Source organism: Gymnodraco acuticeps, unplaced genomic scaffold (genome assembly GCF_902827175.1).
Source record: "Gymnodraco acuticeps unplaced genomic scaffold, fGymAcu1.1, whole genome shotgun sequence".
Classification (NCBI taxonomy): domain Eukaryota; kingdom Metazoa; phylum Chordata; class Actinopteri; order Perciformes; family Bathydraconidae; genus Gymnodraco; species Gymnodraco acuticeps.
In genome coordinates, this window is record NW_022989815.1 from 625,061 (window position 1) to 697,149 (window position 72,089).

Consider the following 72,089-nt stretch of genomic DNA (forward strand, 5'->3'; position numbering starts at 1 on the left):
CTGTTCCTGTTTTGTTTTCTTCAGCCTATGTATCTGTATGATTATTATTACTTTTTGTTGTGTTACTTCCCATTGTAAAGCGTCCTTGGGTTTCGTGAAAGGCGCTATATAAATTGAAATTATTATTATTATTATTATTATTAAAAGACGTTTTCGTTTTTCCCAAAATTAGAAGTTGACAGTATTAAACTGTGTACAGCCCTGGAGGTTTAGGTGATAGGAAACACATTGGTGTGTACACATTTAAAACATGTAATTACTAAATGGCTGAAAATCGCTTGTATCCATAATGGGCAGCATTAATATATACCCACATGACAGCTCATTGTTACTTTGTAATTCTACTCCACTACAATTCAGAGGTTAACCTGGTATTGTTACTCCACTACATTTATTTTAGTTACTTCGCAGATTCTGATTAATGATGTGAAATATAAACAACCCTTAAATCAGACTTTAGTTACACCTGAGTAAAATGCAGGGAAAGGTGGTTGTCAAGTGCCAACAATCAGGAGAGATATTTCTTATACTACATAGTATACATACGAGTATAATTAATGTGTATAATATCAGTTAAAATAAGTGCTTCAACATAGTTAACATTGCAGGAAAGCAATATATTAGACGTTAAGTACTTTGTCAGGCTTAATATTTATCTGTAGATAGATACCCTCCAAAGCTTTTTTCTTATTTGAAAGAAGACCTTAACCTAAAGTACTCTTTAATGTGTTAATAAAGGTTAATTAGTTTGTCTGTTTTGCACATCCTCATATTAATATCTTTGTACATCCTGCACTAAACTGTTTTATTGTAGAGATCACTTACAGTATCTTCTTGATTTCTTATATTCTATATCTCTATCATTGACCTTCTACTGTCCCCCTATGAAAGTATGTACTCTTAATATTTTTTTCATCAAATAACATTATTCAACAAAAATAACATTATTCAACAAAAATAAGTCAATGACGTGCTTTAACCACTAGGCAGTGCACACAAGGTACACACAGCATACTAATAATAACTTTGTATTATTAGTGTAGGACACTTATGTATGTATAACATCTGAAGATGTGTAGTTTTATTCATGTTTTTACATAATTTTACAGGATATTGCTATACTATTTCTCATGTTTTACTTCTACACATTAATATCTGATTTGTAAAACATCACAGACAGAAAGGCATATCCGTCATTTAATGGTAAGCTATTGCAATTGTGATTCCATAGATGTGTCTCCCATCACCCAAATCCCCTGACTATTCTCTCAACTCAGTATTTACATTCTTTAATTCAAAGAAAATCAGTAATATCTTTAAAAAATGTCCTTTTCTATCAGCTGTGCACCGTTATGGTGTAAATATAACCTATCTACCAATTGGATCAAATATAAAAGTCAGCCGAATTACTATTGATACTGCAAGGAGACGTATTTTGTGAAAAGAAATGCAAGATGTAGTTCTTCAAGTTTGTCCAGAAGTCTTCTCATCAGGGCTCTATAAATAAAGAACTACGGCAGATGTGTAATATTTAATGCAGCCGAACCGTGTATTACAATGCCAAAAGCAAGAACACTCGGAATAAAGTATTATTATATATTTTTTAAATGTTTTCGGATATCATATCGCATTAACATCATATCCCAACATGCATTGCGGCTAAAACATCCAATCAACGAGCTTCAAGCTGAGGATCTTGGGTAATCTGTTCAGTGGGTTTGTGGTGTCGGAATGTCCCTTATAGGCCTACGTCTGTTTCCGGTGACTTTATTTACGGCTAAAAAGCCCAAGATTATAGAATTAAACGAATAAATAAAAACAAGGATAATTGTGTGTTATTGTTGAGTAAATAACAGTGTGTTATTTAGAAAAGAATAACAAATTAGAAGGAAAAAAAGATTTAAAAAATACAGATTTCAGTATTTTGAGGCTCTGAGCCCATTTATTTTCCTCACAGACGGAAAAAAAAGTCCTACATTATACGATTTTAAATAAAAACAAATAAATAAAAAGATAAAACACTGGCATGTAATTTACGTTAGAATAAATAGAATGGTTTTGAATAATAGATGAGAGTAAAATCTACGTCACTTTACAGCCCCGCCCACTTTTGGGGAAACCAACGCTGTCATTTGATCGGCGATCAAGCCTGAAGCCACAGAGATCTTCTGTTACTGTCCTTTCTTCTTAGAGGAAGTACAGAAACACGTAACTCTGGATTTGTTTTAATGTTTGAGGTGCAATAAACGACACAGCAGCTTTTTGGCATGTTAAAACTATTATGTTCTGCCTCGCTCATGAGAGTAACAGCTGGCGAAATTACAGCCTCGCCTACTGATTTCAAATGTGTGCTCTAAAATGATATTTATAAATGACTATTATCATTATTATAAGCAAGACAATAAATGGCAATGATATGTAGAAAATAAACGTATTTAAGATACGTTCATAATAAACGTAACGTGAGAGAAAATATGTTTCTGGCTAAACGTAATTGAGAATGCAGTTTAGTTCTGTGGGAACGTAATTTTTTAGGAGACAGGGTTGCGCCAACAGAGGGAGATGTTGGTCATAGATAAGTGGATAAACCCTGTATTGTAAATTGATGTTGCTTGATGAGCCCATACAGGATCAAACATTGCCAGATAAAGTACTTAATGAGAAAGACAATACATTAGCATATTCCTTCTAAATACTTGGAATTGTCAGCAAATTCACTGAGTTTAGTGTCACAGTAACCTTTGAAAAAGATAGAAAGCAACCTTTAGATGTTTTAATCTTAACTCCTACAGCATTTAATTGACAATATTTACAGAAATAAACTGGATACATGACCATGTACCATCCACCCAACACATAGGAAAGAGAACCTCAAATTCAGTATGCACAAGTGTGAATTGTTAGTTCTCTACCTTATTTGAGTACGATATCATACAAAAACAGGCAGGTTAGTTAAATTGACTATAATAGGCATATACTCTTTACACGCATCTACACTTGTTGTGTCTTTACTGCTACTGTAAACAACATTTATAATTACAACCTTACCTCTTACCTTTGAACACAGCTAGACTATAGTTTAAAATGTGGCGTATTGCTCCATCTAGTGGTTAACCGACTTCTTTAGATTCTTTAATTATATAAGCAGATGAGACCATTTTTCGAAGTTTTGAAAACAACCACACACAATCTGACACATTAAACTAAACCAGGAGGAGAATGTGTGTTTTGGGCTTAAAGGTGAAAAGAGCATTTATGGACAACATGTTAAAGAACCCATATCTGCATTATTCTGATTCTGGTATTAGCCTACACCCCGCAGTCATTTAATGTATCCCTCCACCTGCTACCAGACCTCTAGGGTGAAATCAGTGGTGTTCCCTGAAGGGGGAGACATTTTGTCAATGTTGGACTATCACTTGATCCAAAAAACAGAGACACAATGCAACAGTTTGCAGGCATATGACATTTTTTTTTCCTATGGGAATTTTAAAATGAAATTAATTTTACTAAATGAAAACTATAAGAACATAAGTCTTCAGAGACAGCACTCTGCCTCACAGTTTACATTACAGTTAAAGCCCACTTCACAATGTGATCAGTTATTTCAAATCAGAATCGCCTGCAGAGTTTGATCTTTGATATTTATTATGGTGTTTAAAACTTTTTTGCTGACATAAGAAGCTGAGAGTTCAGGCAGCGGTCCCATCGGGAGAGGGGAGGGGGAGGGGGGTCTGGAGTGTCCCAGCCCTCTGCATCCAGCTGCTGCGCCGCTCCGCAGCTCAGCGCCACACTCACTATGGCTTTAGCCGCAAGCAGGACCCTCTTGGCGCTATTCCTTACGTTTTGCGCACCTGGATGCGGATGGTCAGGTAAAAGATTTGTTTACTTAATATTTTTGAACAGGTGCACGTTTTGCACTCGTGTGTAATTCAGTTTGATAATTGCTCGGACACTGTTGCTTTCTCCTCTTGTGGTTTATGGATCAAATTTGATTGAAAGTTGTTGCAGGTTATTGATGGAAGCTGTACGTTTTGCAGCGTTAACAGGAAGTTTCTACTCATTAATTTGGATATTATTATTTTTTAATGGAAAGAAAAATATATAATGTCTAAGTGCGCGCGTACATGTGTGCGCGAAGCCTTTAAGATTTCCACAGCTGTTGCAGATGACATTTTTGTGAAAGTTGACATAAAAATGAGATCAATTGTAGCCATTTATCATGCATTAGAATATTTCATTTAGAGTGTAAAGTTCGATTTACAATGTGCACAAAGTGTTAACAGTTACAGCAAATACAGAAGACAGGCTATATTGAATGTAGTTACTTTATGGGGGAACATATGATAGTAGCAGTCATGGAAATATTCCTTAACTCAAACGGCAGATGCAGGAGAAGCTGATCAACTATCAGAATATAAATATTTCTGCACCATTGTGCTTTGTGCTGAGGGGTATCATGCCAAATGGGTGACTAATCTGGCTGAGGGTGGTGATAAATAACTAGCCTGTGAAACTCAGTTTCATGGGAGAAAATAAGTGGGTGCTTACATTTTTTCCCCCTCACACTTTGATGCATGCTTTAAATGTCATATCAATCATGAGTTATTAGACAGGAATGGGTCAAATACCCCTGATAGGATAAAGATGAAAAAGAAAATTGTAATTTCATATATTTGATTTTTTTAATTGCATGTCAGCACTGTCACATCTTTGACAGGCACAGACTACAGCACACATGTTTTAAAAGTTGTTAAGGTTATGTTTGTAAAATCAATTTGGAGGGAAGGAAGCCCAACCTCCAGACAGTGAAAATGTCTAAAATATCAAAAGTGCCATAAAGCCTGGCGACAGTAAGCTGGCCCTTTGGCTTCAGTTTGAAGGCCACGTTACAGTCAGTCTTTTTTTCTCCCTTTTTCTCAAACATACTCAGTCTACTATATTGTCAGTTGATCCATATGCCTCCTTCCTTCTCAACTGTGAGCACTTAGTGCATGATGTCATTGCTTTCTCTGAATATACGCTGTTTGTTATGTTTTTTTTAGTCGTTTTCTTTTCCATCTTGTAGGAAGTATTTTCTGACCATTTTCCCTGCAACACCCTGCTTCGCACATTCACTTATACATACATTCACACCTGGGAGCTACTTAACACAACCACAGTTGACTGCTGCGGGCCACTGAGCAGCTCCACTGGAGCGGCTTGGAGTTAAACGTCCTCCTCTCGGGCATTTTGACAGCAGTGTTTATGGGAGAGGAGAGTGTTACTCATTAACTTTCTCCACTCACATGTCATCAGCTTGTCAGTCTAGAATGTTTCAGAAAAGTGGAAGAAATTGGGCTCTCAGGAATATCTGGACACCTTGACAAGAGCAGCGCAAAAAGAGAACAGAAACATAGAGTATTTAGATAATAGATAATGTCATCTTCTTCCATACAGCAACAGTCCATCAACTCCTGGAAAGAGTGTAGAGTGTTAATGGGACAGAGAGTGAGGGGAAAGAGGGAATCATGTCTTTGCAGGCCAGTGGAATTTAATTTCTCTGCTCCACTTAACATGCTGGAATTCAGCAGAAGCACCCGAGACAGATCTCGAAGAAAATGTTCTGAATTAGGAATGTCATAACTCTGCATCTGGAAAATATGACACTCATTGAGCCATTGCAGATCGAATATTTCAAATATTTTCCACAACACTGTCTTTGGTCACCTGTGACCTGGTATAGCTTGACCCAGTCTCCCCACCCACCTGCCAGTTGGCTGCCTGTCAAACCTGCCCGCGAGGGCTTGTCTCGTGTCATGATGTGAACTCTAGGCGTCATGCCAGATGTTTAAACAAGTACCACCTGGGCCATGAGCACACCTGTCACAGCACACTTCATGTCAGCATACTAAGTGGGTTAATGGAAGAAATAGCATAAACTAACATTGTAAAGATGTCAGTCTTCATCAGTAAAGAGACATTGAATACCTATTTGGAATTGCAAAATATGTATTTTCATTCGGATTGTACTAGCCGGCTTTTATTGGTAAATGTCAAATGTCATACAATATTAAAATGAATGCATATAGCCCTCCCAAGTTAAACAATTACTCACTCCAGGTTGTTGCTTTAAATTAAAGTTGTTCTCAGTCATATTTCCCTTTTAAATTAGGCTTAAGTCATCATTTAAACAATGACAGCATTTAGCATCACAGTTTAGTGATTTATGTGCAAGCGTGCCTATAGGCATGATCTCAGTCTGATGTGTTGGATTTATGACAAAGTTGATTGCTGGGAAGAGTTTACTGAAGGTCAAAGGTCAGAGGACTTAAAGGCTAACAGACGTGCGAACAGTGTTTGTAGCCCCTGGCCAGATCTGACTCATCTAAAGGACATTGGTGATGTTGATCTTCTCTAACTATTTGCAAAAAAAGAAAGTACAAAAGTGTAGAAAATGTCAGACTATAACTTTAGAAGGTTGGTTTATTAAAATAAACAGGAAAACACATTTTATCACTTAGGTGAACTAACACGCAGCATCTCTCAACGGCAACATATCTGTTTTCATATCTGACCAGTCAGTCATGATAATCCACAAAACATGCTGTTAACATTGGACATATTTTTTACAAAGTATTTCCACTGTAAGGTCTCTGAATTGTCCAGTCCCTTTTTACTGCAATGCAATAAACATAATACAAAGTAATAACCTTTTCATTACTGTACATGCCTCCAGGTCCTACAGTTATTTGAGAGAAAACACCAGTTTTTGATGCCATCAGAGCAAATTATGAAGATCTAGTACTTTTGTTTATCACTTCAGTCTTATTCTTAAAAATGTCAAAGACAGGACAGTCTTAGCTCGAAACTGAACTACTACCTTGATAACCTCCACACATACTATCTTACCCACACACACACACACACACACACACACACACACACACACAAACACACACACACACACACACACACACACACACACACACACACACACACACACACACACACACACACACACACACACACACACACACACACACACACACACACACACACACACACATACACACACACACACACACACACACACACACACACACACATACACACACACACACATACACACACACACACACACACACACACACACTCCTTCACCTGTGATCCTGTGTTGATGGGAGTTTGTGGAAGAGGACAGTTATTAGGGGTTAATGGCAAACTCATTGGGGGTGAGCGGGGGGTGAGCATGAGCGCAAGTATTTTCTGGAACAGTTTTACAGGAGTCCTTTGACCTCAGGGCTTACCTGCATATGCTTCTTGTACCAAACTACACATGCATATACACGCGTGTCTGTCTGATTCTCCCTCTTTCATACACACACACACACACACACACACACACACACACACACACACACACACACACCACACACACACACACACACACACACACACACACACACACACACACACACACACACACACACACACTCACACACACACACACACACACACATATATTTTTTATAAAGAAACTGTGACATTATCACCCTCAGGCCTTGCCCTCATTCTTCACATACTTATTCCTTTCCACTGTCTAATCCAATCACACACTTACTGTCTGTCTGTCTGTTAAATGTTATATTATTGACCTGGTTTCCCATGGAGATGCCCTGAAACAAAGCCTACCTCTGATGTTACAACCACTCAGTTGCTTAACTGCTTCCCAAACTGTTTATTCTTGGATGGAAATCAGGCATCTGCTCAGCTTGAAGGTCTGAGTATTGATGTAATCAGAAATATCTGGTTTACCCTTGGATCACACGTTTCCAAAGAGAGCCAAATCCCAGAATGATGTCTGGACAGAGGAGCAGATCGCTTCCTACGTAATACATGGCCTCATTGGAAACAGGGAAGGAGGGATAGAAGTGTGTCCAGACTTGTGTCAGCCACGAACAGACGATAAAATTGACCCCACTGTAACCCTGCATAAATGAGGATAAAATGAGTAAGGATTGCATGTTGTTTTGGAAGAACACTCTCAAACTCATTCATAAACTCTGGTTTGAATCAGTGGTGACACTGAGGAGACAACCATTTAGCAGATACTAAACAACATTGTGGGCCACAGAAGAGTTGCGACCATCTGTAAACGACCGCACGAGGCCTTAGCGGCAAGTTTTTATGAATGTGAGAAATAAAATTGCAGATCCAGCTGGGTGCACACCTGCAGACAACAAGAACTCAGAGCAATGAGGTGATTTTGAGAAGATGCTAAACCAAAACGTCTGCTGTTAACCTTTGGGGAGTGCTGACAGTCCTAAGGAGCAGCTGTTTATGATGTTTTGACAACACTCACAATTATATGTGACAGGGGTGAATAATGAGCATGCAAACAAACCCTACTCTTGTCTTTTTCAAGAAGATCTTCTACATTTGGCTTTATCCCCTCAAATCTTTGAAGCATTTCAACAACTTTTAGTTCTTTCTTTGCCAAGTGCTAAATGTAAGACACCCTTCAGGAGTCAGTGGAGACCAACAATGGGGTCAAATTAGACTTGCAAAGACAGCACTCCAAATTATTATGGACTGTAACTTGTAATGTATATAATTGAAGCACACTATTAATTCAAGTTGGTAACAGCTGTTTCATATTTGTCTTTGTGTCATTTGGTCATTTGCAGCATTTGGTGTTGCAAGTAACATCCAATTTAACTTGTGCTGGTAAAACACATTCAAATCTGTTAGTGGTGTTAATATGGTGTTAATATCACCACTGATTTAGTTAAGATTAATGATTCATGTATGTGAATGTTTTAATTAGTGTTGGTAGCATCCTGATATCAGAGTCTCTAACTGTATAACCATCTTCTAAAAATGGTCCACTGTTTGAGGAACAGAATGACTTGCACATGGATTGATTTGAGGTTTTCTGTATAGTTCATAGGGTCAGGGTTGTAAACTATTAAGTGCTTTTTTTTTTACTATGCATCACATTTTTCCATATGTCCCCAACAGATGTAGAGTCAGCTGAGGTTTCAACATCCATTCAAGCTCTCAGGCACAATGCCATTATTTTGCGTACGAATCAGCTATTTGTAATTTCTCAAATGGTTGTTTGTTGTAATATTTCCTTGTATGGATTTCCTTTTGTGGCATTTTTTCTTCTTGCATAGAAGCTGATTTCATAATTTATCCTGTTTACATTTTCATTGGGGATAAAATCTATATAATTCTCAGTGGTTTCTTCATGGTTACTTTACTTCATGATCTGGGTGTACTGATGGTCTGTTGAATATTTTTGCTGTTGCTTTAGCATGCAAACCAAAGGAAGAGAAAAGAGTTTTGGTCCAAAACACAGCAGTGGTAACTATTTTCTTTGTTTTGTGTACAGTACATCGAGCCAAGAGGGAGACTGAACATTGCTTATTGTCCTGAGCCTTGAGCCATCCAAACAAATCCTCACTCATTTATTTAACCATCAAATGAGTTTGTATTTTTCAGAGCTGCCTTACACGTATGCTTCATCTGAATCAGAGTTACTTTGAATGCCAAGTATAATAAATCCAGGGGGAATTGTTGAGGTGGCCCTGCAGAAAAGATTTATTAACAGCTCAGTGGCGGTTCTAGACCAATTTGACTGGGGGGGCCACTGGGGGGGCAGTTATTTTCTGAGAGGGGCACAATAAATGCAGGACGAAAAAGAGAACTAGACAGTATGAAGTAATTGCGCATAAGAAAACAATGCAATACAGTTACTGGTATTTGTTTCAGTACACTTATTTATTTCAGATATATCTTATAGTTATTACTGTTAGCTTCAGCTTAAGTTATAGTACAATTTTTGCACTAACACCATATCATATTTATGTAAAAAGAAAGGCAATGAACAGTTACATCTCTACTTTAGATCTACAATTACACGGATACAATAGTTTAACTCACCTTCAATTATCGTGGTAGTCTCTCGAAACGTAGGTTGCAATCAGTCTTTCTTGGATGCAACAGCCTCTGATGATCCGAGATGAAAAGTGTTTGTTTTTCGCGCGCTTCAGCCGGACAGTGAAAGTGAGTGCACCGCTCTAATGGGTCCTGAGTGCACCGCTCTAATGGGTCCGACTAGAATGACGAATAACGTTAGTTCTGTCTATTCCGTCATTCAATAAATCGTGTAATAAATCATACATTTTTTTCACTTTTCATTTTTAGGGGGGCCACAGGGGGGTCAGAGGTCAGTGTTAGGGGGGCACTGGCCCCCCCTACCCCTCCCCTAGAACCACCCCTGTAACAGCTTAAACAGTAGACTAACATTTATGTCATAATGTGTAGGGGCAAGAAGCCTTTATGACAGGAGAAATAAACTTTAAATAAACTTTCAAAATAAATGTTTTACAGACACAATTTATCCTGACGTCATTTGTTTTGCAGCAGAGAAGCCCCTACGGTCACATAATGGGAAACAGACATCTGTGGATAAGAGCCTGAGGGAGCGCTGGGAGCCGTCTATTCATCTCGATGGAAGACCTGTGGACCGCTTCGTCATCAGCTCCAACAAACCCACGAGGTCTCATCGCTTCGCTAAAATGGGAAAGGACAGTAGCCCTCATCTAATGGAGGATGTAGGTAAGGCAGAAACACAGAGACAGTCAAAAAAGGAGAGTGTGCGAGCAAGATGTTTGGAAAGAGGGACTTCAAATAATCACAAGTGGACGTTCCTGAGGGACCTGGGGAGTGGTGGCAGTACTGCTCGACAAAAAGTCATTAAGAGGAAAATAAATGGACAGAAAGCAGGAACAAGACATTTGGCTTAAACTATGGAGAGAGCTTTCAGATCCCAGAGTTCTGCACTTTGTCAAAACAAGTGCCAAGAACGAAGAGGGGGAATATAAATCTGGGATGTGTTGTCATCCAAGATTGCCAAAAAGAGCACTGTGGACGTAATTTCCCTGCCTTGCTTTTACACAGAGATTATTTTAGGCTTTAGAAAGACATTATTTTTAATATCGCTTCTTAATTCCTAATCCCTCCTTGTTAAACGGCAGGTTTTTATATTTCTATATTCTGCAGTGTTGACACAGTCTGGCCTGTTTTTTGTCATTATTCCATTTTTGTTTCTCTGTCCCTGGCTTCTAAGAGCCATACTCCATCAGCGGCTCAGAGTCTGCAGCCAACCCTTCCTTTCCACATCCAACCAAACCCAGCTCCACTCCTATAACCCGATGCCTTGTGTTGTGGTCACTTGCTGTGTGTGTGTGTGTGTGTGTGTGTGTGTGTGTGTGTGTGTGTGTGTGTGTGTGTGTGTGTGTGTGTGTGTGTGTGTGTGTGTGTGTGTGTGTGTGTGTGTGTGTGTGTGTGTGTGTGTGCATGTGTGTGTGCAACATAAGTGTGTTTGGTGGCGAGTGTGGTTGGGGAAAGGGTGGTGCCAAGTGTTGAGTCATGCATTGTCTTGTATAGTGTGTCAAATATGCATCTACATCATCCTTTGTGTTTATATGGGTGTGTGTGCCGCCTCGTGCGCGCTGTTGCGGTCTCTCCATGAGTCTCTGGCAACCGAGGAGCACGTCTCAGTGTTGCTTTTCCAGAAATTCCTTGCAGATCGTGTGTTCTTCTCTCAGCAGCATGAGAGCAGCATCAGTCATCATAAATAACACCCTGCTGTTTGCCTCCACATCATTAATGTGTCTGGCCAACCGCTGTTAGAACAACACAAACAGAGAGATGACTTATCAGTAAGGACAGGGTGGGAGGTGGAGACATAAAGAAAAAAACTGAACTTTTTTCCTCACTGACAAGAGGAGAAAGTAGATTACACAAATGTAAAAGCTGACCATAAAAAGCAGAACAACATTTCGAATTGAACTTGTGTTCACTGTACAAATGATTCAGTAAATCAGATGTTCTTCTTTAACTTTGTTATGTTACTTCACGTTTCTTTTCTTGACATCATTCAATAATTTTTGTTTTATTTTTTTAGATCCCGAATGGGTTAATCTGGATGGCTTTGCTGTGTTGAGCGTTGCACCTGTCAGAAACTCATCAGCAGGTAAACCTTATTTAATGTCATCTTAACCAACAATACATGACTCTCAGTAAAAGTCGCACATTTAAAACTGTGTGGTTAAATCCATTAAAAGGGGTTTGCTTGAACCTGCTGCTGTCATCGTGGATATAAAAGGAACCGCCAAATCTAATGTGACGATGAGTCACAGTGCTGTGTTCGTAAGGCTCACTTATTCTGTCCCGTAAAAGTTACTTCCTGGTCTCTGACTCATAGATTCCCATCTATTCGGCTAGGTGTGTTTTTCTGTCGAGTGATTCAAATGTAACATTTATTTTTAAAGTTGTGCCACCTTAACTAATGAATGTCGCTTAAATTATCACATAATTACATGAAGAGTAACTGTGGTGACATTGTTATCAATGCAGTCAAGCGATTCAACATTTTCTTAAATTTGTTTTGACAAAAAACTGTAATTTCTCATTAAGAACTGCTACACACTCTCTCAATTCCCAAAGGTGTGCTCTTTGATTAGCCCTACAGTACCAACCCAGTCTCATGGCATTTCGTGTTCACCAACACGATTTTTAATCTATTGATTCATGTTCACCAACACAATTTTCCCCCTTTTTTTCGTGTTGCACAGCACGATTTTAAAAGCAATGTATTTCTACTGGTAATGTGTTTTGTGCCTGCAGCACGTATTTTTCTCCGGTCGGGTCATGGAGGACCGGAAGCTGTGTGGTTCATAAAAACATGTTCTTACTCAATATCAAGCCACAATTATTGCTTTTATTTTAAATCGTATAATTTCTGACTTTTGTTGCCGTCTGTGAGGAAAATAAATGGGGCTCAGAGCCTCAGGATACTGAAATCTGTATTTTTAAAATCTTTTTTCCTTCTAATTTGTTATTATTTTCAAAATAACACACTGTTATTTACTCACCAATAACACACAATTATCCTTGCTTTTATTTATTGGTTTAATTCCATAATCTCGGGGGGGGGGTTTCCGTCAGGAACTGAATTTCAAAATAAAAATAACCGGAAACAGAGGTAGGAATTTCGAGCAATTACCCAAGATCCTCAGCTATGGTTTAAGCTCGATGATTGGATGTTTTAGCCGCAATGCATGCTGGGATTTGGTGTTTATATTATATGAAATCCGGAAAACATTTTAAAAGAATAAAATAATACTTAATTCCGAGTGCTCTTGCTTTTCTCTTTGAAAGTCATCACATAACGGCATTGTAATACACGGTTCGGCTGCATTGTATATTACAGATCTGCCGTAGTTCTTTATTTATAGAGCCCTGATGAGAAGACCTTTGGAAAAACTGAAGAACTGCCGCCGAAACTGAATACTTGACGTGGATCATAAATATATCAACAATTAAACAACATCTTCAATTTCTCTTCACACAATACATCTCCTTGCAGTATCAACACTAATTCGGCTGACTTTTACATTTGATCTAATTCATAGATAGGTTATATTTACACCATAACGGTGCACAGCTGATATAAAAGGACTTGTAGTTTTTAAAGATATTACTGATTTTCTTTGAATATAAGAATGTAAATACTGAGTCTGAAATAGTATAGCAATATGCTGTAAAATTATGTGAAAGCATGAATAAAACTACACATCTTCAGATGTTGTACATAAATAAGTGTCCTACACTAATAATACAAAGTTATTATGGATGTGTGTACCTTGTGTGCACCGCCTAGTGGTTAAAGCACGTTATTGAATTATTGTTTTTATGTGTTATATTTGATTAAAAAAATATTAAGAGTACATACTTTCATAGGGGGGAAGTAGAAGGTCTGTGATAGAAATATAGAATATAAAAAATCAAGAAGATACTATAAGTGATCTCTACAATAAAACAGTTTAGTGCAGGATGTACAAATATATTAATAGGAGGAGGTGCAAAACAGAAAAACAAATTAACCTTTATTTAAACATTAAATAACAGATTAAGGTCTTCTTTTAAATAAGAAAAAAACTTTGGGGGTATCTATCTGCAGATAAATATTAAGCCTGACAAAGTACTTAACGTCTAATATATTGCTTTCCTGCAATGTTAACTATGTTGAAGCACTTATTTTAACTGATATTATACATATGAATTATACTCTTATGTATGTAGATAGAATAAGAAATGTGCAGAATATGGCAGTTTAATGGTGGAGGTATACACACATATTGATAGATGTCTTGTAATGCGCTGTTGAGGAACCTGTGACCCAAGTTTTTCATTCATTGCATAACTACGCCGTAGTTGTGTATAATATGATATGTAAATAAACCTTTGAAAATATTGAAATCTTGAAAGGGATGTGCAAAATAGCCATAATATACAGTCAGAGAATAACGAGTAATGAATATACTTTATTACTCGTTTCCATTCATGTCAATTGCAGATACATGTGTAGTCTTCTCAAGCACCAACCATCAAATATCTCTCCTGATTGTTGGCACTTGACAATCACCTTACCTGAATTTTACTCAGGTGTAACTAAAGTCTGATTTAAGGGTTGTTTATATTTCACATAATTAATCAGAATCTGCAAAGTGACTCCATGTGTTATGTTTCATGGGGAACTTATGTTTCATGTGGAACTACTTGAGCAGGTCTCCCTTGGATGATGATGATCTCAATGGGATTTATCTGTATAAATAAAGGTTTGAAATGAAATGAAAGTAACTCAAATAAGTGTAGTGGAGTAAAAATACCAGGTTAACCTCTGAATTGTAGTGGAGTAGAATTACAAAGTAACAATGAGCTGTCATGTGGGTATTAATGCTGCGCATTATGGACACAAGCGATTTTCACCCATTTATTCATTATATGTTTTACATTTGATAACACCAATGTGTTTAATACTTGCAACTTCTAATTGTGGGAAAAACGAAAACGGTCAGTAGAGAAGTGCCATAGAGAACATTTTGTGAAACACAATAGCCAGCATGTGTAGTTCTGGGGGGGGCGTTCGATTCCAGTTTTGGATAGTCTGGCGTGGTTTCGTTCCATTTCAAACAGCTGTTTGACGCTCGGCGTAACCTTGGCGCACTGCCACTCCAACTCCAATCCCAGAGTTTGAAGATTAATCACGGGGACTGTAGTCCTAAACGATAGCTGGGGATTATGGGTAGTGTAGTGTCTTCGGCCATCCTAAACTCCTAGAGGCCTACGTCTGTTTCCGGTTATTTTTGTTTTGAAATTCAGTTCCTGACGGACGCCAAAAAAAACCGAGATTATGGAATTAAACCAATAAATAAAAGCAAGAATAATTGTGTGTTATTGTTGAGTAAATAACAGTGTGTTATTTTGAAAAGAATAACAAATTAGAAGGAAAAAAAGATTTAAAAAATACAGATTTCAGTATCCTGAGGCTCTGAGCCCCATTTATTTTCCTCACAGATGGCAACAAAAGTCAGAAATTATACGATTTAAAATAAAAGCAATAATTGTGGCTTGATATTGAGTAAGAACATGTTTTTATGAACCACACAGCTTCCGGTCTTCCACGACTCGACCGGAGAAAAAGACGTGCTGCAGGCACGAAACACATTACCAGTAGAAATACATTGCTTTTAAAATCGTGCTGTGCAACACGAAAAAAAGGGGGAAATCGTGTTGGTGAACATGAATCAATAGATTAAAAATCGTGTTGGTGAACACGAAATGCCATGAGAATGGGTTGACAGTACATACTGTAGGGCTCTATGAACTTATGATGTTATTTTTAAAGATGTTTTGACATAATTCATTAAATAATAGAAGAAAGATATCCATTAGAAGTTTCTGCAGCTCCAATATTGATTTAACGTTGTTCAAGCTCTTTAGAAATAAAAGGTTATTCTTGTTTAAGTGAGGCAGACTTAAGGAATCTTACTATTACACTACATTTTCTGTAATATTTTCTTATGTATTTATTTCTGTGCATTCCTGGGGCATCTGGACATTAAAGCAGGCGTCATGTAAACACTCATGAGCCAACCATAGGGCAAACACAAATAGGTACTCGCGTTCAAACTGTTCCACATGCACAATTTGGTCTTTCCAAACCACTTGACTTGGCATATATTAATGCCGCGGTGAGGAACAGGGAGAAAACCCATTGAGATTCCAGACTGAAAAGATCAGGACCAGCAATTGAACCGAGGACCTTCTTGCTGTGAGGCGACACAGCTAACCACCGAACCACTGTGCTGCTCTGGAGTTTCAGTTCTATTTGTTTAAAGCAGAGCTGCTCTGGAGACACAGCTAATCATATTTGTTGAGGTTAACCTCAGTGAATGGAGCTAAAGACCCACTGTGTTTCTGGCAAAGTAATCCTAGCGAAGCGGAAGGGGAGAATCAAGATGGTAAAAAGCCTGCAAGCACACTTCACACGTTTTGTAATAGCTAAAGTTATCGAGCTAGCTACCGGCTCATTTTCATGATCCTAGGTAATATTACAAGTCTTATACTAACTGAAAGACTAGTAAAATAATGAATAACTGCAAATTAATACACGGGCAGTGTTTTTCTTTTGTTACTGTCATAATGCTATAAACGTAGCTTTATCGGTTTATTCTTTTGGATACTAGTGGTATTATATGTATATGTATTCAACCCTGACTTTGAATTGATCTTCAAGACCAGCGCTTTTGCATATCCTTTTTTACTTCTAAAAGTCAGACTGGACAATATGGCAAACACTTTTTTCCAGGCATTTTGTATTAAGCCATTATATGCAGTAAACATGTAATACATGTCTGTCTCCATTATTTGTTTAAATGAACAACACACTTCAACATATGACAATATTTTAACAATCCGTTTATGAGCCAACAATGCTGAACATTGACAGCTGTTATAAAGCTACCAAACCAAATGCCAACTCAGAAATGTTATCAAACGTTAGCAGACGTTATCTTTAAGGTTAGCTTATAAACCCAGTTTACAAATCAAGTTGTTTAAACAGTACTGTTCATTCATGAAAGAAGGTAAATGATAAATGAAGCCACTGAGCATACTGTAAGTGATGTATATTGATATAGAGTTATTGCCACTGTCTTTGTTAGTTGGGACTAATTGAGTATTTCTGCCTCCAGGAAAGTTCTGCCACATTGTTTGTATACATTAAGCTGTGGCTAAACTGAGAAATGTAAGCAATCCTAACCATTTATGTTTGCAAAGTTTAGACTTGCCTGTGAAGTTGGGTAAATGTCACAGACAGTGGAAAAAACGTTGCTTTATACAGTTTCTGTCGAGGGATTGAGTCAGCACTCAACAGTATCATTCTTCAGTATCAGTCTGAACACACTGAGGAGGGTCTCCGCTCTATCAGTGGTATGTCTGTCTGCCTCACAGCACCTCGGACCATCCAGCTTCCAGGAAAAAACAGAAAGGATTTGGCAAATGAGAGTACTGAGTCAATGGTTTAGTGGTCCGCGGCGTGATGACCCGGGCCAAAATATGCACTGCGACAGCTTTCCAGAGAGAGAAAAGAGGAAGGGAAAGGAGATTTAGGCTGATTGAAACCAAATGTTTTATTTATTTTTTGCCAACGAGAGAAACTTGTGTAGGTACATATAAGACAGAGAATTGTCCTATGTTATTGTTATGGTTATTGTTAACAGTGATGCCTCAAAAGCATCTAAGTGGTAGGACAGTGATAGCTTTGATGATTGATGAAAAAAATGTAAGTTTTTGATTTGTAGTGAATGAGATAAAACAGGCAACCACACTGGTGTAATCATGATAAGTTTAACTGGCTCCTGTCTAAATTCATTTTCTTGAAATGACACAGAGCAGATTATCCACTTGTGCAGGTGCGGGATGAGGTTGGAGAGGAGGATTTGAAGACGGAAAAGCAACATCAAAGAGAAAGAGAGATGTGTTGCGGTATTAAACAGCAAATTGTCCAGATCTACGAAGGAGGAGAGATCTTCTCAGCTGTGCTGGCAGCAGGGCACAGTGAGGATTTAGCGAGACACTTTGAGACACTAATGGAGCACTCCAACAAACAGCCTTTCTTGTGTGCTTTTGTACTCCCCTTCACATCCTCTCTGTCTCATTTGTGTTTCCTCACATATACAAAGTGTCACAGAAGAAGCCCACCAGCAGTAAAACTCTGCTTGTCTCTCTTTTCAAACCCTTTAGCTAAAGAAAACTTTTTGGGCGTGGTGGCCTCGCTTGGAAAATTATTCACAGTTGGCAAACGTACTGTTAGTTGAAAGGGGATATCATTCATCATATCATTATATTGTCCTTATAACCACTTTGAATTTCATCAAATGCACTTTCCAACATCAGATGACTTGTCAGTACGCACACAGCTGTGCATGCAGCTATGCTGATGGGAATCAGGGCTGATACTTCTTCATCTGACAGTAATTATGAGTAACGGATGAAGGAGGTATAGAGGGAGGAGGGGAGAGAAAGAAGAGTATTTTAGTTTTGTAGCCAATGCTATCTCTCAGCACCGCAGCCAAATGAGGCGGAATGTCTGGCAGTCTGAGTCCATGTCTGAGTCGTTTTCCAAGATGGAGTTACAACTAGGGTGGGATTGAAAGCAGGACTTCAGGAGTTGGAGCAGACGACATGTTGAGGACGTGGTGCGGTTCCATGGCATGTCCTGTTTGTGACAAGTGGCCATGTTAAGTGACAGTGTTGGATACAAGTGACATGTAATTATGTGTTTATCACTTAGTGGTCGTGTCTTGAGTGTAGCAATTAAGTACAATGATTTTTCGTGGCGGTTAGTTTCAACAAGGCCTAAAAGCCAAATCAAGAGCAGATTATGAATGAAGTATTGGGTCATAAATGTTCTTCGGTGCACTCTAACTTTTCCCTACCTTTTCGTCCCACTAACAGGTCCGGTCAGGTCTCTGCAAACTGAGACATCCTTGGTACAGCGGCCCACCAGGGTGAACAGAACAGCCCACCCATCAGGCGTTTCCAATGCCAGGACACACAGGAGGGCCCCTCAGTCCTCCTCAGGGTCCAGGCAGCCTGAGAGGGCTTTGGCAAGAGCCCCCCCGCTGGAAAGGAGACGCCAACACCACACCAAGCCTCAATCTGACCAGAGAAACCGAAACAAAGCCAAACTAAGTAAGAGGACTCACATTTTACAATTGTAACCACCAGATTAAAGGGGCAAAGCTTTCAGTTCAAGTACAATATGATGTTTAAAGTAATGTTAGCCATTTTTATAATGAAAATAGGCAAATGTGTATATTTAGTTTGTATTATTTTAGTTTCCATAGTGTAAACCCTGGCCGTGCCTGGTATCCCTTTCTATTCATAGCCTCTGAGTCCGTTCATGTGGTGTCACTGCAGGCACAGAAACCCATGGGACGGAGCGCACCTGCCAACAGAGCAATCGCAACCAAAACAACCAAACCAGGTATTATTCTTGAGAATGATCTGGCTTCTTTGCACTTTATATGTATCAAAATAGCTCATCAGCACATCTTTGGTAGACATGTTAGCCTATGAGAAACAAACGGTTTTTCTCTACCTCTTTGTGTGTTTTCCAGAGCCGCCAGAGTATGAGGCACGGGACATCGGTGTCAGGGTAATGTCCCCTCAGTCGGTCCTCATCTCATGGGTGGATCCTGCTGTTGAGATGGGGAAGGTCGGCCCAGAGGATATCAGGTAAGATCTGTGTCACATCTCTCTGCCCTTGGCCTGGTCCTGAACACCACTAAAACCAAGATCATGTGGCTTGGCCGCAGTGGTGCCTCCCAAACTGGCACTATTGTGACCGCCGATGGCCGGGACCTCGAAATAGTTAAATCTTATAAATACCTTGGATTTTGGATTGACAGTAATCTGTCATTCTCAGAACATCTCTCCAAAATTCAGACCAAGGTTAAAGCTAGACTCAGTTTTCTATATAGGAATCGCTCCTCATTCACTTCATCTGCTAAACTCTCTCTGGTCCAGATGACTGTCCTTCCTCTGTTCGACTACGGCGATACCATCTACCGCTCGGCGTGTAAAGGAGCTCTCGATCATTTAGACGTTCTGTATCACTCCGCCATCCGCTTCGCCACCAATGCCCCCTAGGACACACCACTGTGATCTGTACTCTCTGGCTAACTGGCCCTCTCTTGAGACCAGGCGCAACATCCACTGGCTGATGTTTGTTTACAAAACACTCCTGGGGCCTCACCCCCTTCTACCTCACACAATTACTGAAAATCCGCCCACCCCCGACGCACAACACCCGGTCAGCTACAAACATCCTGCTAAAGATCCCCCAAAGCTGTCTTTTTGTTTTCTTCCTCCCAACCCCCATCTCCTCAGGAAGCCTTTTGCCTCCTGCCAGGTCATCATTGAAAATAAGAATTTGTTCTTAATTGATTTTCCTGGCTAAATAAAGGTTCTACTACTACCTACTACTACTACTACTACTACTACTACTACTACTACTACTACTACTACTACTACTACTACTACTACTACTACTACTACTACTACTACTACTACTACTACTCTACTACTACTACTACTACTACTACTACTACTACTACTACTACTACTACTACTACTACTACTACTACTACTACTACTACTACTACTACTACTACTACTACTACTACTACTACTACTACTACTACTACTACTACTACTTCTACTACTACTACTACTACTACTACTACTACTACTACTACTACTATTACTACTACTTCTACAACTACTACTACTACTACTACTACTACTTCTACTACTACTACTACTACTACTGTGAAATAATGTGAAATAAAGACAAAGACTGCAATGAAACATCCATATTTTCTCTCTTAATCCAGATCCTACACAATAAAGTACAGAGAGAAGGGTGAGTCGGCACGCTGGGAGTACAAGGACAGCACCCAGAGGAGGATGCTGATAGACACCCTGTCTGCTGACGGCATGTACGAGTTCTCTGTCAGAATCTCTCAGGGAGACAATCATGGAAAGTGGAGTGTCTCCGTCTTTCAGAGAACCCCTGAGTCAGGTACGCACATGTTGCCGATGCCTGCTGAGAATTGCTTATTGAATATCATTGTGGCGGTAGCAATGTAGGAAAAGTGATGTGAAGTGAGTCCAGAGGAATAGCTAGAGAGAGCCAAAACCCTGCATTTTTCAAAGCATATAAAAATATAGAATTTATTCTTGCAGAGAAGAATTCAGTCCTGCATACCTCAATGTCAGTTAGCTCTTTTTCTTCTTATATCATCATACCACACTTCATCACATTCACTGCCTATAACCCCCAATGATATTTGATTCCTGCTTTGGCTGCAGCTCTGTCATGATTGCAGCTTTTATCCCGTGTCATAGCAGCTCCTGAGCTGCAGTTCATTGGAATGTTAACATTTACTGCCTGGCCCGGAGCGCAGATATCCATCTGCAGTTACCATACATGATCTCAAGGGGAGGCTCCTCACAATGTATGGCAGCAGTGCTTCCTTCAGTTGAAACCTCTTGGCACAAACTCGCTGTTTTTACATTCTTTAAGCAGCAATTTCCTCACCCTGCTCCCTCTGTGCTGCTTCTGATTTCTTTCCTGCTGCTGCCCCCCCTCCCCCCCTCACTGCTGTCTCTCCCATTCACTTGTTTTATTTTCTTCTCACTTACTAGCTCCATCTGGGCCACCGGAGAACTTCGAGGTCAAGCCACTTAGAGGGAAAGGAACTGCTGTCATAGCAACATGGGATCCACCTGAAGAACCCAATGGGAGGATAAGAGGTGAGGCAATGAGGAATTATTGAATCCCTGATGGCTAACAAATCAGTTTAGAAAATCCTTGGTTTTTTTTTTATTTTGAGTGCCCGCTTTATGAGTGCTCTCCACTGGTTGGGATATTTGGTACTGACTGTCAATGTTAGTGCTGTAATCAGATAAGAACACACACTATTCAGAAAGCAGGTCACAGGACACCTTGATGCATAATATGTATTGTACAATAATAAATAATTACTACAATGTTATAGTGGTAATATAGTAATGTTCAAACTACCTCCCTTCAGTCTTTTTCTTAACAGTTATTCATGCTCTACCTCCACACAGAGTACATCATGTCTTATGCTCCTGCTATGAAGCCATTTGGAATGAAAAGTGTGACGTATGGTAGCAGCACCTCCACAGCCACTGTAGATGGCCTCACACCGGGAGAACGGTACATCTTCAAGATCAGAGCCACCAACAGGAGGGGCCAGGGCCCCCAGAGCAAAATGCTCAGTGTTGTCATGCCAGGATGTAAGCACAGTCGACTTTACACAATATGAGTGTGCATGTATGCTTCAAAATGTGTATTATTCCTAAACTTACAACAACCTTTGTCTACTGCCAGCCAGCAGCGGGGCCTCGTCATCCTCAAAAACCAAAGACAGCCGCAGGACTAGCCACACTCCTTCCAAACAGGATACAGACCATGAGGAATCGGATCTCCAAACAACAGAGGCGCCAGAAGAACCAACAACAAAAACCCCTCAGCCACGGCCTGCTGCACCTGTCAGGCGTGGACGTCCCCTCTCCCAGTCACGCTCCTATCAAAGCATCTTGTCCTCTGTAAGGGGGTCTGACAAGAACAGAGGGTCATCCAGAGGAAGAGTTCAAGATAAAGTAGAGAAAGAAGAGGAGAAAGTACCCACAACGCCTACTCCAGTAAAAGAGACGACAACCATAGAGGTTGTACCAGAGACCAACGTCCCAGACAATGATGCTTCCCCTGAATTTGAAGAAGAATTAGTATATGATGAAGAGGTTCTAACTACAGTGACCCCCAGCCTCAAAGTTTCGACGCCCTCTCCAACTAAACCTCGTCCACGTCCACAGCCCAGAAGGCCCATCAAGATCCGGGTCCATCAGAAACCAGGATCCAAGGCCGCTTCATCCTCTTCTTCTTCTTCATCTCCCTCATCTTCTGGTACTTCTTCCTCCTCTTCAGCATCATCCTCACCTTCTTCAACCTCATTATCCTCATCTTCACGTATTCAAGAGTCGGCTGCCAGTAGAAAGGACTACGTGGCTTCAGCATACCCAGAGAGCAAAGACACCTTTGATAAACCGATCCTAACACATACAAAACCATCATCTACGGTTTTAAAAGAGACAAATCCACAGCAGACCGGGGCCACATCTGTCGGTAGAGGTTCAGCTTCAGCGGGGCGCCCCAATGGGTCTGGTTTTGGCTCTAGATATGGTTTCAGTCGGAGAAATCCTGGGATTTTGTTTAGAGGAAATTCATCTCGAATGCTGAATGGTAACAAACCTGCCATCACCTCACAGATGAATTTACCAAACAGGACTTCAAACACACGCAGTTCAGCATCACAGTCGACTTTACCAGACAGGACTCAAAACCACGGAACAAGACATACTTTAAATTCAGCCACATCCAGGTCCCCTTCAGGAAGTGGAACCCACAGCCAGGCTACATCAGACACATATAATGTTGACAAATCACAGTCATCATCAGGGTCCAAGCCTGAAGGCTCTACAATTTCCCAGAGCTCAGGCAGCAATCCATCCACTTCACATAGCAGTCCAGACATCCCATCCAACACAGACAGCGCCGGCTCGTCTCAGTCAACTTCACACCGAGGATCTCATAGAGGATCTCACAGCCCTGCAACTCTACCAAAAACACAGAGCTCACACACATCACCTGAGCGAGATACAACATACAACAATGGAAATGATGACGGTGATGACAAAAACACAGACGCGGAATTAACCAAAGTTGAAGAACCGACTTCAAGCTCTAAACCACAACCCACAGTGGAGGTGAGACGGGAGGAGGAAAGAAAGGAGGATAGCAGTAATGGGAAACCTGTGGTTCCTCATACCAGAATGAACCCCTCATTTGCTGAAAGGTTTCCCAGGATAAAGAACCGTTACCCAGGCAGGTTTGGTCAAGGGACGAGAGCTTCATCTTCCAGGCAGGAAGGTAGACCCATCTCCACCAGGACGTCATCTTCAGTCGGGGCCGGCAGACCCCTCTCGAGGGGGGTACCCACTAGGGTCTCAGGGGCTACAGGTGCTGCCGGTGTATCAACAATACAGGAGACAAGTGCAGATCTAGGGAAGCAGGACTCCCTAAAGAACGGAGTAGGGGAAAGTTCTGTAAAGCCTCCTTTGACCAATCACAATACAGTATCTAGTGATTCTAGAAACCCAACTACCTCATCCTCTTCATCATCTTCCTCTGGGGCAGCCACTTCTTCTAACTCTGAATCCCTTCATTCCTCAGGTGGACATAGAGACTCAAGTGTGCCCGTCCATAGGGAAACTTCAGATAGTAATGATCAGAATGAGGATTATCTTGATGAAAGGAGTAGAGAATTAAGTAGAAACAATGATAAAGTTGCAGATCCTACAGCGGCCCAAAGGAATCCTACTTTACCTTCAGCAAACAGAAACTTGGAGGACAATGAGAGTGTGGATACAAGGGAAACTGCTTCCAGGACAAGACCTAGTTTACCAGCGAGAAGTGCTTTACCTTATCGCCGTCCTGGGATGGGGGGCAACGGGAGGGTCCGCTCTTCTCTGCTTGCTAACAGGCCGTTCAGAGCACAGAACTCAAGGCTCGGTTCTTCAAAATCTGATGGCTCCTCAACATCATCTGATGCCGCTTCTTCCTCAAATATGCCCCAGCCAGTTTTGACCTCGGATCGTGACGTTGCCAGTGGCAATACTGTGACAAAGACAGGGGGATTAATTGGAGGCAACTCCCAGTCTACATCGTCGTCCTCGGCATCTTCATCATCATCTATAGACAGGTCTAGCGGCCAGAGGGGTCGGTCTAGCTATTCCATCGTTAGAGGGAAACTACCCAATGGAGGACAAGTCAATGGAAACGGTAATGTCGATTGATATAATGCATGACTTCCTGCCACCTTTCTATATATGAAAAGGTGCAAGGATTTGCAAAAAAGTTAATTATAATATGTATATGTGTTATAATCTCAGCGGTAAATCATTGAATACTTATCTTAAATTGTATTATTGTAAGGTAAAAATGGACGACCCAATCTGATAGCAACAAGTGATAAAGAGACCCCCACTTCTCATGGAACCAACAAGGCTGTTGGTCAAAGGTTTATCACAGGACCTGACGGATCCAAATGGGTAACTATGTTTCTTACATTACAAACTCATAACTTTGAAATGCCACATGTTGACTGGATCTATTTTAAAGAGTAGTGAATAGTACAATAACTATTGTCTATCTCTAATCTCTTAAGGATGAGGCAAGAGTTCAGATTTTTCTATATAGGTTGCTGTAAAGATTAAGCAAATATTTGTGTTTCTCCAGGTGGTGGACTTGGAGCGAGGAGTTCTTATGAACCAGGAGGGACAAGTTCTCCAGGACTCACAGGGTAAACCTAAGAGAGTGGTGCTTGGAGAGGACGGACAAACAATCTTTGGTAATATGCTTCAGTCAATATTTACATTATATTTAAACACACGGTATACAGCTTTGATATGTATAAGAATATGTGCTTTAATCGTTCAAGACAAGTAATAAATATGCTGTTAACCCATCTCCTTTCTTCTCACTCCACCAGACCACCTGGGCAGCCCCCTGGTAAACCAGGAAGGCATGGCTCTGTTTGGCCACGGCCGGGACAGTCAACCTGTGGTCAACCCAAAAGACAAGATCCTCATGGTTGGAGGGAAACCTTTACTTGGCTTGGACCGTCATCACCACAGAACAACCACCACCACCAAAGCCACCACAACCAGGGCTACTACCACCACCACCACACCTGAACCCACCACCACTGAATGGATCATAGAGTCTACCACGGCACCACTTTACCCAACCTGTCCACCTGGTACCTTCTCCAAAACAGATGAGTACGGTTACCCACTGCTGGATCCAGAAGGAATATTGGACTGTTATCCAGAAGGTGAGACTGAAAGACACTAAATTAATTATAATACAATGCAGACAGCACTTTTAAAGATGGATTTAAATAAAGATTAATGCTTAAGGAATGAAAATACTGCAGTGCCTCGACTGCTTTGTAAATAGCTTTCCCACAAAACTGTAATCAAGTTCAGAAAAGTATTTTAAAACCAGAATAGTGAACATAAATAATTATGACTTCAATGAATATCTCAGTTGTACTGTTTGTTAAACCCATCGAGGCCAAGGCCAAGAGTGTTTCCTGTCTGTTCCTTACAGAGCACTATAACTCTGTAACAGTGTGTGCTAACTGTTTGATCTGGTCAGCGTGTGTGTGTGTGTATGTATGTGTGTAGATGTGTGTGTGTGTCTATGTGAGACCACAGAAACCACATGTAAGTCTCCACATCTGAGGCCTGGCTGTGGTCAGAGTGCTGCTGATTTCAAACACACTACGAGCTGTCAGTTGAACGTTGCTATAAGTCATTTCATTTCATTTCAAACCTTTATTTAACGAGATTGGTCCCATTGAGATCATAGATCTCTTTTTCAAGGGAGACCTGCAGCATATAGGTTCCACATGAAACATAAAACAATAAAGGACATTATACATTATATTTACAGGATACATTTACATAGTTATAGACATTTACAAGTGCCCATAATAAAAAATAATAATAAAGTGTTATTGCACAAAGACAATGAATGAAGCATACACACATTCATGACCACACAAAGCATGGCTATTATAGTTATTACAGCACATATGGTGGGGGATTTAAAAATCATTAAACTAAACCAAGTCTATACCCTCTAAAAACAAATGCCTTGGCTCAACAAAGAAAATCAACGCAACAGTTTGCATCAATGTTTATTGAGTTAAGACAACTTCTAATGAAATTGTCTTAAAGCAACAAAGTTATTTGAGTTAGGGGAGAAGGCTTTTCCTCTACAATCAGAGGTGTTTTTAATTACCACTTACTTAATAATTGGTAGCATAAACACAAGTTTTGAAGTTGATTATTCAAAAGATTAAGTTGTTCCGGCTTGTTTTACCGTATGATTTAAAAGGAATTTTAAGTTTTATGTACTTAATTACCCTCATTCGGGATACAAGTTTTTAGGTTGATTTCTCAGCAGAAGCCACTTTTCAAATTTTACACAATCCTTTTCCCATGCCATTGCTGTTAACACCTATCCATGCTGAACATTGCTAAGATATTATTGATTGGGGTGTGGCCAAAAGTGCAATATGCTTCGAAATGTAACTGACAGAAGGCAGTGCTTTTGTCCTGTGTTTTTACACTGTGCCCATGGATTTTATTTTATTTCAAGATTTTTAATTACGTCGCTAAACTCCTTGAAAAGGTCCTCTTCCTTTTCTCCAAGGTACACGACAAGGCAGCGGATGGCTATAGTTCTCTGCGTACTTCAATTGTATTGTGCTATTTTTGAAAAAGGAAAAAAAGAGAAATTACCTAAATTAATATATTCTGAATGGGTGACTGCCAACAACTTGCATTTCAATGACAACTCTAAATAACGATCCTACCTCAAGAACCATGTCCTTGATCTGCTTCACGAGATTCATTTTTAATAAAAAGCGATATCACAATAGTAACCAAAGTATTTTTACTCTCACAGTAGCCTCTACTACTTTGTATCCTCTCACAGAACTATTCACAGTTCAAAGGCTGCTAATTTTGGTCAAACAGCAATTTGCCCATACAGTGCAACTACAAGGCTATCTACTGTATTTGAATGACAAAATATGACACTCATCTTAAAATGTCCTTTGTATATTTCTATTTGTCTTAACTGTGGGAACTTGTCCAGGCATGTTAAGTGGGAGTGGACTTGAAATCCTTAACTCAAGGTGTAGAACAATTAAGTTATCAAGCCAATTGCATTACTTACTACAACTTGAATTTATTTTTAATTCAATTAACGCGGAAATCAGAGTTCAAATTACACACAATATTAAGTTGATGTAATTACCAACATTATTACGTCAACACAACTTATAAATTAATGTTTGCAACTTAAAATGTTTATCGAAATCAATTAACTCACATTTTTATCTTGCAACCATGCATTTCATTAAGTGGAGGTGAAAGGTCGCCTGAATTCGTTTTTAGAGTGTAGGTTCAGAGTTGTAGATTTGCAATCAACCAAAACACTAAAAAGAAACTTTGATTTTTTTATATAAAAGTATACCATAAAGACAAATATAACTGTGGGCGTAGAACTGCCGCTGTTTATTGCATTGCATGAACTTTAAGTGTATCATAAACGTACAAATTATGGTCCATATTAGTTCGTTTTTATTATTATAAATAATAAGACAAAGTTTGAAAAGGCTGCTTTAGCTATGTGAACATTTGGAGGAACTCATTTAATATTGTGGTTCTAATGAAATCTTGCCAAGTCATAAATACATTTTTAGTGTGTGTTTCCCTACACATATTTATTTTTGTTTGCGAGAGAACCATTGATTTATATCTTCAGTGTTGTTTCTGAGACATTGTTATCCTAATAAAAACGGATAAAGTCCCATGGAAAGTCTTATTATACTGTACAAACATCTCGTTATACTACAGAAAATTCTCATAATATTGTCCAAATGTTAATGTTGTGATGACACACCGTATTAAAGTAAACGTTGCCCACTGTTACAAAATATTATGATAATGATTTTTTTCCCACTGTTGCAGCTCAGTGCTCATTATTAGTCCTGCTGTTATATGAACAAGCTCAAATATAAACTGCGACGGCTAGAATTGTTTTTCCTTGTAAGGTCTTAAATAGAGAAAGTGGGGCCAAAAGGGAATTTGCAACACAAGATCAAAATGATACTGGTACTGGAATATGTATGTATGTTGGTGTGTGGATGTATGGGTGTGAGTCTATGTGTGTGCCAGATCAGAAATGTGTACATGGTCATGTGATGCTACAGCTTGTTCTACTTTTCTGACAGAGGAATCCTCAGGAATGGAAATGGACCACATGGTTACATTAACCATGGTGCCTGATGCTTTAGCTCTTGAGAAAGGTATTGGCTGAGTTTGGCTTCCCACCGACTTTCCGCCACTGGGCCGGGGTTTCCTGAACGGCACTATATGCACCTTGTTTGATGACCGCGTACCGCACTGCTTGTTTATTGCTTATCTGTCTGTGGGTGTGTTTGCTAGCTCTTCCTGTCTTCCTCTCTGCCTTGCCTGTGGTCGTCACTTTCTTTCTCCTCTTGTACGTTTGTTTGGCTTGGTTTTTGTTTTATGGCTTGGCTTTTGGATACTTTCCATTATGGCCTGTTTTAAATCACTTTTATTCCAGAAACTGGACCATGTAACTGCATTACTAAGCTGAACTGAATGTTTTGGTTAATGATTGACTGCAATTTATTTGCTGTTCTTAAAGTTGCTTTGTATTGTAATAGATAAACCCTGGCTTTGTTCAAACACGAGCTGAATGGTAAACTGCAGGGTTTAGTTGATGAGAGCTTTAGTCATGATTTCACCACAGGTGTTTGGATTCTCTTAGAAATTCTGTTGCATGTGAGCACAATTTCATATTTTCTTTCTTTTCAGGGGGTTGGCTTGAAAAGATACATTGAGCATTACAATATTTTCTTAGCATTTCCCTGCCATGGCTCAAGGCTGGGTGCATGTGTTTGGACCATGATGTAATGCCAAGGCCCGCTGATGCGGCACGGGGGGAAAAAAACAGTGATGAAAGCAGAAGGAACTAATTGGATTCCTCTCACTGGATCACTTCACATTTGTCAGCCTTGGAGACTTGTGAAATGGTCACATGGAAAATATGGGTAGCAAAACATTACTTATGAATACAGCATGGGGTGGTAGGGGGAAAAAAGGGGTTACTGAAAGTGAGCTCACACATCTGCCCACTAATCAATTTGACACTCTTATTCCGTAGATCATGGTACCAACTAGGGAGGATTAATTAAACACAGCAGCAGGTTATTGAGTTAGCATGTAAATAATTGAAATCTTCTTTGATTAAAAGCTCACTAACATGTGTTGTTGCCAGATGAGTTTCTTGTCCAGACCACCCTGCCGTCCACAACAACAACTACCACAGAGATCCCCACTCCAGAGCCAGACACCAGACCATCGAACCACGGCCCGTCGTCAGAGTTTGACCTCAGTGGGAAGAAGAGATTCACAGGTACTTCAACACAGAAACCACAGTGTTACTCTAACACAAATGCCCTTAAAGGTCCCCTATTATACAGTTTTTTATCAATATATTATAGGTCTCAGATATATATAAAACATGTCTCTGAAGTGTTTGGCTCCAAATACCAACAGATAATGCATGGTAGCATCCCATAAACCCCTCTGTTTCAGCCCTGTTTCAAAAGTGCTGATTCTGGGTCTGTTACTTTAGATGAAAATAAGGAGCCCCTCCCCACGCCCCTCTGAGAGATATGTGGTTAAAACAAACCCAATGGTGCTCTAGGAGGAGATGCCGGTGATAAGGGGGGGGGGGTTACCTTGGTTGGTGATTGGCTAATGGTTACACAAGCCAAAAAACGTTATGACATCATAAAGTGGCCAAATCTGATCAGCTCATTTTCAGACAGGTTTTTATATAAATGGATCAGGACAAAAAGTGAGAGAATCTTTTTTCCTGAAACTTTCAGAATCTCTTTACACAGAGGGGACACATGTTGATGTGTAAAATACATGAAAAAGTGGATTTTGCATAATAGGCAACCTTTAACTCACTAGCTTTTCGTTACACAATTTTAACATACTATAATCTCTTCCAGAGCTTAGCTTTGAGTTTCTCCTGCAGCTCGAGTCTCATATTTCAGGTTAAACATGATATTTCCAATCTTTTTAAAGGACTTTCATCTCCCTCAGACAGATATACAGCTAATGTGTGAAAAGCAACGCTTCGCTCAGAGATGATGCGTTTCTCTATACTTAAGCTTTGAGAATGTGGTTTGTAAACACATTTTTATTAGGCATATTGGATCGCCTTTATGAAAAAAAAGTCATCTCCAGCACTCCATGTTTTTTGTGTCCCTGTTTGGGACTGGTTTGATGAATGTGTGGCTGTGCTGTAAATAATGATGGCTGATGGGAGTTCTGTCTTGTTTCTTTGGGAGGAATAAAAATGGACCTCTATCTTGGCTTTCTTGGAATTACCTCGTAAATCTAGGGCCCTCTAAGACTTTACAGTATCCATCGGCCAAAAAAAAGGAAACACTTACAAACACTTAAATGTAGCATGAGTTATTTTTCTCATTCATATATCATAATGTAGCGAATTGCAGCTATAGTAAAGCACTAAATCACTGATCTGTGAAATATATATATATATATATATGAGAATCAACGGGAATACGTTTATCCATCTAATAGTTGATTTTAATGGGTCGCTTCCATCTGTAATTGGATCATATCATAGAGTTCACGGAGGACACATTGCTCAGGGTGTAGAGACGTGATCTCAGTAAACTTTGGCCCCATGTTTTCATTTTACTGTTCCTATGTGCTTATTTTGGCGTCTCATAATCACCTCATCTAGTTGCACAAACAGACCGCATTATTCTCTTGACAGATACAAAAACAGCCTCTACATGACTTCAACCTCATAAAAACAACTTAATGTCAGAGGTCCTTTCAATAATGCTTTGTTTAATGACGGTACTTTTTGTGATGTTTTCATCTGTTGGAATAACAATTGTGAAGACATTGTATCAGACTTGAATATTACAAGCATTTACAGACAAATACTTGTAAGTACTCAATGTTTAGCTTCTGAAGATGTATTTCTATTCAGTTAGACCATGATCAGTTATTAGGGATATACAGTTAATACAGTTTGAGACTGTTTTAGGAATAAACCTGTCTTTTACTATATTGTTAAGTCAGCCGTAGCCTAGCAATAATAGCTACAATATAAAGAGTTCTGTCAACATGTGTCAAAAAAAAACTGCAGAAACCTAATATTGCACATACGCATATTGGGATCTGTAAAGAGACAGATTACAAAAGCAATGTTCAAAATAAACACAGCGAAAGCCAATATATTGGGACTTTTATTACTTAGCAAGTGTCAAAAGTACTGGATGCTACACTTCCCATAATGCAACTCAAGCCAAGATGAATGAAAGATGAAGCATGAGTTTTAAGACGTAACAAAAATCCTTCCAAAGTCTTTACGGAATGTGTGGAACTTCCCATGGGAGCAATTTGACTTTGAGATATAAAGTAGTCGGAGTGTCAAATATTGCACCTATTAGAGCCAATTCTAATAAAAAACTATCGCTGTAATTTAGTGCCATTAGTTGCCATGCTAGTCTAACTATGTGGATAAAACTGAGTAATTGCTTTAGTATTATCCATTGACAATTTGATGCAGTTTGTCAGTGTTATATTGATCCATTGGGACAAGTACATGGCGCACCATCTATCTTGGTAAACAACGGCTCTCTTGTGATCACCTCACAGCGCCATCTGAAAACTATTACTCTTCCTGAGATAAAAACAGGTATTGGAAATCATAAAAGTTAGGGGTGCTGACCTCAGTATACAGAGAGAAGGCTTTTTTGGCTCGATGTGGAGACATCCTCTTCCCTATTTATTAGTTTAATATATTCTAGCTTCACATTCAGCAGTCTGCCAGTCTACTGACACGCTTTGCATTAACTGTTTGTCTGAGACTTCCCTTTGGTCTCGTTATCTATCCAGGGATGGTTTGGATGAATCTAGCCTCAGGCAAAACGTGGGACAAAAAGTACAAACTAATAATTATTAGCAGTTGCTTGAATCTGCCTTACAGTAAGATCCAGATGGATGGAGTTTGCCACATGACTACCAGGACGTTTAGACTATGAAAATACTTCCTTATGCCTTACTAGACTGATATTAGAGTTGACACTATGTGAACTGTCCAAATACTGTTTCCCAGTGTCATTTGATCCATGTCTGGCTCACAGTGTTTTGGATTTCGTTTTTCAACAAGCAGAAGAAGATAGACAGAAGGACACATGAACAGAGCACAACATCTGGATCTTCTGTGTGTCTGAGCCAGTGCTGATCCTGGACATGTGGATGCTGTACTGAAATGCAGCCTTACAAGCCTCTGTGACACATACATCTGCTCACCTTGATGACAGATCAATAACATAAGCCATATGATTGTATACACACACAGTAAGAGCTAGTGACAGCCCATAGAGCCTCACAGACTATGTTGATGTGTTGATACTGACACATGTTGGACTCTTGGCCTGCGCAGAGGGCCAATCATTTTTGAGAGGTGGGAGCGACTCCAGTCAGACTAGGAATTGTGGGATATCTGAAGTATTCACAGCTGTAGGTCCAGCTGGCATTTTAAGAGTTGAAAACAACAGAAAGTGACACAATGGGGAGAAGAGAAAACAAAGCAAAGATAGCTGGGCAACTATGCCAACTTCTTTGAAAAATGACTACAAATAAACCACAAATAACATTGAAACTAGAAGGGTGTTTTGAAGTGCAGACCTCCGCCCACGCTCTCAATGTTAATGAAAGTGAAAAGTAATGTGCATGTAAGCCCTCTGGTTCTGATCACTTAACAATGTTATTGGTTCTTCCTTGGCCCATCTACACCATTCCACCAAGTTTCATTGAAACCATCCGGGTGTTTTTCAGTAATAAATTGCCAAAACAATAAAATAAATACCTTCTCTTCTGCATCACTTTTTCTTTCCCTCAGCTCCTTATGTGAACTACATCCGGAAGGATCCTTCTTCTCCTTGCTCCTTGACAGAGGCTCTGGAGTTTCTTCAGGTTGACGTCCTAGAAGACCTGATACAAAAGGACAGCCTGACAGACAATCAGAAGCAGCCTCCCAAAGACAAGCCTCGCAACTTCACCGTGGTCGCCATGGAGGGCTGTCACTCATTCATCATCCTGGACTGGGGCCGCCCACTGAAGGACGATATGGTGTCAGGTGAGACGAATAGGCAAAGTATGAAATATTTGTTGACCTTTGTTACATTTATTTCCCTACTGTGATTTTTGGCCCAAACTATCCATAGTCAAGTTTCCATCCAGATGTAGCACACATATTTAAATCAGATATCCTGGGAAAAACCGCAAAACAAAAAGAAAATGTTGCAGAAAAAAATAGCTTCAGTGATAAAAACATGAAAAGACATGATGCAAATTTGGCATTTATGTTTGTCTTATGTCTTTATTAGAGAAACGATACATATCTGATTATTTTGTCTGCCACTATTTGTCAGCTTTTCATCTGTGGTTTGGGATAAGCCTTAAACATGTGCCACCATCCCTCCTGACCCTCCTGAGATTTTAGGAACTCACTCCAGCAGTTTATTGTGCATAAATTATGAGAACAGACTGCATTGAACACATGTTATAGGGCTCTTCAGCTCCTGCAGAGAGTCTCAGGGAAAACCTAAATTCCTTTTACCTAGAAAGTGGCACATGAGGGGAAAACAGACGGAGAGTTGAGATAAGAGCATACTGTATGAGACGTGGTGACTGTCAGAGGCAGCCGCCTGGCCAGAGAGAGAGGTAGTATGTTTTCTTTGGCAGGGAAACAAGCTCCCAGTTATACTGTGGGCTGGTCCATCCACTGATGTGTAAAACAGATAGTACTCTCTACTGTCTACAGTGTTTTCTTTCCATCTGTTGACCTTGAAGTTCCCTATTCTGGCACACTATCTTGACGCTTAATTTTTTAACTTAAGTTGTCTGGACATGTCTGCACCTTCCACTGATTTCTCCCATTTCAAAAACCTACTTTGGTTGATCTTACCTTGATGTAAGATGCTACCTTCCAAACACATTTCCTTTGATGTGTTGTGAAGCTTATACGGATTCTCTGCTGATATCAAAGGTAGTTGTCAAAAACACAGAAGCTTCTAACTTGTGGATTTCATACAGTATCGTAGTACTGCAAAGACATTTTCTGATACACACACATATGCAGGTACAGTTCACACATGCAGATACGATCACAAGGTGCTGTTTTAGTCATGAGGGCTGCATGGTTTTCTCTGCCATGTCTTACAAGTTATGGGTCACGGCTTTCAAAACAAATGGATGGAAACAGCTGTTGGCAAGTGAACTCAAGAGATGAAGGGACATTAAGCACAACAAGTTTTAACTTTAACCCAACTTCTGGCTCCATTTACTGATGCATTAAGGACCTTTTAGTTAAGGATGTGGGCAAAACACATCATCCACTGGTTATTATAAGTGTTGCGTTCGGCTCAAAGGACCTGCTCCTTTGGAATCATTTAATACACTTATACCAAAAGGAGAAAAATAGTAGGCAAGTGTCTACATCCTACTATATCAAACTTCAGTTTAACAGTGTAGAATGGAGAAGGAATGAAAAACCCAAAAGAAGAAAAACAAAGTAGCTAGTGTTTCCCCTCCTGTCCTGTCAACAGACAGCTGTGTTGGTGCGGCTCCAGTCAAAATAGAAACTCGGATTCAGAAGTCCAATAGAAACAGAGGGTAGTTTGATGTGCGGCAGAGTTGCTCTCCATACTTTTAAAGTGAGTGATCGAGTGCCTCGTGACCTGAGGTTGCTTACCGGATTCTAAAGATCAGTCTGCGTGACTGAGGAGAAGAAAACAGACGGCAGGTTGGAGGACAGACGGTCAGCAGAAGTTTAAGAAAATGCAACGGCTGCAGTTTTCTCTGTTTAATATATGGGGGACCACCTACTATCACAAAATAATTGAAAGCATAAAGTAAATGTTGATACTTAACTTTATAAATAGCAAAGGTCATGTGAGTCCAAGGTTGGTAAAGCAGAAAAGCTGCTGGGTTTGTTACTTTTGGACAGAGGCAGCCGAGCCCTTTCAAGGTTATCTTTATTGTCCCACTAGGGTACATTTATTTTGCAGCCAGGCTTCACATATATAAAGGGAATACCAATAGACAGCATAAAAACAGCTCGCAACTTAACAAAATAACAGCTGCTTCCTGATGTTTTCAAGCACACTGCATTTTTTGCCTTGCTTCCCAACATGCTGTGCCTTTCCAAAGTTATTATTGATCCCAATAAAAATCTCCTGGTTTTGATCCAACAAAAAAATGTATAGGATCATCCACGGTTTGGAAATTCTATCATATTCGCAGGAGAATATTGCTTCTGTATTTGATTGTTTGGGAATCGTGGTTACTCTAGGCAAAGTTCACAATAAATATCAAAAAGAATAGGTAATAAATATCCATTCCTGACAAGTTAAAAAAAACAACACTAAGAAGAAAAAGTGAGGCAGTGTAAGAATCACTAGAAAAATATTGTTGTACCAAGCTAAGCTAACCAGCTGCTGATGCTAGCTTCATATTTACCTTATTGACATTTTACGGTATCGTCTGTCTCATCCAACTTTTGGTTAAATAAGATTTAAAGTCTCAAAATGTCAAAGTATTCATCTCTTATTGAACTTTAGCTTATTGTTTTGTGTTATGTCGGACAGCAACAGCTAAAATCTCTGCCCTTTTTTTCGTTCATTATTCCCCACAGGCTACATGGTGCACAGTGCTTCATATGACGACATCCTCAACAATAGATGGTCCTCTAACCCCTCCAGTGGGACACACCTGGCTGTGGAGAACCTCAAACCTAACTCCAGGTATAACACATTACCACCTGCTGTGTGTTTACATCCATGTGTACGCATGCATACAACACACACATGCTCGTTTCGGGGTTGATTTCAGGTTCAGTGATTCCCAGTATCATCGCACACATGGGAGTCATAGAAAAAGAGAATCTGATTTACAAACAAAGATTTGTTATGTTGAAACATGGCTTACTCAGAACTGCATGTAATGTTTCCTAAGCCTCAGGTGCTCTGAATGACTGTTTATAAATGCCGTCATGACATAGTGCGCAAAACGTGCGTGTTGTCTGGGTGTTTTTTGTTTGTTTCATGTGCACATACATAGCCTACGTGTCTGTTGGTATTGTTCCATTGTGTTGGTTGGATGCTTAGACTGCAGTGCTTGTGTGAGACATCATAAATCCCTCATAGTGAACTAAATCAGTTTGGCTAAACACATTTGAATGTGCACCAAAATGTGACATGCCGTAAAACTGTTTAAAGATCCTAGAAAATTCTGGCTAACGTAAATATAGCGCACTTTATCTGACACTTTCACAAGGATACAGTCACCTCGGTCTGTTTCAGTTATTAGAGTGTGTTTCCAGAAACCTGTCTTACCAGACATGGGTTGCGGTTTTCCAAATAAATGCATGGAAAACGCTCTTAGCATGTGGACCGGAGAGAGGAAGGGAGAGTTCTTTGCCTAAAAACCTTTTTGTTGTTCCACTTCAAGGGTACGGGTTAATAGTACTCCAGCTTTTCAGCTAGTTTGATCGAATTACATGGGACTAAAGGATCAGTTTAGTCATAATTGAGCCAATGTGTGATACAATTAAAATCATGTAAATCGTTTCCTACCTTTCACAAAAAAAATGGTTGTCTGAAAATGAATTTCAGATGTGTGGGTTCATCAGGGATAAATGATCCTTTTGAGCAGTGCAGGCACAAATCTGTTCAAGGTGTTATTATAGGTGTCATTGTGTGGACCTTCAGAACCCAAACACCTGCTGCTGAACCCAAACAGAGCTGTGGGCTTTAGGTAAAGTTTTCCTAGAATCTGCACAGAGGGATTCCCTCCCTGGCAACCAGTTTGTATTCAGGATAGTGCGTCTCCCTTGGTTACGTTTGATACCAGGATGGTTTATGTGACAGGGTTGGCATTTCCCATGCTACAGGCTCCTTCTGGTTGCCAGAACAACAGAGTACTCAAGTCCTAAACACACATGTACACAAACATGTGGACACGTTTCTTAGTATCCACAAGTTTTCCTGATAAAGAAACTGATAAATTGAATGAATTACAAAGCATTTTCAAACTTAAAATGTAATCCAATGTGACTCATACTTTCTGATCTTTCTGGAGATGACTGTTTGGAATTACTTTTACTAGTTGAATTCATTTGTCAAAGGCACATATTTAATTATTTCATCTTGTGTGAACATTTGCTGCTTTGTCTAACATGATATTAGATTGATTCTCTTCATTGTTGGTTGAACAAATCAAAACATTTGACTGGGTCACATTGGACTACAGGAAAAAGTGGTTTGTCACTGTTCTTTGAAGTTCTATAGACCAAAAAGGATCAGATTATTCTGTAAAGAAAATAGTCATCAATTGCAACCCTAATAGTCTTACTATTTCTTCTGCTGCATTCAGGTCTCTTGCAAAATGGAGATAAATACAAATAGGATTTGTTGTGAATTTGAAACATCTCTGCTGGTTTTTCCCTACTTTTGAAACATATGAGTTTCAGTGAATACATTAGAAAATGTAGTTTATAATCGATAGTTCACTTGTGTCTGAGGAGTCATTTGGCCAGTTGCATAGATTCCCATCTGATAAGCAGACAAGAAGAGATGCTCTAAATGAAAGTAAGAGCTATCCAGATTGAACATATAAAATGGCTAGCTTGCCTCCTTCTGTTTTTATATTCTCACTCATATTTTCTCTTTTTTTACCTTCTCCAATTTCTTCTCCAATATATTCTTTCATTACATCATCTCTCTGCAGCTGCCGTCTCTCTCCCTCTCTGGTGATATTTATTTTGGTCATTGTCGCCACGTGGCTCTGGTGATTGGATCCAGGCCTGGTGGCTGCATGTGGTGAAGGTTTTTGGCCGGGGATTGGCAGACCATGAACTTACTGTATGCGACCTTGCAGACTGGGGGGAAAGCACATTATGCGCACAATACTGCATTAATGAACACATGCTTGCACGTCAGCCAACTTCAGTGGAAAAGTTTGCAAATTCTCAAAGTTGTCACTGGTGTTGTCGTTTTTAATCTGAGAGGATTTATTAGTTCCTCCACCACCCGGAGACAAAGTGAGCTCACCATATTAAAGCTCTGTGAGAAATCTAACTAATCCTGTCTTTCCAACTCATCCCTGTGATACATTCTCACTCAGCATATTTATCCCACTGCTTTACTTTTTCCACATCCTCACTTTTTCTTTCTTTCGTGTCCTCTGTCCTTCTATCTGTTCATCTCCATGTGTCCATAGATGTCTCCTTTTCCCTCTACGCCCTTCCCTCCACCCTAATCCCTCCATTCTCCCTTCAACACGAGCCAAATAGCCATTTCATTGTGCTGCGCTCACTTTGGTTGCATATGAATATAAAACAGATTAGTCTTAAATCAGCCTGAAGCATGCCCAGTCATCTGCTATGTTCTTTAAAATGTTCCTCACCTTCACCCAGTCACAACAACACTGATGGAAAAACACTTGAACTACTAAACCTCTTATTATATCCTTGTGTTTCCATTCAGGTACTACTTCAAAGTGCAGGCCAAGAACGTGTTTGGTTTGGGACCTGTGAGCAATACACTCACCTATGTCACAGAATCAGGTGTGTATCCTGTCAACGCCTGCTAAAGTCAACTTTTAGACGCCTCATTTACTCCACCGTCACTCGCTAGATTTTTTCTGCTGTACTTGAGACTTCCTATTGGACGGCAGCATGCAACGAAAATGTCACGGTGACGTTCATGGCATTGAAATACAAGATATTTAAATATAAAACCATCCCTGCTGTAAAAGCACACTACCAGATGTACGCTGTGTATTATGGGGTTTTCATTTTTCAAATCAGGAGAATGCATTAAACCTGCAGCACTGCCTCTGTGGTTTTCCTCCCTGTGAAATGATCACATTTTTTCTTTCAGACGATCCTCTTCTCATCGAAAGACCACCTGGTAAGTCCATACACCGACTGCACCTCATTCATTTAACTTCTGCAAGTCAGCTGAAGGTTTTAAAGAGGGAAGCATACTTCAGTTTGATCTGTAGCAGTCCTGTGATTACTGTGTGAGGCAATCATTATTTTTTCTTTGTAATTGACTTTTTATTGGCATTTAGTGTCAAACATTGTCAACATATTGTACATTGCATCTTTACATGCATGACATAAATCTGTTCATAGTTCTTTTTAGCAATATACACATGATGACACAAAAAACCCATTTGAGAAAGACATAAAGAAAAAAATGAAGATAAAATAAAACAGCAGTGAACAATTAGGGAGTAGACATGTCTTTACAGCAAAACCATCCTTCTTAATTACCCAGAATGATGTATAGGCCGATTTAAGCTTATTGCTGATACTTTTTACAGTGTATAAGTTGGCCAATATTTATTCGTTTCTAATCGATATCAGTTTCTCCATAGCTCTAGCATGTCTTTTCAATGCCACAACATCTGCTCCTCAGGCGGAGAACCAATCTGGATCCCTTTCAGCTTCAAGTTTAACTCCGCCCACAGCAGCTGTAAGGGCAGCCAGTATGTAAAGCGGACATGGTACAAGAAGTTTGTGGGCGTGGTCTTGTGTAATTCTCTCCGATATAAGATCTTCATGGGGGATGGTCTGAGAGGTAAAGTATAAATTAACTTTCTACTTGAAAAAACAGTTAAAATCGATGGTTTTCCCATCAAAGAAATACTAAATATGATACTCACTTTTCTCCTCCGCAGAACCATTTTACAGTATAGGAGACACTTTTGGCCAGGGGGAGGACCATTGCCAGTTTGTGGACTCCTACAGGGACGGGAGGACGGGTCCAGCTTACCTCTCAAATAATCTGCCCTCAGCACAAGGTAAACAAGTTGCAGATTTCTGGCATTCAGACCTAAGCTATTAGCTTTCTCTCATGCAGTCTGGCTCTTTATGGACCAGCTGCATTGATGTTATCAATGCAGAGTACTGTTGCAGAGTCCTTTTAGATGAATACTTGTTAAAGAATCTACCAGTTTTGCTTGTTTTAGCCCAAATCTCATATGCTTTTCATTACCGTAGACCATTTCCTTAATTAAACCTTAACTTTGTAAATGAATGCCATTACTTGTTGGCTATCTGTGGTTCCAGGTCATATCAGTACACAGGGAAAATACTTGAAACTTGCTCGGGTTATCCACCAACTTGTTTATTTTTAAGTTTTATTTTTCTATAAAAGTTAGATAACATTAGTGCGGTTTTATGATTGAAAATAGCTGGTGTTGTGAAACACTTTTGATGTGTTTGACATCCAGATCACTCTACAGATGAACCTTTCCAATGCAAGAAAAGAACAAATCCACCATATAATCTTCAACAACTTGATTACAGATTTCCAATTAAAATACCTCATGCGTGTTCTTTTAAACTGAGTTGTAATGATGTAGAAGCTCTGTGTATTGGCTTTTATTTAGAAATGAAGGCTATTCCAATTCTCTATTTTTCAACAAAGCCAGGGAAATACTTAAATGTTTGACGTCTGTGAATATTATCTGATTTTCTATCCCAGGACTGATTATCAAGCCTAATACAGGGGTCACAATTATATAGTTTCATTGAAAACCAAAAAAAAAAAAAAAGCTCAGTCATTTTCCTAGAAATGATAGGCACTGTAGTTTATTTCAATCAGCAATTTATTCTAATTTGGAACACAAGTGAATATTTACAGAAGCAGGATTTATCTGTATGTGGGAGTGACTCTTAATGCCTACAGTATGTTCGTTATAAGGAACAGGTCCCACAATGCAACAGTGCAACACATTGATTTGTTTTTAATTGTTTTTGGACATCAGTGATGCTCTACAGCACAGAGGAATCATTTCATCAGTCTTTGGATACACAGACAATCCAAAGATTTCAGCTGTGAGAGGCCCTGGGAGACTAGAGTTGACATGATGTCGAGCAAATACATAACTAAGACATTGCTAACAGTGATGATTAATGATGATTACATCCAGACATGCTGAATTCAAGTCTCCTGTAAATATAATTTCTCTCTTTTGCAGGATATTATCGCGCCTACAGACAGCAGCCAGTTTCATTTGGAGTCGTTGGCCGACGCACAGCCCATCCATTTGTTGGCTGGTATGAATGCGGGGTGCCCATCCCCGGGAAGTGGTAACACAGGGGAGACGTTGTTACCGAGGGCAACCCTTCTGCATCCTGCTGCAGGCTCTTACCTTCACTGGTCTTGCCTTTAAAACAGACTTTTGCCTGCCACAATGAAATTACACCACTATAAATTTATCCCAGCTTCACAGAAAGAGAATATAGTAAACGACCCAATGTATATCATTACAATGCACTTTTTATATAAAGCAGTTTGTATATGAGGGAAAAAATAAGCATGTGTGCTATTGCTACGTATAACTCTTCTTAAAGTGTCATTGTATTATTCCCAACCATCCCCAAAGACATGTCCTCACCCAGTGTTATTTATCTCATCAATAATGCACACGCACCGTCAAACCAGTGACATTGGACCAAAGCACAAGCTGCAAAGTAAACTGTAAGAACGGGCACTTAAAGGTGTGTATAGGTCTGTTCATTTTCTATTGTGAGATTTGTATTTCATAACATAACAGCTTCTGACAGCTACTTTTTGTTTTTTTGTTTGTGTTCTTAATCCATCATACTGTGTTTTTTTCCCTGTTACACATTTTTGGTATTCACCAGAATTCATTAAAAGTTACTGTGTAAGTTTTGTATGTATACGGACCGTGAATAAAAAACCAAATATTTGCTCAGGAACTGTGAGAGATTGAATAAAAGTGCTATTAAAAGCACAGCCATCCAAAAACATGAATCACATCATATTCTCCCGCTGCCACATTCTTCTTTAGCTAAAGCTCCAACAGTATACTTAAATCCACCTAATGGAAAATTGGAGGGAAACTTTGATCCATCTGGCACAGCAACTGTTAAAATAAGACAAAAAACGAAACGTATTGAACCGAAGCAGGTGAGGGGGAAATAGAGGTTTATTGGCTCAAGCATGTGAGCAAATGGGGAAGAAACCATGTGTATGGTTTTAACACACACAACCCATATCCACATTTGCCTTGGCTTGCTTTAGTACCATAAATCTATTTGGTTTGAAATCAGTGATAAATAGTTCATTTCAAAAAGTACATTTCTTCAGTATATACATTTTATTTGTAATACTTGTGTATTGAAAGTATACAACTAATGAGTACATAACATCCATTTTATTTTAAACGAAAATACAATATTTTAGGATTATTAATACTGGTTGGTCAAGGTGGAGCTAATTTAAATGAACATAATGTATTATATTTTAATATTATAGCATCTTTCTTATGTAATGTAACCTTTAATTGTTAATATGAAGGGAGGTCAAAAGTATTGGTATAAAGCTGCAGAAAATGTAAATACTTAAATTATTAAGTATTAAATGTACAAACATTCCTTGAAACGGAGTATTAACCGAATTACCTGACGGATGAGTTCAAATATTTCTTCCAAAGTTGCTAACTTCCGATAAAATCTTTTACAGGGAATACACTTTCATTTTCATGCCCAAAACCAATTATCGAGGTCCGGTTTTATTATGTTGTTCGAATTAAACTCCATCTGTGTAAAATAACAGAGTAAAAAAAGGAGTGGGAAACGATTTCACAGATGAATATTAACAAATTGAGAGGTCTGTGTGGCATGTGTTGCCAATTATTCAGTATTGCAGTTATGAGATTTGGATTCATTTTCAAGACTGATGGCTCTTTCCGTAAAGCCAGACGGCAGAACTGGTGCTGCCCTTTTCACTGCTGGACTAAAACTGATTGCAACTGTCAGATTTCTTTTAGAAAAAGTTGATGATATCCAGTAGTAGCAAGGCTACTCATTTTCAACACATGCAACACAACTCCGCCATATCAATCAATCAATGTTTATTTATATAGCCCAATATCACAAATGTTACATTTGTCTCAGTGGACTTTACAGTTTGTACAATATATCAGTATGACAATACGACACCCTCTGTCCTTAGACCCTCACATCGTACAAGGAAAAACTTCCGAAGAAAACCCACAGTTTAAAGGAAAAAATAGGAGAAACCTCAGGGAGAGCAACAGAGGAGGGATCCCTCTCCCAGGACGGACAGACGTGCAATAGATGCCGTGTGTAAATTGAAAAGATAATACATTTGCAACATAGGTATTCCAAATGTTTGGAAATGCATGTGTGTATAATAGGAAGATGAATCCACGAGGATATCCATCCAGGACCTATGATCCAGGACCACAGCCACGACTCAAGATCCAGGGCTCGCGATCCAGGACAGTGGAGCGCAGGATCATCCATGACTCCGGATCCCGGCGTATATAGACACCAAAAAGAAAGACATTTGGGGAAGCTGGGTTAATCGGAACATGAGAGTACACAGGTATAGACAGAGAGAAGGAAGAAGTAAGATGTCCCCCGACAAACTAAGCCTATATCAGCAAAACTAGGGGCTGAATCTAATCAGCCCTAACTATAAGCTTTATCAAAAAGGAAGGTCTTAAGCGCACTCTTAAAAACGGATAGGGTGTCTGCCGCCCGAACACAAACTGGAAGCTGATTCCACAAATGTGGAGCTTGATAAGAAAAGGCTTTGGCTCCCATTGTACTTTTAGAGACTCTAGGAACAACCAACAACCCTGCATTCTTGGAACGCAATGCCCTAGTAGGACAGTAGGGTATAATGAGTTCTTTAAGGTAAGATGGCGCCTGCCCATTAAGGGCTTTGTAGGCGAGAAGAAGAATTTTAAATTCTATCCTGTGTTCTATAGGGAGCCAGTGTAAGGCAGCCAGAACAGGAGTAATGTGGTCCCTTTTCCTAACTCTGGTTAGTACACGAGCTGCAGCATTTTGAATCAGCTGAAGCGACTTGACTGACTTCTTGGTACACCCTGATAATAAAGAGTTACAATAATCCAGCCTTGAAGTAACAAATGCATGGACTAGTTTCTCTGCATCGTTTTGAGGCAAGATATGCCTGATTTTTGCAATGTTACGTAGATGGAAGTAGGCGGTCCTTGAAATTGATTTTATGTGGGCGTTAAAGGATAAATCCTGATCAAATATAACACCAAGATTCCTTACAGTCTCACTGGAGGCCAAATTAATGCCATCCATAGTTAGTATATCCTTAGATAATTTGTTTCGTAGATTCTTCGGGCCAAGTACAATAACTTCAGTTTTGGTCGTGTTTAACATCAAAAAGTTTAAGGTCATCCACGTTTTTAAGTCCTTAAGGCAGTCTTGAATTTTATTTAGATGATTAATTTCATCAGGCTTGATTGATAAATATAGTTGAGTATCATCCGCATAACAATGAAAATGTACAGAATGATTCCTTATAATATTGCCTAACGGAAGCATATATAATGTGAACAAAATAGGTCCGAGCACTGAGCCCTGTGGCACTCCATGGCTAACTTTGGTTTGCGTGGAAGATTCATCATTGACACGTACAAACTGAGAGCGTTCAGATAGATAGGACCTAAACCAGTCTAAAGCAGTTCCCTGTATGCCAACTAAGTGCTCTAGTCTTTGCAATAAGATATCATGGTCGATAGTATCAAATGCAGCACTGAGATCGAGCAAAACAAGAATAGAGACACGTCCCTTGTCAGAGGCTATTAGAATGTCATTTGTGACTTTAACCAGAGCTGTCTTTGTGCTATGATGTGTTCTAAAGCCAGACTGAAAATCTTCAAATAAATCATTGTTTTTTAAGTAATCACACAACTGTTTTGCGACCGCTTTCTCAAGAATTTTTGAGAGGAACGGAAGATTGGAAATAGGTCTATAATTGGCTAAAACCTCTGGATCGAGGTTGTGCTTTTTAAGAAGCGGTTTTATCACTGCTACTTTGAATGATTGTGGAACATAGCCTGATAATAAAGACATATTCATAATATTTAATAAATAAGTGCTAATTAATGGAAAAACTTCCTTCAACAGCTTAGTTGGAATTGGGTCTAACATACACGTTGATGGTTTAGAAGAGAGAATCATTGAATTTAATTGTTCAAGGTTTATGGCTGAAAAGCATTCTAGTTTACTATCTAGTGTAATATTAGAACTTACGTTTCCGGGAGCTGTTGATAACACTATACTGGTCAAAGGCAAGAGGTCATTAATTTTGTTTCTAAGAGTAACAATTTTATCATTAAAAAAGCACATAAAATCATTACTACTGAGTGCTATGGGAATAGAAGGCTCAATCGAGCTGTGGCTTTCTGTCAGCCTGGCTACAGTGCTGAAAAGAAATCTTGCATTATTCTTATTCTCATCTATTAATGAAGAGTAGTAGGCTGCTCTCGCTTTACGCAGTGCTTTCTTATATTCATTGAGAGTAATATGCCAAATTAAACGAGATTCTTCAAGTTTAGTGAAACGCCATATCCTTTCAAGTTGTCTCGACTTTTGCTTTATTTTGCGGGTTTCGGCATTATGCCATGGAGCTAATCTATGTTGTTTTATTTTCTTCTTTTTCAAAGGAGCAACATAGTCTAATTTTATTCGCAGCGCATCTGTAGCACTATCAACAACATGATCAATTTGGGGTGGTGTACATTTTGTATAAGTTTCCCCCCTTACATGCAGACATGCTATCGAGTTAAGTATTGGTGGAATCTCTTCCTTAAATTTGGCTATAGCACTAACAGATAGGTTTCTGCTGCAGGAGCTTTTGACTAATGCTTTGTAGTCTCGTAACAGTACTTCAAAAGTTACTAAGAAATGGTCGGATAAAGCAGGATTATGCGGTTCGACTAATAGTTGCTCAATTTCAATACCATAAGTCAGAACAAGGTCGAGAGTGTGATTATAGCAGTGGGTTGGTTTATTTACACTCTGACAAAAACCAACAGAATCTAATATAGAGTTAAATGCAACAGTAACATTAAAGTCACCTACGATAATTACTTTATCTGTTTTAAGTTGATAAAAACTCAGAGAATTCAGATAAGAATTCTGAATAAGGACCTGGTGCACGGTACACTGTAACAAATAAGATTGGCTGCAAAGTTTTCCAGGTCGGATGCGTAAGACTAAAAACGAGACTTTCAAAGGAGGTATAATTTAATTTTGGTTTAGTATTGATAAGTAAACTTGAGTCAAAGATTGCTGCAACTCCACCTCCTCGGCCCACTCCACCCAGCCATATCAATACTCATACTGCCCTCGGGCAGTATGAGTATTGATATGGCTGGGTGGAGTGGCCTCATTTATGCTGACATATTCTTCATGTCTCAACCAAGTTTCAGTCAGACAGCATATATCAATATTATAATCTGATATTAAATCATTTACCAATATTGCTTTAGATGCTAGAGATCTTATGTTTAAGAGACCACATTTAATATTCCTGTTTTGTTGCACTGTAGTAGTTGTTACATTTACTTTTATTAGGTTATTATGTATGACACCTCTATTAGGTTTTACCTTAACTTGTCCTTGGGCAGACACACACACCGCTAATATTGGGTATTTTATTGGGTTCGGGATTCCTATGGATGACTGCCTAGGAGAGAGCGCAGAGAAGCGTGTAAGACTGCGACTCCGCCTCCTGGTCTCAACTCCAGTTTGTCATGGATTAAGTCCACAAAGCCCTGAAATGTTTGCCGAAATGAGATTTGCACCTTCCAAAGTAGGATGAATACCGTCTCTCTTAATCAGACCAGGTTTTCCCCAGAAGGCTGTCCAATTATTTACGAAGCCCACATTGTTTGCTGGGCACCACCAAGACAACATATAGCAAGTTATGTATCACTTTTAATAATCCCCACCATTCCTCCAGGAGTAGAATAAGATCTTTATAACGCACAAAGGTTGAGCGTCATGCTGTACATCCATCACTGTGACACCTTCACTTACTCAGCCAAGAATAGGATTCAAAGTTCACTGAGAAATAGCTGAAGAAATGCAGAAAACAAAAACATTCCCATTACATTAAGCAGAGTTGATTCAGCTCTCACTTACCTTACTTGAACTCTCAGAGTTTCAAAGGTCTGACCGGCACTCCTTTATCAGGCGCTAGTTTGTTGAGGTTGGCTCTGATGTACAAAAGCAGTCGGATTTTAAAGACATTGAATTATGATTGAGTTTTGAGAGAGCATGACATATTTTCCCTTGGCAGTGAAAGAGAGATAATGATTGTTTTGAAGTGATTTGTCAACACTTTGGTGGAAGGTGTCATATGTCAAGTGTATTTTCCAGGTATGCTGAGGGTGGATGAAAGCCTCTGTTGCTTGTGTTGTCGGTGAGGGGATGACATATTTTTCCTTGGCTGCATGTTGCCTTGAGTTGACCACAACATGGAAATGGAAATCAATGCATTATGGGGAATCCCAATCTGAAAGTACATGAAATAAATGGGGGGAAAAGAGGAGAGGAGACAGAAGAACAAACACACTTCTAAACATGCGCACATGAAGGCTACCACATCTGTTTCAGATGTTACAGCCTAAAGTTATAGTTAAACTCGTATGTGTGCTTGTGTGTATCTCGTTCAGAAATGATGACTGCTGTCAATAGGGAAGAAGAAAAATAGATAAACTATAACCAATATAACAGGAGTTTCAAAGCTACAAGCTGAAAAAACATGAACGTGGTCCAGGATTTGAACTCTGCACCACTGCAAGGAAATCGTTTTTGGATAGACCTGAAACGCATAAGTTAGACTAGAGCATGTGATTCTGAAACCCCTAGCTGTGGCATTTTAACAGCCTATTCATCAAAATAAGTTAAAAAACCTTTGCTTCAAACAAGAGTTCTGACCCAGCAACACGTCTGGATGTCACACATGTCATCACAGACAGTAAGAGACGAAACACACAGAAGGGGTTCTTACTTTATAGCTTTGACTTTTAATTACGACATAAAGACTGCCAAACAAACTGAAAACAACTAAGAGAAAGTGCAGAACGAGGTGTCCAAATATAGGAATTAATGAGCCATCTTTCTTTTTTTCCAACCATGAAATGATACAAGAGGAGGACAGGGTGAAGCTCTGTACAACCCTCTGCTGAATGAACCTTCACGAACTGAAAACAAAGTGTAAGAATCCCGAACAACGCAAGTTACGTTATGTTGAGGCAGACATTCTCTAGAAATGATTTATCTTGAGGAGGTTATTATGGGTAATCGCTCAGTTTGACTGGAGCCAACGCTTTAGCAAATTGATTCATTGATAGAACTTCCGACCGCAGTTAGAAAGATGAGAAACACAACACAAAACAAAGAATGCTTGTGAACATTTGCTCACAAGTAGCATGTAGAAAGCTATTGGTTATTTCCCTCTCTTGGAATAGATCATTATACTCGATTATTAATGGCTGTATCTGCTCTACTCCCCAGTGAGGCTAATACTGAGATAAAAGGCTATTGAAGACCACAATCACATCATGTATCTGCTGGAATCTAAAACACACACACACACACACACACACACACACACACACACCACACACACACACACACACACACACACACACACACACACACACACACACACACACACACACACACACACACACACACACACACACACACACCACTTTAATAAACAGAGTTTGGCTAATCAAATGTAGGATCACCGATAGTCGTTTTCTCTTCTCATTAAGAATTGTCCTCATTTTTCAGCATTGAAAATTGGATCATGAACTGGATTGCAGTGGCGTTTTCTCCCGGAGGCCAAGGGAAGCCAGGCTTCCCCTGTTTTTTCGGATTGTAGTTATAATTTAAATAAATAAATACAAACACTTTGTTTTGTTTCGATAATTCTCCTTTGCTGTGTGTTGCTGCCGGCCCGGCTCTCCCCCATTCTCATTGAGTATTTTACAAAGAGTGAAACAAACAGCGCCCCTCTAGATGTTATGGTGAAACAGTAGATTGCACTCACTGTTGCGAGAGGAGGCCAGCCGAATCTAGCTTCCCTTGGTGAAAAAAAATGGAGGGATTGACCAATCAGATGAGGCCCACGTGATGCCCCTGCCAACCTGTGATTGGTCAGGGCCATGCCAAGGGAAGCTAGCCGCCTCTTGCTTCCCTTCAGGGGCGGCTGGCGGCTGGCGATTTGATTGGACACTGCCATCCAATCAAATCACATCAACATCAGTTTTAATACTGTAACTGTCATCACCCGCCGTTAGAAATTATCAAGCAAATGAAGCATTATGGAGGGTGGAGATTTGGCGTACTTAATCAAACATAACTTTACTAAACTTCCGCTACAGCAGCAACTACAAATTAAATCAGATGACAGGCAAATGCCCGCACTCGAGCTGTGTGTACGCAGAGGAAAAAGGGAGAGAATCGGACGTTCAATGAGGACAATTATGTCCGCACGGAGTGGCTAACTGGAAGCGCTAAACTTCAGCGTCTATTTTGCTGGCCATGTCTTCTTTTTGACAAGGATTCGTGCTCCCTGAACAATCCTTGGGCAACTTCAGGATTCATCGACCTTGCCAACCTGTCACGGGCAATTGAGAGGCACGGTAAATCCAAAAATCACATAGATTGTGTGATTGTCTGCATACATTAATAAGTAAAATGCTTAAATTAATAAGGAGAGAGTTTCAGCTGGAGAGTGCGTGCGGACCTGTCGGTTAGATAACAGGCGTGTGCAAGTCCTGCATCTGTGTGATACCAATGTGTGTAAAATGATACCGGGCGCTGTAATCACTCATCTGGTTACGTTATTGACCACCCCCCGACCCAAAAAATGGGCTTCCCCTACATTTTCCCCACGCCACGCTACTGCTGGATTGTGATTGCAGCTCCTTTGATCAACAAGCCAACAGCTGACATCAGAAGACAGAAGGATGAAATAGTGAGCGCGACCAATATCCACACAGTGTACACATAAACAAAAACCCATACACACACCAAGGATGTTGACATGTTGCTTCTTTTCAGCCTATCAAGACATCCATCTGTGATGACACGGCAATAACACATCATATGTCAGCTATTTTCCAGCGTGTGTCACATGTTCTGTAATAGTTTTCAGTCAAGGTTAAAAGAGGGCAAAAGGCCACGCCAGCTTGATTGAGTCCAGGCTCAGCTGACTTTCCACACGTGGATCTTACATTCAAATTCAGCTACTTTTCAAACCGGCTGCTCAAAGCCAGAAAACTACTCCTTGCTTTAATGTATTGATCAAGAGAAAGCTTAATTCCATACATTTGAATATACCATAACATTGATTAATTACAGCAACATTTAAATCTTAGGAGAAAAATGCGTGGTTGAAAAAGAATGCAGGTTTCCACATGCTGAGTTTTTTTTTTGTTTCTTTTTGATAGAAGTGGGTCACATGCTGGAAAAAGTTAGACTTCATTCTAGAGAGCTGAAATCATCGCACACAGAATCAGTTGAAGGTTGAAGAGGGAAAAGCACAAGAGAGTGGAAAAAGGGTGAGAAGCAGACACTCAACGTTAAGAATTTAACAAGCAACGTCATGTTTTATTTCCGTTCTGTATGTGCAGAACTTAGATAAGCTTAAATTTAGATAAGATAAGCTATGTGATGCTTAACAGATGGGGGAAGTGTTTTCTTTCTATTTATCTATTTTAACAATACTGTAATTCAAACCATGAGGGATATGTGCAAAACTAGGGATGCTCCGATCGATCGGTCACCGATCGATATCGGCCGATACTCACTCTCTACCGATCGATCGGTGATCTCTAAACATGCCGATCGCGAGAGCCGATCGCATGACGTAAAATACATGACACTTTTCTCTGTGTGCGGCAAAACAAGTTCGCCAAAATGGCTTCACCAGTCTGGCATTATTTTAAGGTGTCCGAAAAAGACAGTAAAATAGCGGTATGCAACGTGTGTGAAGCAGAAATCCTGCAGCTCCGCCCGCCGGACAGGTAAGCGCAGCGAAACACACACACAGGGAGAACCAGACCGCAGTTCATTTCCTCATATTCCAAACGAGAAATTACGGTAGCAAATCACCCGGTTCTTTACGACCAGAACTATTAACGGGATACAAACCGGAGGAACCAGGCATGGAGGGAGGTGGCAGAGACAGTTGGTGAAACTGGTAGGTTTTCGCCTGTTTGGGGAGTTTATATATATATATATATATATTGCTCGCATAAAATCCCCGGTTTTTTTTTGCTTTGTATGTCGGGGGCGGGAGATTCATGTGATTGGTTGTTGGTCGCGTTGCTCGCAAAAAATCCCCAAGCTTTCAGACACGCCCAGCTCCAAGATTTTCGAAAAGCTGCTGTGTGGACCGTAAGAGTTAGACCTAACACCAGGGGCGTCGCCTGGACCTGGAAACATTCGGGGCTTAGCCCACAGTGGCGGCGCTACAGTCAAAACACGCACATACACAATTGCGCCATCTGATGTCACAAACGTGTGCCTGTATTAGCTTTGTTACGGCAATGGATTGTGGGAGATTCTCATAGCACGTGAGGATCTCTTGAGGGTAAGGTGCCTGTATTATCTCGGTGGACAAAATGTATGTTTTTATTTTATAAGGACAATAACGTACTGTTGTGTTTGTTTAGTTTAATGTTAATTGTTTAATGCTCACAGTCACAGCAACATGTTTTTAGTGTGATTGGCTATTTGTTTTATATGATTTATCAACGTGATCATCAATAGCTAATCTGAGCACCAGAACCCAGCTCACGAGTCCTTTGATGCTGTCCATTGAAATGCAGGTATGTGAGTTTTGTACACCAGTTTATTTATGTTTAATGTTTCACATTGCTCCACATGATGCCTTGACTACAAAGTCTTCCATGTTTCTTCGCTTCTTCCTCTGTGTCACAGTTTCGGGAATATCAAGATCATTGCACAGGGCCTTGGTCTTGTCATAGACCTCATGTGCTTTCTCGTTACTTTGGTAACTTTTCAGTGTGTTCTCAACTGCTGTTTTGTAATCTACAGCCTGCACCAAATCAATTGTTTCTTTCTGCAGGTATTTGTGCAGGCCCTGAGTGGTTGAGAGCAGTGTCTGGAACATGACAAGCATGTAGATGGTACTGAATTTTCAAAGCTTGCTTTCCAGTCCCTTTACTAGAGGGGCTGAAAGGCTCCCTAAAGTCTTGATCAAAGCAGGGAGGTTTTTGACATGCCCAGCGAACAAGTTGTTTGTCCCCTACCTCTAGCTGTTTCTGAAATGTTTGCAATCTCTGATGGTGGACAAGAGATGTGGAGAAGAAAGAGTAGAGACACTCCAGGAGATCAACGCAGCTATGTGAGTTTTGTACACCAGTTTGTATAAGTTTATTGTTTCACATTGCTTGTGAAAAATATACTACCACTGATGTTTTGTTGTTGACTGGACACTTATTTTGTAAAAGAGATAGCATGAGAGGATCTCTTAAGCAATGCAGCTCACGTGTCCTTTTTATATGCTGTCCATTGAAATGCAGGAAAGTAATCACCAGCTCTGAGTGATCTGTTGACGAGGGGACACTACACCGGAGTTACATAAGCAGAGATAAAGTGCTATTTTGGGGGGGAACTCACCTCCTCTGGGGTCCCCCAGGAAGACTTTTTTTAAATACTGAAGTTAAAAGCATCAATCTTGTGCACTTTGAGAGCAACATTAAGAGATATGGATACATCTCTCAACACCCATATGTCAAAAAGAAATCAAAGAATCAGAATCAGAAACGGGTTTATTATTTAAAAACACTTCATTTTCCAATTAAATCATAAACTATGTCAAATTATTAGAAGTTGTTAGTAATCAGATTAAACAGAAAAAAGGGATGGAAGGAGGAAATAATAATCCCTCATCACTTGCTGTTTGCGGTTGAAATGATCTCTTTTGCTGGCCAAACATGCAGGATGGAAAGCAGTGATGTCTCACTTGCCTTGGCCCTGTATCTGCAGTCCCTAAATCAGTCATGTTACTCATTGACTCTTGTCTGTTCTGGTGTTCCTGTTCATTGTTGTCTCCATTGTCGTTCTTGTCTGTTGTATCTCCTTCTTGTGTGTCCTTTCTCCTGTTCTCCTTTCTTCATCCTCTACTCTGTTTGGCTCATCTGTGATGACTGTGTAGGTAAACACAAACAAGTATGTATCAGTTTCCAGCTCTGTCAAATAAATGAATTTCAAGATACACACATTTGTCTTCATTAAAATGAGTGTCACCACACTGTCACAAAATGTAATACTAACCAATTGAAAACAGTTAAATGTACATCTCTTGTAGATATCACTGTTAGAGTAGTTATCTGCCAATAGGACATAATCATTTCCTATACAAATGCAGTTTGAGTAATTCACTTAATATATTTACTTAAAACTTTAATATAGTCATTTTCACTTAATACTCTAATATAGTCATCTTTCTGCATTCAACACTAAGGAAAGCTGTAATATCTGACATGATAATGAGGAAAAAAGGCCTCCGACAATGCAGATCATTTGTTGATCATATCAATTTTAAGATGCGGGTCAAGGCTTAATATTTGGGAGCATAGTGTCCCTTGCTCCCTTTCAGGAGCCCCACTGGATTGGCTTTGATCTGAAATATTTGTATAAAAAGCTTGTTAGCTGGCTGTCCATCTCATAATGTTCACATAGAAACTAGCTGTCAATAGGAAATATAAATTAGAAGAATTATATTTTCATGCAAAATCTGTCACAAAAAGAGGTTGCACATTTAAATGCAGGTGTTGTTATGGCAACGTCAGTGGCCAGACAGCCACATTTACTGCTGCAAATACGTTCAAACATGCTGTCGACACGTAAAGCAGTGGCAACTATGCCACCATTTCAGCTGACTTTTTCTCAGAAATACTGTCACATAACATCCATATATATATATTTCAGTGCTAGGTTGATGCTTAGCTAAGCTAACTATGAAACACTTTAACTGACAGGACTCAGGAATCAGGATCAACTGTGTACTACTGTAAGGTAGCTTCTAGCTTCATGTCGAACACAGACAGTAAGTCAACATTTCCCAGAGAGCTTTCTTTGAAATCACCAAGTAACGCTAAAAAACACAACATTTAGATTGTATGACAAAGTGTTTATTTAATATATCTGGCTAGCTATAGCTACTTGCTAACGGTTTAGCTTACCCGCGCGATTCAAAGTAACGTCAACGTAGCTATAATGTATGCTTTGCTTACATGTTCGCATAACTTGTAAGTTTACTGACAGGTACATACCTTGTTCATCTGGCTCAGGTGGTGGCTCTGGGGTTGTTGTGAGCCACCACTTGAGAATTGCCGTCTTTTTTATTTAAGAAATGTCTAATGTCCATCTTCAGAATCTCCGCGTCCGGGGCTGACAGTTTAAAGTTTAAACATTGTCACAGAGGAGAGGTACGTACCTGTCAGCCAATAAAACACGTTTATTTCCATGCAACTCTCTGATTGGTCTGGTGGCGTCGTCTTGCCTCTGTGTTGCATTAACTGAACATGGGAAATTACATTTCTGCCGTCCGTCCTATAGGTAAAGTAGGTTAATGTATAATTTATATTATTGAGGGAGAATTTGTCTGGGGCTAAAGAAAAAACATCCGGGGCTAAAGCCCCGGATGCCTACCCCAGGCGACGCCCCTGCCTAACACACTTAGCTATTTTATCTACCTCTGGAACAAGCTAAACTAGTTATTATAAATATATGTATTCTTCATTGTCGGGTCACTCATTACTGGATCAGTGAGCTGCATGAGATACTGACAGGCTGTCAGGAGAGGGAGAGAGGAAAAGAGAGCGCTTCCGCTAATTTCTCCCATGTTATTATCCAAAGTGAATGTAAACTTGAATAATGTACATCATTTGAATGTAATAATTAAGTTGATTGTTGTTTGTGGAAGCTCCAGTGAATGAGCCCCATTAACTGAGTTTTAAACATCACTTTAAATGGAAGATTTAAAGTGATGTTTAAATCTTCCATTTAGGCCCCGCCCACTCGATCGGATCGGCGATCGGTATCGGCCGATACTGATTCCGGCGATCGGCGATCGGCCCCGAAATTGGCGATCGGAGCATCCCTATGCAAAACAATTAATTTCTTTGTCGTATTTGGAAAACGTTTTAGTTAAAAGAGTCCAATTTCTAGTCTGTTTTGTTTGAAATAAATCTGACTTTTTTTGGTTTAAGAAAACACTAATCGTGATAGACAAGAATATCGTAAGGCCCCTAGATGATACAGTTTAATCTGTGTAATAATAGTTTAAACAATATTACATGTATTGGAAGAGAAATCATACTGGCAAGAGAGAGGATGTGCAGAGAGTCCAGGGGGAATATTGAGTATCGGTCACAATGACAGGAGCCATAAACAACAGAGACCGAAAACAGCTTGTCCCTCTGAACAAGCTTTTCATGAAAAAAAAAAAAAGTTTAATGGAAATTACAGATCTGGGATTTCCTAATTGCTCAGAGACCTAATATTTACTGAACTCCCAAGATTACATAACAGGCCGGCTGCAGTGACAGAGACTCAGATCACCGGTTTCTTTTTTTTGGATGAAAGTCGGGGCTCTGTTGTGATCGCTACTCTGAGCTCATTGTAACAGTCAGTAATGAACGCAGCCTCTGTAGCCTTGCAATTATATCATGCTTTAGGCATGCCCATAGGTCACGCATTAACCTAAGGAACTCTGCAGGGGGATTTAAAATGTGAGCATAGAGGAGTCAAAGACCTCACTGTATCATTTCCTATCATGATATATTTCAGAGGTAATTACATGATATGGTGACAGGGAGTTTAGAGTTTCAAGTTGTTTTACATATATATATATATATATATACACAGTGAAGCAGTCGTTGGAAGTGAACTTCATAGATCCATCCAACAATGCTTTACAGATTTTCTCGATTGCTAACACACTTTTTTTTTTTAATTGCTCAGTTTCTCAGAACACTAAACACAATTCACAAAACCACACCCCCAAAGTGCAAAACACCTCATTTCTCCTGCTAAGTGAAGAACTGCACTCAAAACTACATAAACACTTTCCAAATGCAAACTTTAGCACCAAATATAACACACTTCGTTCATAATACTAGATGGTTTGACCACCCAACTACACACTGCTGAGTGAGCATACTCTAAAGCACGTTCATCTGTTATGGGCTGTGCTCTGTACATAGAGGGTTCTGCAGAGAAAGATTGCTTGAGTTTACAGAAATACAGTAAATGAGGAAACACAAATGAGTTGTTGAAAAAAATCACATTTTATTCAAAACTAACATTGTGCAGCATGCATCTCAGCACATAGTTATAATGCTTCAGATCTCTCTAAGTGGGATGCATTGTTTGCCAAAACCCAGTTAGTAACTGCTGCTTCCTGTGCCTCATTGGAAATCCTTAGCCTTCCACCTCTTTGTTTCTCAGTCCTTCAGATAAACAACAAAGACATAGTGGTCGGTCAGTGTCTGTGTTGCATAAAAGTAAGTTTACCACAGTACATTGTGCAGGATGTGTGTACAGTTATAGTATGCAACATGCTAACAATTCATTACAGTAGTGAAGTAAATACGTTTCACACAACAGATATAAGCACTGATATATCATGAATTATGCAGAGCTACAAACTGGTAACTAACCTGTTTTCAAGTCAAAGTGTCCGGATTACAGAGACAACAGTACATCGGCTTAGATTAGGCTGAACCCTCCGTCCAGCCTCTCATCGTCAAACCATGGTTGATAACATTTCATTTCATTAGAGTATTCTTCTTTGTCCACGTCCTCTCCCTCCAGCTCTACCTCTACCTCTCATTCCTCCTCCTCTCACTCTCACCCCAGCTCTTCCTCTTCCTCTTCCTCTTGCTTCCATGTTGGCTTCCATTGTTGCTGTAAGAAAGTACTCACCTGTGGTCTTTTTATAGTGCTAACATCCTGATTGATGAGCCAACAATTATGCTACCAGGTGTTTGGTCAGGTGGAACGTGTTTCTTGATCATTGGTCCATGTGTGAGGCATTTTGAATATCAGTGTTTTAAACCTGCTAACACGTGACTTTATGTCAGATTCCTGTGTCTTACGTGGAGAAACGTGTGCAGTGGTTTGCAAAAAGTGCCATGTTGATTTGCAAATTGTGTGAAAAGCTGAAAACGTTTTTGGAGATTTGAGCCGATGTTTTGCTCTTTGAGTGTCAGTTAAAATAATTGTGCTTTATGTAGAATTTTAGTGTGTTAGCAATCGAGAAAAACTGTAATACAGGCCTATGTGTAAAAAAGGAAAATAAAATAAGTAAAAGCTAATACATGAGATTATAAGACATAAAATGGAGAAAGTTAAATATATGGCTGAAATAAAACAGAAACTAAATAGAAATTGAAGCAAGTAATATAAGTTTGTAGCAGATGGTACTTCAAGTGGAATACAAACAGGAATCTAGAAAGTGTAAAAGCATAATGAGAATACATGTGTACAATGAGAAAAACAGTATCTATTAAATACACATAAATGTCATTCATTTAAATTCAGCTCCTATTAACCAGGAAATGTTGCCAATATTCATTTAACTTTAAACAGCCATGTCGTATAATGTTTTCGTTGTTAGACCTAAATCTTAGACATTAATTTCATGGTAATCAGGTCAGGAAAAGTCCTGCGGCAGTTCTGTCATCAGCTAAATTAATTGAATGAACTGGATGTTAAAATGACTTCACGTGATGGAAACAAACCTGGAAAAACAGAGAGGATTTTCTCGGGGGGAGCAGGGTTTCACTTTCACTTAAACATTGACGTTAATTGCTTCTGACCTTCCTCTGTGACTGTGTGTGGGGCATAGGCGGCGCGTGAGGCTCAGGTTTGGGAAGGCTAAATAACTTTTTTTTTCATTTTACGCTGCCCGCCGGCGTCTATAGAAAAGAGATCAACTCAGTGACCGATCAGAGCTCAGTGTGCGGAGTTTAAATCTATCAAGTCATATTACAGGAAAAAGGAAATGCAGTTTAAACTGCCGTATGCAGAGAAGACGCCGACGTGTCGCACTTATCATTCATATCACATTGACATCACATCGTCAATCAGATCATCGATCTCACATCGATATCACAATATTTCCTTATCTGAGTCAGCTTCTCGAGCCGTATCTGGCCGTGCAACACTTAGTTACATTGTCACATATACTGTATGCAGACGTATTATTTTAAGCAACACATTAAGTTGACGAAACACTCAACTCAAATGTAATAAAGTCAGACCCCCTCGTGTTTTAGATGGGGCAGTATCATAAAACTGTTGTACGCTTTCAAACACTCGGTAGTTTATTTTTTAACGAGTTGTTCTGTATTCTCCTTGCAGGTGCAACTATGTGGCTTGTATCCTGGATTATATGTTTAAGTCATCATGGATGTTTAAAGTTCCCCTTTCACGTGAACGCGTTCTCAGCTGGAGAGAGAAACCCTGGCTTGATTTACCGAATTGATAACCAGCGTCGTAGGACCGTTTAGCGAGATCGCGTTTGTTAGGGTTAGTTAAGATAACTCAAGCATATCCAGGGTATGTTGAACTGGCTTCGTGGTACAGGGCACAGGTGGCTGCATAGCAGTGCTAATGTCAAAGACATTATATTTTTATTTTACCAGGATGCAGTTACACACATATTTGGGAAGGCTTAGCCTTCCCTAGCCGCACCCGCCGCCCCTGGTGTGGGGTCTGAGGTGCATTAACATGTCCCTGGTGTCATTATATGCATTGACACGTATGCACGCTGCACATAAACTGCACTTGTGTCAATACATGTAGCACACTTCATGACACTTTAGTTTACTCGATTACAGGAGTAAATCTTTCCTCAACCAGCAGCTTTTAGAGAATATTCTCTTTTATTGGCTCATAATCCACAAAGATAGGGAGATAGGATTATTGTTCCCATGGCTTTTGTTGGCTAACTAAAACATTGTGTCCATACATGATTGGCTTATATAGATCTGATACAAAGGCTGAGAAAGAGCTGTGGTGTATGGGCATAGATATGTCTCATAATTATTTGTGTGAACATAAAAATAATTCGTGTGTAAATATGTGATTTGTAAATGTAAAACAACATCCACAAATGCATTTAAAAGATTTGCAAACTCACAAATACATTTGCAAGTGTAAAACGGATCTGCAAATACGCTAAATATGTTCACAAATTTAAAAAAAGATCTGTGAATATCTCTTTAACATTTACACCTTTCGATCAGGCATTTGTGAATCCATTTTGTATTTGTGGACCAAAATGCGCTTGCGGATCTCAAATCTCTGTTCACGGATCTCAAATCTCTGTTCGCGGATTGTCTTTTTACACACACGGAATTTTGAGACATATTTTCCGCCGGTCTCGGCTAAAATCTACTCGTGTCACTCGGTTATTTTCGGAAACCACGTGATGGCCTTCTGATGGCGACATTTCCGCATGATTTCAAAGTAAGAGCATGATGGTTTGTTTAATGCTCTGTTTTTGTATTATAATGAACAGCGGAACGTTGGATGTATTCTTCATCACCATAACCCTGACCTAAATACGGTGCTTTTCTACAGATTACTTTATTACTGCACTGGTAAGGTAAAATTAGGCCGATTAATAAGATGTGAAGTGCTTTGTAACTTCGACCCGCTTGACTGAATACACAACAAACAATGAAGAAAGAGTTTTATCTGGGCTGCTTCACTGCCAGCTGCTCCCCCGGGACCCGAAAGTGGCGTAGGCTATAGCCTGCACTTCAACATCAACGAAAGTGCTCGATATATGCTATATTGAACCAATAACACAAACTAACTGTATCACTATAACATGATGATGATGATGATGATGGTGATGAAGAATGCATCTAACGTTCCACTGTTCATTATAATACAAAAACAGAGCATTAAACAAACCATCATGCTTACTTTGAAATCATGCGGAAATGTCGCCATCAGCAGGCCATCACGTGGTTTCCGAAAATAACCGAGTGACACGAGTAGATTTTAGCCGAGACCGGCGGAAAATATGTCTCAAAATTCCATGTGTGTAAAAAAGACGATCCGCGAACAGAGATTTGAGATCCGTGAACAGAGATTTGAGATCCGCAAGCGCATTTTTGGTCCACAAATACAAAATGGATTCACAAATGCCTGATCGAAAGGTGTAAATGTTAAAGAGATATTCACAGATCTTTTTTTTATTTGTGAACATATTTAGCGTATTTGCAGATCCGTTTTACACTTGCAAATGTATTTGTGAGTTTGCAAATCTTTTAAATGCATTTGTGGATGTTGTTTTACATTTACAAATCACATATTTACACACAAATTATTTGTATGTTCACACAAATAATTACGAGACATATCTATGCCCATACCCCACATTAACCAAAACTATGCTGGAGAGAAAACACAGTTCACATTGTGCAATCTTTATCCAAACTATCTGTTGTAAACATCCATCACAGTTTACAGAAACACTTCCCTGGTACAAATTGGTTTTTATTTTCATAAAGCAGTTACTCTGTTATCACAGCGGATACAAATGAAAATAATAAGATCTATAGCCTATATTATGTGCTATACTGTATATTGTACTAATCCAGAATTTAGTTTAATCAGAATTATCTGGAAAGGATAAGGAAATATGTGCAATCACTGATTTAAAAATGTTGTCTTACATAGTATTTAACAATATGTCTTTTTTTAAATGTATATAATTGTTTTATACTTTTTCTGTCAGGCTTGGTTTTATGGATAATGAACTGAAGAATACTTTGCTCGGTTTTAAAAGAATTACATGAAAACAGTGACATTTTGGGGGATACGCTTATACCCTTTTTTTGCCATGCATTTATATTGATATCCCTCTTGATATCTGTCAAATATAAAGCTCAAATTACCTTAAAGATAAATAAATACTGGAAGAAGGGGAAAACAGCTAGCCTGACTGTCGAACCTGACCAGCCCTTCGAAAGCTTATTTGATTAAAATAATTAAAATTGTATTTGTTTAACTGGTTCTACAAAATACAACTTACATCTAAAGTATAGTCTGTATAAACCATTCCTTAAAAATGTGTATCATGCTTTTAAATGCTAAACAGTGGGGTTTAAAGTAAATTGTTACCCCTAAAGCTAAACATGTATTTAGTATGTTTTTTGATAAAAGCTAACTAACATTACAATATCCTGCTTTCTGATAATGAGCTCATCTCATGTTGTGTGAACCGCGGGCTTAGTTACACTTCACATTAAGGCTCACTAAATTACCTCCACTGCTCTTGTCAAATGTCAGGTTGCTCAAATGTTCTATTACTTCATTATTATCCTCCAACTCAGCGGCAGATATAAATACGTCATCGGAAAAGTCCATGCCAGTGGCAGCCAAGGCCAGGAGCCGCTTTTCTTGATAATCAAAACACAACGTTGGCAGGGGTATCCACTTCTGACAGGTTTATTGTTATGGACGTCATTATTTCTCCATGTTATCTTTCCAATACGATAGCCCCTATTGTTGAGTTCAAAAATATGATTTCATCATCAGTGAGGGTAGTTTAATATTAACAATGCTCTAAATGGACTTTAATCACCCCCAAACACTCACAAACATCCCATTAGGAGTGCGCCATATAGAGGCAAGTGCACATCTGGCACAGAAATGTGTTGTAGCTGAATTTAATTTGTTACTCATGTGTTTCTCATCTCACATTTACACTTTCACACCGCAGAGTCGTTCAACTTTAAAGAAATAGTTCAACTTTTTGTGGAAATATGCTCATTTGCTTTAAAGATTAGAAGATCGATACCACTATATCAAAATATATGATATAAAATATTAGAGCCTGGAGAGGTCAGCGTAGCTTAATGTAACATAACGTTTAGTGAGCAGAGCAGAACTGTGACCGCCTAACTGTTAACATGCTTTTACACATCTGTTTTATACCAATTAAACAAACAATATCTAAGCTAAGCTAAGCGTTAAAGGGATAGTGGAAATCCGCGAATTTTGGGTTTAACTTGTGTATTTTTATTAAAATAAGCATAATAAACAATTTTTTTTAATTTCATGCGCCTAGTTTCATTTTATTTTCAATGTTACTGCGCCCTCTCAATGAAACGAAATACTTCGGGAATCGTCGGGAATCTTCGGGTGATGACGAGAGCATAGGAAGACGGGCACAAACAATGGCGGACATTCAATAGCATTTGCATGTGAATAGCCGACCTTTATTATGGTACCGAGTATATTGCCATAAATATGATGATTGATTATCAGTCAAAAATTCTACGTGACACAACGACATTGGATTAACCTTGAGATGCGTTTTATTCCGTTGAACACAACTTTTGATCACAAATCAAAAAAGGTAAGACGTAATTATTGTAATATTTTTGGAACCGGATGTTGTTTACTTTCTCTTTTCTGGCTGATAGCTCCAGGAATTCGAGGTCTTACAGTGATGACATTACATGTGTGGAATCTGTGGAGTCTCAGCTTTAAATCGTATATCTTGTTTGTGCAGTTAAGATAGTAATAAGGGCATTTCTACCGTGTGTTGTGTGTAAAAAAGCGTTAGCATTAATTAGCATTGTTTCGCTCAATGCTAATTCAAAGGCTTGGTATTACTCTTGTGTTTTTTCTAGCTAACAATTGTTCTTATTGTCAGTTAGCGGAGTTTCTTACCTTTAAAAGGGTATGAAACATTAATAGTTTCATAAATGTTAAGAAGCCCTGAGACATGTGAGAGAAAAAAAACTGTGGGAGGGGTCCACTGGGGGGACCTTCGGGCTTAACTGATTAACAATGATTAATATTTGTAAAGGCTACAGGTGATCTTAAGATGCGTGAGCTATGCTTAGGGACCTACCAGTCAAGATTATTTGTGCGTAGGGGTGCATCATCTGGTCCTGGTCATCCTCGCCATTGCCCATGCCGTGAACCATCACCTCGGGCTCGGGCTCGAACAAATAAGGACGTAATGGTCCATCGTCTGGCTCAATATTGTCACCATCGTCGCTTACTGAACCGGATTCAGATTCAGTTCCTAAAACGACATTTTCGTAGGAAAGCCGAGAGGATGTTTCTGACTCGCTATCATCACTGGATACCTCGTACAATCCTTCTTCTTTGTCTGGTATATTTGCCCTTCCACGTTCATTCTGCATAGACGCCATGGTTTGTTATCGTATCGTCTTCCTAAGTTTTCGTCACTTCCGGTTTGGCTGAGTCGAACATTTCGTTTCTAAAAAACTTCGGGGATGCTGCAATAAAGTGCTTCTAACATGCGTAAGGCAATTATTATATTTTTTTAATCAGGTGTGATTGTTTTGGTACGTAATTATGCTTGTATATAAGTTAAAACGAAACTATTTGAGGTTCCATTTCCACTATCCCTTTAAGCTAGTAGCATCCTGATGACTACAGCTCAATTTCCGTTTTATAAAATAAAATATTCCCAATCATCAAAAGCAATGAGAAGTTATTTATTGTTACTAAAGAGGAACCTGTTAGCGTTATGTGAAATGAATCTGAGGTCAATGGTGCAAACAGCCAGGTATGCTGTGTTGGTGTGTTGCTATCGTTACCTAATGAGAAGATAAAATATGAACCAGTACATTTAGTTTTAAAAGTTATCAAACTCAAGATACTGCATAGTGATCTATACTCCTGTGAAGCAAGATTTGGCTTTTCTGGAAAGTTATCAAGGCATAAATCATTTCTCCTCTGTCTGGAGACCAACACAGAGCTCTCATTGACTTAAATGAGGAGGTTGGCTTTTTTTAAGCAGCATTAATGACTCATGTCTAAGCCAAAGCCTGTAATACAGTTAATTTGCTACTAAAACATTTATAACATTAGGTAATTTGATGGGATGTTACATCAAATATCGTGCATTCAGTAAAACAGCGTGAAGTCATCAGAAAAGTTTAAATTGTAAACACACAATAAAAGAAGGACAGGCTTGATGTGTAACGTAAAGCAGACATGTCTCTGCATGTGAGTATGGAAAGTGTTTTGGTTTATTATGCCTCTCTCTCCTTTTCCTTTATTGACCTGAGAAAAGCTGACAAGATGACTTATTCCTCTTCGCCATGTGTTGGATTATGTTGGAATTTACCTCCATATGTCTCCGGGCTATTGAATCAGTCTTCTAGCTGCTGTGGTCCCTCAAAGTCAATCAGCCTTGGCCTGACGTTTGAGTGGGGGGGAAAGTAATTATTAGCATTTGTTTAAACCTGTGAGAGCTCCACATACTTACACCAGGATCACTGAGATGGTGTCGGCAGGTCGACAGCCAAAAGGCGTGCTAAATCGATGTTTTCATGCCACATTGTATTGTCCTACATGTCAAAACTCATCTGGTGCTCCACACAAGTTTAAACAAATGAGAAGAATTGTTTGCAAACGCTGCTTGACCACCGCTAGCCTTAGGCTCTGTGACTGAAACATTTTACTCTCATTTTTCTTTGAGGTTTGCCTCCTTTTCCATGAGTTTTTTGTACTCACTCCCGCCCTGTCTGACTTGGGGTCGTAAATATTACACGCTTGTGCCAGTGGCTGAGGAGACAGAGAAACAGAGAGCACAACAACACAAAACATCTGGATTCACAGTCGGTAGCTTTTAAAGACGTAAGCAGTCTGGTCCTTGTGCTTATGATAGACGTTGTTACTTATAATTTTACTCTCATTTGAAAGCTCTTACGGGACAAGATGTATTTATGCATAGAGGGACAGTAACAGATGTGGAAACAAAAGAAACACAAGTACTTCCGTGTGTGCAGGCATACGCTGCAAACAGATGCGACACAAACACAATTGACAAAAAAGAAAAACACAAGCACATTCAATCATGATTGAAGTCGACTCAAGGAATGAAAATGATGCTTGGTGAAGACATCATAGTCGCCTGATGTCTTTTTAAATATGTAACTGGGATTAAAGATATGAATTGCTTTGCTCCCTTCTTGTTTAAGGCGCCAAACACATGCCCCCTTTTGGTGACCCGACCTGACACCCAAATCTGACTGCGATAAACAGTGGCCAAACGCATGTCATGTGACAAGGAACAGCCAATCAAAGTTGTTCGATATATTTCTTTCTTCTGTAAATATCAGTCTAATGGTGGAAAAGTTGATTTAGTGCAGGGACACCCAGAGCTTTACAAACAATGTTTTTATACAGAGTTAAAAAAAAAAAACACTGTAAAGAAAATTAGCTCTAAACTTGCGTTTTATGGTAAGTAGGTTATAAAAGCATGGCCTCAATGATACGATTGGTTGGTTGTGGTTGCATTGCAACAGGCATTTGGCCCAATCTTGAAAATAAGGAGCTGGAAACCTAAAGTCACCCCTTGCATATTACAGGCGTTAAAAGATGCAGCATGTGTCCCAGAACCAGATCATTTTACCACTAAATCTGTGGCTTTTTAAAATAAATAAATAACATCACATCTTGAAAAGGCATCTCATACGAAAGAGAAGTCATACATGGAAACTTTAGAGTGCAGTTTCCCAAAGAGCTTCCAAGGCAATATTTTTGACTTATTGTTAATCACTACGCAAAAAAAAAGGACTTCCTTGACAGTGGAGTCAGGAGATGTTGTGAACGAGCAGGTCCCGCTCTTCTCAGGCTGATTGGCTAAGTCCCACCGCTCTGGATGGAAAAGTGGCATCACAACAGGAGCTGGCTGGCTGCAGACAGGAGACAGCCAACAACAGAAGTTCATGGGAGGGACAAAAGTGGAACGACAGGACGCTTATGGAGGTTGTCGGTCTTACTGTATAGTGGCTAGGTTTTGTTCTGCATGTTTGAATGTATGTATTGTAACTGTCAGGCGGGAAACTAACAATGTGAGTGCTGATTAATAACAATCTGCACTTATCAATATTTTTAGTTGCAATGGCGCAATGTGTCACATGACAAGTGTTGCGTGTAGTTACAAACAAAGGGGGAATAATAAAACCAAATCCCCCAAGGTCTATCTTCTGCTTCTAATTAGGAAAAGAAAAGCTGATGAAATGTTGAAAACAATTGAAAATCCACTGTCAATATGAAATGATTTATGTGTGTGTGTGTGTGTGTGTGTGTGTGTATGTGTGTGTGTGTGTGTGTATTGCTTGCAGATTGATGCCACTGCTGTGTGAAATTAGGAAAACTCTTCTCTCTGAATGGACTATTATGTGAACACATGTGTTAATTCATTAATCAAAAGTGTATGTTTTCACGTGTTGACCATGACCCCTGCAGAGGGCTGGGGCTCTCCATGGTGCCCTGGTTGGTAAAACACTGCGGCAGATGTGTGAGGATGAGGTCACTCACGTGCAGCTTTAAAGACGTACACTGATGCTGAATCACCTCACATGGACAGAGGGAGGGAGGGAGGAAACGTTGGATACAGACAGAACATTAGGAAAGAAGCAATAATGAATGACTTGCTAGGTAAATCTGTCCTGAATTAATGAAAAAATGACATGAAGATTGAAGATTCCAGCTTACAGGAAACAAGTCTCTTAAGTACAGACATTAATCAGTGATGTTTGTTATGAAATGAGGAAGAACAAGTTTAATCCAGAAATGAAAAAGTGAAGGGAGGAGAGGAGAAACAGGGAGTTACATATTGCTGTGGGAGTAAGAAGAACAAGCAGAATCAGTGTATTTTAGGAGGCTGCATCAGAAGAAGAAACAGCAGTGAGAAAGAGAGTGTGAAATTAGCTGGGACAGAGGGAAGAATGCTTTGAGGGAATATTTGTCTAAATCTACCGACTACTGATCCGACTGCCAATAATGCATCCGTTTCTAAATACAGCAGTGACTACGGAACAGTGAGAATCTCCATCACACACACAGATACACACAAACAAGAATATTAAACCTGCATTCATTTCACCTCTCCCACCCAAGGTTAGCAACTTCATGTCACTTGATTTGATCCAGATCTCCTCTCCTGCCACATCCTCTCTGGCCTCACATGCTTTTCTTCTTCCATCCCCACGAGCAGCCAACACTTTATGCCACATTCAAGGGTTTAAAATTGAACCAAATTCAAAGGCTGGTTCTTGTTATAGAGCTGCATTTTAGACTTTCTCTCTTATTTTGGACAATAGTTTTCTTTGTTGTTAGTCGCCACCTATGGCGGGTGAAATAACACAAGGAGGAAATAAAATAAATAAGAAAACAATAACAGCAAATGTCTGTCCTTAGATTGAAAACGTCTTTAGATGTGGTCAAGGGAAACTTATCATTTTCTATTGTTTTTTTTCAAAATCTGTCGGACAGGAGGTGAAAAATCTACTGTTGGGAAATTTGAAGTAACTTTTAACCTAAAGTCTTTTTTTTCTTTCTCGTCTTTTCAAATTACCTTCTGTCATTTTTTCCATTCTGGTTTTTGCTCCTAGCTTTCCACGTGGAGATGTGTTTAGACGGACAATGAAATATAACAGGCCCCAATGATGAATGGATACTGATGGATTCTTGCAAAAAAAACAGACAGCCGCCTCTTCTGTGCAGCATGATTTCATTATGAGTATGGTAGACCGTACGTCAATGAGTTGTTAACTCTTTTCTATGAAGATTTTGAGACATCCAGGACATTGGACATCCTGTTTGATCTGGTAGTGACATTTTTTTTAGCAACTTTCCAGGAAACTTGACATCAATTTACATCATCAAGTCGGTACTTAAAACTAATTAGTTTGTATGACGTGTCCTTACACTGTAAAAGGCAAAAGAGAGGCTAGACACGTTGAATTGTGCACATGGGAATAACAGCGCAATCTTGTGGGCAAACTATTCCTAGAGACTTTAATGGAGTAGCAATGAAAGTGAAAGCTTGCCAGTCAATGGCTATGTGAGGTGCATATTTATCGAATTTTCACTTTAGGAAAGTTTAAAATGTCAAATTCAAATGTAAGAAAGGTGTGTTATGCCTTTGAATGAGGAAATATTGAATAACATAATTAAAAAACTCCCATGTACCATAAGGACAAAAACATGTGTGATTCTATTTTCAGTTTAGCTTATTTTAGTCTTATTTCTCCCGCGTGCACAATCTGTCAAAGGGCCTGTTCTCCAGCCAATGTGCTATAAGGAGATCCATCAGTTCACCTTCCTAGAAAACTGCTGCTGCTAACAAAGCCAGCTTTCCACAGTGCATTGGTAAAGGTTAAGAGGGACATTTTGCAGACATAGCTCAATGCATTGGCAAATAAGGAACAGCTAATAGCACCTTGTTTGACTTCACATACAACTTGGATCAAATGCCATTGGTTCATAGCTGAAATGTGGCGCTGTTTAATCTTAGCAGTTAGATTTCACATACATATATGTTACACAATTGAAAAGAAATGTCCCGAATGAGCTAACAATTGACCCATTTTTTTAAATTTAGATTTTCTTATGTATCTTATTTATCAGCTCAAAGAAGATTATGTTTTTTTATTTGGTTTGTCTGTTTTTAATGTTTTACAAAACGTTGTGGAAGGGTTTAGCATGGGCAAAGGAAGAACCCATGCAATTTTGGAGCAGATCTGAATCCTTGGAGGGGAGACACACATTATTGTATAGGCTTTATGAAAAGTCTTTTCAGCTTGAATATATAACCTTTCTGCTAATACTCTTGGGTATACATTGCAGCCAGCACAGGATGTTGTGTGAGTGTATCATTGCAAATCACGCTCTTGGCTAGAACTAGTTTGCAGACTTCATAAATGTGTCTTTCTTTTATAGCTATATTTTGTGTGAATTAGGAGACATGTCACACGTTGGTTAGGCCCTGCTCAAAGGCTGGGGGGTCCTTCGTGATCTATGACCTGTCCTCTTTAGCACTGATGTCTGTTGAATTGTTTAATTTTTTAGCGTAGGAATTCAGTTAAGAGTGACATCTCACGTCTCCAACACATTTAGGCTTATTTTCAATCAGATCAGTCTTCTATAATCTGGAGAGTCTTGCCCACACAAAGTCAAATCTGATACCCATCTGATAATCATTCCATACAGTCTTAAGTTCTTTCATCTTGCGGCTTTCTTGTGGGTATCAAAGATTGTATAAACATCAGATCATTTCTTAGAGAGCTACATGTTTACAGTGATATATATATAATAAATATATATATATATATATATATATATAAATGCTATTGGGGCCAAAACCATGTCTGGGCAGATCTTTACATAGTCACAGAAACAGATGTACTATAAACACACACTGTACAGAGCCAAAGAGGAGGTACATGAACAAATAAACTCAATCAGGTCTTTAAATATACTCTTTGCTATAACTAACCAGGCCTGTGAACAGAAGTTCAGACATTTTATTTTCCAAACAATTTTCACTGTCTGATGCTGCATCGTCCTAGAACAGATTGAAATGTACCTGCCATTTAAGAATAATCTAAAATTTGAAGGCACTACGAGCCAGATTTTCTTAAAAAACAATGCATAGACTGACTCACGCAATACTAATCCGTCACTCATCACTTATGACTCACTGGGAGTGTGTGTATCTGCAGAGAACCTGCCCTCTGCCTGGATTTCTTCTGTTTCTGAGCGTCAATCTTTATAAACCATAGCAAATGCGTGCTAAACCATAAGCACAAATAAACAAGCGGACTACAAAAATGGCTGACAGTGGAAAAAATATCAATGAAAATATAGTGAGGCCAAAATCCAAGTGAACAGCGCTTGTTCCAAACCAGTAATATGGGGAACTAAATAAAGGGTTGGCTTCCACCTCACAGTGAAAACTGAAACCCTTGTTGAGCCACAGAGGAGGAGCCAACTTGAGATGTTAAGTTAACAAAGCGCATCTGACTAATCCTACTCTTTGTGGCATAAATGTTTTAGTAAATCAGGAGTAAATGCTTCATGGTAATAAATGGCAAGTTTAGTCTAATGTTTTATGACATTCCTATATAAGAAACCAAAGCCCCTCTTGTTACAGTCTGTCTGTCACCTTCTGCCACTTCAGTTGATACCTGGAAATGAAGGACAGAGGTTGTGTGTTTTATGCTTATTGAAGATGTTTCTGTCCTAAGATCCCACCTGAAGAGACTTGTGTGATTTTGAATAAGACTACTTGTTTTTTCACGTCAATACGGTGAACACAACATGGAGCAGGGACTTCTCCAGTCTAGCCAGGAAGTCAATTGTGTCAATTGTGTGTCAATTATTGAATTATAATACTTTCTAGTATTTGGGTATCCTTCAGATTCTTTTTTCTCTCTGACATCCTGTGAGCCGGCCAAAGAGGATTTGCATCGTGCTGACTCTCGGCAAAAGATGAGAAAAGATGGCCAAATTCTGAAAAAAACGTATCCGCTTCCTTGATTGAATCCAATAGGATTTTTTAATCGGAATCCAACAGTATTTGCCAAGATGAATAATACAGAAATGGAGAAGGCAGCTTCAGAAAGTATGGATTTGGAAAGGGAAAGTATCGTCAAAGGAAAAACACTCAAACAACTGAAAACGTGTCTGCGTCTTAAAGCTTCTCACTTCGAAGCTTTAAAGATTTAGCTCCAGTTTCACTGATTTGGAAGTCTGTGAAAGGATCCAGAAACTAGCGCAGAAATTAGGCTTATTGAGTATGAATGAGCAATTATTGTTTATTTTATGGATGCAAGGATCTTAGGGTAACAGTTTGTGTCCTTGTATGAGCTACATTTGGCAGTGAGGAGAGTATTTTTAGAGAAAGTCAGTGATCTCCTCGTGGATTTTCCAACCTTGGATCAATCCCACATAAACCTGAATGACCTCGAGCTTGCAGTGATTTATCACACTCTGTTGCCTGAACGATATCCTCAAGCCTTTTGACTCACTGATGCAAGAGACTGTTACATAACTGAGAAGAATTAGACACAGTCCCGCCTTCTTGCCAAAACAATCCTTTCCTCTCCTTTCTTTACAGTAAGCTGATTTTCAGGTAGAAATGTCAACGCTCAGATGAAAACAGAGACAGAAGTCATACAGAGTTGATGAAATGTCCTGTATCCACCTTTACTTTATTCAGGCCCTCAAGGATGCTTCTCTGTCTGTCTGGCGTGTTGAGCAGCCGTGATGAATCAATCCCCCTGTCAGGCTGAGGTATCAAAAGCTTCCCACAAACCCCTGCTGCCTCTTCCCCAATGAAACATCTGGTTCCTGGCTCTCAGTGCCTGGTGCACAGCTCCCTCTCCAAAGCACTCAGACTCGGGCTCAGACCCAAACGGGTGCCCCAAATGTAGCTCCATCGCCCTCTCTGCCAGGAACAACGGACTAAAATACTGGAAAATCTTACCTCCTTAATGTTGACACTTCACTTTTTATAATGGCTTTCCAGTCCAAATGGGACAATGACAGCTTGTGTAGGCACACAGCACGAGGAGTTCACATCAGGGAACAATGAGGGACAGATTTGCAA

General features: G+C 39.5%; 1 protein-coding gene across 2 annotated transcripts; it reads left to right on the plus strand.

Moving 5' to 3' along the window:
• The first annotated feature begins 3,799 nt into the window (after positions 1–3,799).
• fndc1 (fibronectin type III domain containing 1) lies at positions 3,800–42,519 on the plus strand. 2 transcript variants are annotated; one of them, XM_034230700.1, is made up of 22 exons: positions 3,800–3,872; positions 10,414–10,608; positions 11,960–12,028; positions 18,859–19,095; positions 19,292–19,390; positions 19,524–19,641; positions 20,802–20,989; positions 21,616–21,723; positions 22,045–22,233; positions 22,328–24,838; positions 24,992–25,107; positions 25,295–25,406; positions 25,548–25,892; positions 28,869–28,943; positions 29,942–30,079; positions 33,626–33,862; positions 36,422–36,530; positions 39,273–39,352; positions 39,669–39,698; positions 40,212–40,373; positions 40,474–40,596; positions 41,779–42,519. In XM_034230700.1, exons 1-22 carry the CDS (start codon positions 3,800–3,802, stop codon positions 41,892–41,894), a joined length of 5,430 nt encoding a protein of 1,809 aa, XP_034086591.1. In that variant the 3' UTR covers positions 41,895–42,519. The 2 variants fall into 2 exon arrangements, with proteins under 2 accessions (XP_034086591.1, XP_034086600.1); XM_034230709.1 differs by lacking the exon at positions 28,869–28,943.
• The last annotated feature ends 29,570 nt before the right edge of the window (positions 42,520–72,089 follow it).

Coding starts and splice junctions, on each gene's coding strand:
- fndc1 (XM_034230700.1), top strand. CDS start 3,800: ATGGCTTTAGCCGCAAGCAGGACCCTCTTGGCGCTATTCCTTACGTTT. Junction 36,531..39,272: donor AACCTCAAACCTAACTCCAG/GTATAACACATT, acceptor GTTTCCATTCAG/GTACTACTTCAAAGTGCAGG. Junction 40,597..41,778: donor TAATCTGCCCTCAGCACAAG/GTAAACAAGTTG, acceptor TCTCTTTTGCAG/GATATTATCGCGCCTACAGA.